At 37.2% G+C, this 72,089-nt stretch overlaps 4 protein-coding genes and 1 non-coding gene across 6 annotated transcripts; 1 reads left to right on the forward strand and 4 right to left on the reverse strand.

Moving 5' to 3' along the window:
• Positions 1–7,885: 7,885 nt before the first annotated feature.
• Positions 7,886–10,693, reverse strand: LOC109157656. The gene is made up of 2 exons (XM_019305515.1): positions 8,873–10,693; positions 7,886–8,789 (listed from the first exon to the last, which is right to left on the reverse strand). Exons 1-2 carry the CDS (start codon positions 9,803–9,805, stop codon positions 8,706–8,708), a joined length of 1,017 nt encoding a protein of 338 aa, XP_019161060.1. The 5' UTR covers positions 9,806–10,693; the 3' UTR covers positions 7,886–8,705.
• A 4,995-nt stretch (positions 10,694–15,688) lies between these two features.
• TRNAV-AAC lies at positions 15,689–15,762 on the reverse strand. Its single transcript has one exon. It is a non-coding gene; the product is annotated as a tRNA-Val (tRNA).
• A 304-nt stretch (positions 15,763–16,066) lies between these two features.
• On the reverse strand, positions 16,067–21,498 carry LOC109157665 (repressor of RNA polymerase III transcription MAF1 homolog). 2 transcript variants are annotated; one of them, XM_019305535.1, is made up of 11 exons: positions 21,250–21,498; positions 20,348–20,405; positions 20,046–20,116; positions 19,909–19,958; positions 19,315–19,388; positions 19,166–19,228; positions 18,753–18,840; positions 17,751–17,813; positions 17,604–17,683; positions 16,519–16,590; positions 16,067–16,428 (listed from the first exon to the last, which is right to left on the reverse strand). In XM_019305535.1, exons 2-11 carry the CDS (start codon positions 20,377–20,379, stop codon positions 16,359–16,361), a joined length of 663 nt encoding a protein of 220 aa, XP_019161080.1. In that variant the 5' UTR covers positions 20,380–20,405; positions 21,250–21,498; the 3' UTR covers positions 16,067–16,358. The 2 variants fall into 2 exon arrangements, with proteins under 2 accessions (XP_019161080.1, XP_019161072.1); XM_019305527.1 differs by having other exon boundaries at positions 20,348–20,401; positions 21,250–21,497.
• Positions 21,499–48,412: 26,914 nt separating this feature from the next.
• LOC109157252 (E3 ubiquitin-protein ligase MARCH3-like) lies at positions 48,413–49,313 on the forward strand. Its single transcript, XM_019305160.1, has 4 exons — positions 48,413–48,511; positions 48,681–48,752; positions 49,019–49,089; positions 49,208–49,313. Exons 1-4 carry the CDS (start codon positions 48,413–48,415, stop codon positions 49,311–49,313), a joined length of 348 nt encoding a protein of 115 aa, XP_019160705.1.
• An 18,699-nt stretch (positions 49,314–68,012) lies between these two features.
• On the reverse strand, positions 68,013–69,047 carry LOC109157059 (uncharacterized mitochondrial protein AtMg00810-like; the record flags this gene model as incomplete). Its single annotated transcript, XM_019304942.1, has 1 exon — positions 68,013–69,047. A coding segment is annotated over one exon (1,035 nt), but the record flags the coding sequence as incomplete, so codon positions are not given.
• Between the last annotated feature and the right edge of the window lie 3,042 nt (positions 69,048–72,089).

Here is a 72,089-nt window from a genome sequence, read left to right on the forward strand (position 1 = left end):
ATTGCAGGTACTTTGGAGCTTTGCAGAATTGATTGTCTCGAAGATATTGAAGTCTTTTGAAGGCGTTTGAGGATCTTAAAGTAGCTTGAATCCATTGCATGTGTTTTGAAACTTTGCAGGGTTGATTATTTCTAAATTCTTGACGCTCGTTGTTGGAAGTTACGCCACTTAAATCCCGGAAGCTACGCCACTTGAATCCCGGAGGCACGCGCCAATTGAATCCGGAGGCTACGCTAATTGAATCCCGAAGGCACTTCCATAGATAACGTTAGTGAAGAATCAGAGGACTAGACAGAGATTTTGTACCTGCATTGAATTATACACACACTGTACAAGGAATTTTGTGGAATATATACAAAGTTTACTTTTTTGTGTTTACAGATTTTGGCACGCCCAGTGGGACCACTCTGCCTCTCATCTCTTCACTGTTGATTCGCGAGCTCTACAAGGAAGGAATCTAAATGGCGTCAAGAAATCCCTCCTCCAAGATGACATATGCTCAGGCTACCCGCTCCAGGGCATCATCAGCGGCCGGTTCCGGTGATAGCCAAGGCGCGGGAGGAACAATGACTCAAAGTCGAGTGAGGAACCTAGGGGTGCAACTCCACGAGGCCCAGGACATTGCCCGCCACATCGTCCGAAGGATTGACAGAAACTCCACTATGTCACGGAGAGCTGCACATGACAAAGGATCATTCTCTACAAAGGAAACTGTTGCTGACCAGAATCCTACAAGTGAGGGAGCTCCAAGCAACAAGAGTCCTGCGAGCCCTATTCCCTTGAATAAAACTCCAAGCAGTGGAAGTTCATCACAGTCATCACTTCTGCAGAGAACCTCATCGGAATGGAATCACATATACACGATCATGCCCGCTATGACAACGAACGCGGCTTCGGTGGAGGAACAACTCGCAAACATCACTAAATCTCTCGAGGGGATAGCTGCACTCATGCATAACCAAGAAAGGCGGATCAATGAGCTCAGCGAAAAGGTTGAAAGCGGAAGGAACGGCGAAACAAGTCGGGCTTCCGGGAAGCAGCCTCAAACCCAAGGAGATGAGATTGATGTCGAGTCCCCGCGCCATCAAAGTAGGCCAGGAATGGAAGAGACAATCTCCCGTCCACCACCCGCCAAGAAGAGTATCCCAATTTCTGAGGGCATGATACCCGTTGAGCAGTTGAATGAGTACATCATGGGAGCGATCAAGGGGAAGCTCGAGGGCGGAAAATCTTCATATACTTACACTAAGCCATATACTCAAAGAATTGAAGAAATGAAGATGCTGCTGGGCTATCAACCTCCCAAGTTCCAGCAGTTTGATGGAAAAGGCAACCCAAGGCAGCACATCGCCCACTTCGTTGAAACCTGTAATGATGCAGGAACATACGGAGATCTCCTCGTCAAGTAGTTCGTCCGCTCTCTGAAGGGCACTGCCTTTGATTGGTACACAGACCTGGAGCATGGTTGCATTGATAGCTGGAATGATATGGAGCGCGAGTTTTTGACCCGCTTCTACAGCACCAGGAGGACTGTCAGCTTCTTGGAACTCACCACTACCCACCAATGGAAGGGTGAGCGTGCGGGCACTTACATCGAGAGATGGAGGAAGTTGTGCCTTAACTGTAAAGAGAGGATATCACAAAGCTCCGCAATTGAAATGTGCATCCAAGGGATGCACTTCGAGCTCTCTTATATCTTGCAGGGAATCAAGCCTAGAATATTTGAAGAACTATCCAGTCGTGCTCACGACATGGAATTGAGTATTGAAGCCAATGGAGGGCTCGGCATGTCAAGTATCCCTAGCTCATCCAAGGCACCGGTAAAACAAGAATTCAAGAAAGGGGACAAACCCTTCCTGAAACAAGAAAAGAAGGAGGCCATGAACGTAAAAACAGCACCAATGCGGGTTTTCGCCAAAGTAATTGAAAATCCCAGGCTAAGGCCATTTTCCCGCCCATCTCGGCGTACTAGAATCATTGAAGAGATGCAGCAAAAACAGTATCCGTTCTTGGACTCTGATGTGTCACCCATGTTTGATGAATTGTTAAAGCTTAAGTTGATTGAATTACCGGAGATGAAGCGTCCCGAAGAAGCTTCTAAGGTAGACGACCCCAACTATTGCAAGTAGCATCGTCTCCTCGGACACTCGATTGAAAAATGCTTCGTCTTTAAAGATAAGGTGATGAGACTTGCTCGTGATGGAAAGATTGAGCTGGCCGATGCAACTGCCAGCACCAACCAAATTTCATGCCGAAGGTTCGCTCCGTTAGTTGAGGAGAGTGATGAAGAGGATAGGGGCAAGCAATACAAACGCCCGCTTCCATTTATTGTGAAACATGCTACTAGGAAACCGCCAGAGTCACCACAGGCTAATCCGGTATGCGAGAAGGATTGGGTAGTTGCTACCCGCAAAAAACAAAGGAACAATGCTGGACACGTTAGATCTTTGAAGAGAATAACAAAGCGATAGGTTGAGAGAAACCCAGCAACGGACCCCGCCTATGACACAAAGATGAAAGGACGTCCCGGCGAGCCTCGACCACCAGTTGCCCTGGCTCAATACATGCCAAAGGCGCTTCCTCCGCATGGTACAAACATTTCTGAAACTTGCTTGAATATTAAAGAGAGTCATGTTGAAGAGGGAGAATGTTCATTCCCCGTGATTGAAGGAGGCGACGAGGTTCAAGTCCACAAAGCCGCGTCTTATACTGTTGAGATAACTTTTAAAGATGAAGATCTATTGCTTGGTGGTACACCACATAATCGTCCGTTGTTTGTTGAAGGTTATGCCCGCGAGCAAAAGATTAAAAGGATTTTGATTGATCAAGGGTCGGCTGTGAACATTCTATCACTCCGAGCTATGAAAGAACTTGGCATCTCCACCGATGAGCTCTCTCAAAGCCGCTTAATGATCCAAGGATTTAATCAAGGCGGACAAAGAGCCCTGGGTACCATCAGACTCGACCTCAGGATCGGGACACTAAACTCAAGCATATTATGTTATGTGATAGATGCAAGGACGTCGTACAACTTGCGGCTGGGCCGGCCTTGGATACATGAGAACGGAGTAGTTCCCTTATCCTGGCACCAATGCCTCATGTTTGAAAAAGGCGGGGTGATAGAAAAGATAGTCGCTGATCAAACTCCCTTCATTGAAGCAGAATCATACTTTGCAGATGCAAAGTTTTACTTGAAGAAACAAGTTGTAGAGGAGGCTGAGCAAAGCAATGTTGACACACCTCTTGATCCAAAGTGGAAAGGCAAGCAAGTTGTAGACCAATCTCATCGCGACAAGGAACTTGTTTTCCCACTCGCAAGGATTGAAACATTAAAAGCAGCAGCTCCAGTTAAATTGCTTGAAGATGAAGCTCAAGTTGGGGCAAGTCAAACAGTGCCCGCTAAGCGCACTGGCGGCTTCGACCCTAATGCATATAAACTTCTATTCAAAGCTGGATATGATCCCAAGGAGCCACAAAAGCTGGGGAAACTCATCCCAGAAGCTGGTGGTAAAGGCAAGTCCAATCAGCAGGAGCCACATGAACGGAAAGGATTGGGTTATATTCCCCCTAAGCCAGTGCGAATATTCATAAACAGAGCCACAAGTAATTGCATCACTTCTACAGATGAGGAGGAAGGTGACAAGAAACAGTCTGTTTTTTTATAGAATCGGAGATGTAGAAGTACGACAATTAGTCTTCCGTAGACTTGGGCTGAATCCCAAACCTACTAAGAGAAAATCAGTACATGACAGAATTGGGCCTACTCAGAGTTCGAAGGAGCAGACCAACCCTCCTACTGAAATGGAACCCTCAAAAAGGCTCAGGAGTGCCGTTCCATCTCGCATGAGAAGAGAAGTTAATATCCATGTCTCGTGTGTTGAAGTTTTGAAGGTCCAACCAAGAACCATTGTACACACCCAAGTGCAAGAAAGAAGTCAAGAAAATATTGATTCAAGTTGTGAGGCAACACCAAGTCAAGATGAGATGGCATCGTCATTTCATATAACATTATACGATGACATTCCAACCGAGGGTGAAGATGCAGAAGATGCACCTCAAGAGCTAGAAGAAGGGGTACAAGCCGCAGTGGACGAACTAAAAGAGGTGGATCTAGGAACTCCTGAAATTCCTCGACCTATCTTCATTAGTTCACTCCTTTCCAATGAAGATGAAGAAATATATGTCACACTTTTGAAAGAATATATCGATGTATTTGCATGGACATACAAGGAGATGCCAGGGTTGGACCCAAAGATAGCCGTGCACCGCTTGGCAGTAAAAAAGGGGTGTCGCCCGATTAAGCAAGCTCAACAGCGCTTCCGCCCCGAGCTCATTCCCTCAATCGAAGCAGAAGTCAACAAGCTTATAGAGGCTGGTTTCATTCGCGAAGTTAAATACCCAACTTGGATATCCAGCATTGTGCCTGTGCGCAAGAAGAATGGCCAGATCCGCGTGTGCATAGACTTTCGAGATCTTAATGTTGCATGCCCGAAAGATGACTTCCCGCTCCCTATCACAGAGTTAATGATAGATGCTGTAACTGGACACGAGATCATGTCATTCATGGATGGCTCATCCGGTTACAATCAAATCCGCATGGCGCCAGAAGATGAGGAGTTTACTGCGTTTCGTACGCCAAAAGGTATCTACTGCTACAAAGTGATGCCCTTTGGTTTGAAAAATGCAGGTGCTACATACCAAAGGGCCATGCAGACTATATTTGACGACATGCTGCATAAAATGGTGGAATGTTACGTAGACGACCTGGTTGTGAAGTCGAAACTCCGCATAGATCACATGATGCATCTAAGACAAGTATTTGACCGCTTGCGGAAGTTTCAACTCAAAATGAACCCCCTGAAATGTGCTTTTGGGGTTGCTGCTGGCAAATTCCTTGGGTTTACTGTTCGACATAGGGGCATTGAGATCGAACAAGCAAAGATCGACGCTATAATGAAGATGCCTGAGCCAAAGAACCTTCATGAGCTTAAAAGCTTGCAAGGGAAGTTGGCTTATATAAGAAGATTCATATCAAACCTAGCAGGAAGATGTCAGCCCTTTAGCCGGTTAATGAAGAAGGGTGTCCCATTTGTATGGGATGAGGCCTGCAAGAATGCTTTCCAAAGCATCAAGTCCTATTTAATGAAGCCGCCTATGCTAACTGCTCCAATTCCAGGACGCTCGCTGATCCTTTACATCTCCGCCCAAGAAAGCTCGGTGGGTGCTTTACTTGCACAAGAGAATGATAACGGGAAAGAAAATGCCCTTTATTATTTAAGTAGAATGATGACGCCAAATGAGCTCAAATATCTGCCAATTGAGAAGTTGTGTCTGGCCCTTGTATTCGCCATCAGGAAGCTCAAGCATTATTTCGAAGCGCATACAATTCGACTAGTTTCCAGGGCAAACCCAGTGAAGTATGTCATGTCAAAGGTTGTTCTTTCCGATCGACTTGCTAGGTGGTACTTATTATTTCAACAGTTTGAGATCACTTATGTACCACAAAAGTCCATCAAGGGGCAAGCCTTAGCGGATTTCCTAGCTGATCATCCAATTCCTGCCGAATGGGAGCTGTCCAGTGACCTACCTGATGAGGATGTGCTTGTGGTTGAAGTTTTACCTCCATGGAAGATGTACTTTGATGGAGCGGCACACAAAGAGGGGGCAGGCGCTGGAGTTGTCTTTGTTACGCCTGAAGGGGAAGTGCTTCCTTATTCATTTACCTTGACAGAACACTGCTCGAATAATGTTGCCGAGTATCAGGCACTCATTTTGGGACTTGAAATTGCAGCTGATATGAAGCAACTAAGGGTTAACATATACGGAGACTCCAAACTGATTATCAACCAAGTACTTGGGGTTTACGAAGTAAAAAAGCCAGAGTTGATCCCATACAACAGTTATGCAAAGATGCTCCTGCATTGGCTAGGAGATGCTACGATGGAGCACATTCCAAGGAAACATAATAAGCAAGCCGATGCCTTAGCTGTTTTGGCTTCAACTATATCACATCCTATAGATGAGGCTCGGTTACGAGTATGCCAAAAATGGGTGGTCCCTCCAATCTTCGAAGACGATGGCTCTCTTGACGACATTGTTGAACTCCCGACTGCTTCTGTCTATGAGGTAGATAAAGAGGATTGGAGGCAATCATTGATTGACTACTTTATTGATGGGAAGTTACCTCAAGACCCTCGTAGGAGGGTAGACGTAAGACGTCGAGCTCCTTGTTTCATATATTTCAAGGATGCGCTATATCGGCGCTCGTTTGACGGTGTGTTTCTTCGATGTTTAGGCGAGGAGGAAGCTTTACAAGCGATGGAGGAGGCTCACTCTGGAGTGTGCGGTGCTCATCAGTCTGGTCCTAAGTTACATTTTCACATCAAAAGAATGGGTTACTACTGGCCTACGATGGTGAAGGATTGCATAGACTATGCACGGAGATGTCAAGCATGTCAATTTCATGCGAACTTTATCCATCAACCTCCTGAACCGCTACATCCGACGGTAGCATCGTGGCCACTTGATGCATGGGGGCTCGATGTGGTTGGTCCTATTACACCCAAGTCATCAGCGGGGCATTCGTATATATTAGCAGCCACCGATTATTTCTCAAAGTGGGCTGAAGCAGTGGCTTTAAAGGAGGTGAAGAAGGAAAATGTTGCAGATTTCATCCGAGTTCACATTATCTATCGTTTTGGCATCCCTCGGTACATCCTAACCGACAACGGGAAACCATTTGATAATAAATTGATGGATAAAATCTGCAAACTTTTTGAGTTCGAGCAAAGAAATTCATCAGCTTATTATGCAGCTGCAAATGGACTTGCCGAGGCTTTTAACAAAACTCTATGCAATCTACTAAAAAATGTGGTGTCGAAGTCAAAACGTGATTGGCAAGAGAGGATGGAAGAAACACTGTGGGCATACAGAACTACATACCGTACACCAACACAAAGCACTCCATACTCACTGGTATATGGGGTTGAAGCAGTTTTGCCTCTTGAACGCCAAATACCTTCTCTAAGGTTAGCTATCTAAGAAGGCCTTACAGACGAGGATAATGTAAAGTTGCGGTTGGCAGAGTTAGAAGCTCTCGACGAGAAGAGGTTACAGGCTCAACAAAGTTTAGAATGCTATCAAGCTCGAATTTCTAGAGCTTTCAACAAGAGGGTAAGGATTCGCTCATTTCAGGTGGGTGACAAGGTGTTGGCGGTTCGTAGGCCTATCATTATTACAAGGAAAACTGGGCACAAGTTTACTCCAAAATGGGATGGACCGTACGTGGTACAAGAAGCATACTCAGGAGGTGCTTACAAGCTAATTGATGAAGATGGTGTGCGAGTTGGCCCAATTAACGGGAAATTCTTAAAGATCTATCATCCCTAAGCACACGGACTACATGACGAGTGATATCCACCAAAAATGCAGCACGTGGTTAAATTGCTAATGCATCTCGCTTGTCTATGGGTGGGCCCAAGTCATAGACGCTCCTGACCCGCACGAGCTTAAACTGTGTACGGTAAACTCCTGGCCCGCTTGAGTTTAAACTGTGAACGGCCCTACCTATTCAAATGGCCCTTTGAACTACGTTTGACTTGATCTCCTTTGCAGGAGTACGTAGGCAGCTTAGAAACACTTCCTCTTCTAAGTTCAGTCATAACTAAAATAAACCCCTTTGTGTCCCCTTTTATGTCACGTTTGTTCGAATAATGTAGATGTATTGGAGATGGGTCATCTCTGTTCATGTTGTAATTACGGGTGAATTCTTTTGTCAGATTTCTATTAGAGTGACTCGTTTGGGTTTAGACTTAGTTGCTTCTGTTCATGCTCAAGTTCAATTGTTTGCAAGTATTGTTGAAAAGATAAGAGAATTCAAGTCGTATTCAAGTCTTGTTTCCAAGTATAAAACTCATGCGTTATACAAAAAAAAATCTAAGCAAAAAAACAAAAAAAAAAAAAAAAAAATCTAAAGTATTCTAAAGCTCATGAGATCTTCCTTATACGCTTCCAGCTCTCTTTTGATTGAAGTAAGCTTTTCTTCATCTTCATCTGTCAACGTGGGGCAGTCTCGAATACGTTTAACTTCCTCCTCAGCGGTGGTCACGGCCTCTTGCGATGCGTTATGTTGTTCTTGAGCCTTCGTCACACGGTCTTGGAGTTCCGGGTTCTTGGCTTCAATCTCCTTCAACTCTTCCTGCGCATCCTTTATCATTTTCTCCAGGAGGGCTTTTCGATCGGCGGCGTCTTTGAGGGTTTTCTGTTCGTCAAGAAAAAACGTTTCGGTTTGAGAACACTTCCGTTGAGCTTCTATAAGGACACCTTGCGTTAGAACTAGCTTCGCGGCTTGGGTTTCAACGGGCAGTGCATTCAAGAGCTGCGACCGCGCCCGATCGTAATCTTTGGCTTTGTTAAAGAACTCGGCCACTCGTCGCTTCAATGTTGATAGGTCCACCCCATCCCGTCCCATTTCTTGGAGTTGTCTTTCAACGCTTCCTTGGAAAGAAGAAATTCTTTCAGCTGGAATCTCATTAAGCTTCCAGCAGATACTACTCCAAACTCCAACAATGAAAGCCATGTATTGTGATATAAACGACTCCTCGCCGGGGAAGATAGAGGCTTGGGACGGCTCTGGCTGCATCTCCTGAGGAGTTGTGTTTAAGGGCAACGTCGACTGGTGGGATTCTACCTCTAGGTCAAGGGTATTAGAGCTTCCGCCACTTTGTCCCATTGAAGACTGGGTGATTTGATGACTGGACATCGTTGCTAACATGTGGCTCGGCAGGATCCTGTAAGAAGTAGTGCATGTACGTTAACAAAGGCCAAAGTCCAACGATATACAAAACGGAAGAATTTGGGGAAGTATCTTAACCTGGTTCAATGGTCTCCCTCTAGGCCGTTTCCAACAGCGATCTTGGTCGTCATCACTACCAGCGTCCTCGTCCGAGCTTCGCTGCCTCGCTTTCTCCTCCCTGCTCCTTCGAACGGCATGTCCTGAGGCCCTATCCCGAGATGACATGTCCTCTTGTGCAGGTGTTTTTTTGTTCCTTGAGGTGGTCAATTGGTCTCTTTGTTCTTGAGTTCCTTCCTCGCCAACAGGTACGTTTGGGTTTCCGTTAACGGCTATGTCTGTGAAATGATTCTCGAGAAGGTTTGCACTCACATCGATCAACCAGGCCTTGTACTCGTTCGAAAAATGCTTCTTTGGAGCAGCCGGGCTCATGGGAAATGTCGCCCTAGATTGGGAGTTGATATTATCATATTGGCGATGAAGTCGGAATCCTTCGGTGAGTGAAGCATAACGGACATCTTTCGCCAACAGGCCGGGGGCATATGCTTGATAGAATCCAAATTGACGACTGAAGCGATGCGGCATGTAAGGCTCAGCTTTGCATTGAGACCCTCGGCGCAAAACGAGGAAGCTGGGGCGCAAACATATGAAGTACTCAAAGTCTTCCCTACTCCCTCTACGGTTGTCGTAAAAGATAAAATCTCTATTATCCTTGCGGGAGTTGCAGAGCCAAGAAACGTCCCCTTTGAATATCTTCTTGCGGGCATCCATCTCGGTGTAATACCTTGCACCACCTTCCCCAGAATTAGTGACCATCTTTGGGTTTGCTAACGTGAAGCTGGGGGTCTTAAAGTGGGTTTGGTAGTAAGTTGCTAGCCAGCTGTACACGTAATGGATTGGAAAAGGATCTCCTATTTGACCAGGAGAGTGGGATTCCGAGATTGAGTTTAAACCAGAATAAATACTAGCAAGTACTGGAGCCGCAAGACATATCTTATCTCCTTTAGCCATCATACATGCTATCTTGAAAGTCTCTGGGCGAATGGTTCTTGTTGGTGTCTCTGGACCAACAAGATAAAAACGCGGCCAAGTAAGCTTCCTTTTCGAAACGCCGGGAGATGCCTAGTTCGAGAAAGGGCGTCCTGCTCATATCTAACCACCTGAGGGATTTGTTAAGTTCTCCGCTTGGGTTGTGGGTATTCTTTGGCCGAGATTTCCTGTCCTTTTGAGATGGAGGTGGAGGAGCTGGATGTGTTCGCGGTTTTCTGCACCAGAAGTCAATCCATTGCGATGCTTGAACAAAGGGGGTGCCACCCTCTTGCTGGTTTAAAAGATAAAAGGCCTCGAATAAGCTTGCACAACACCTGTTTGGGCCCCTTTCTAGGTCCAGGGCACTCGGGATGTGTTCGTCGTAAATACCGCCGGACAGTGGTAGTCCCCCAAGAACGTGCAAATCCCGAAGCGATATGCTCACCTCACCAGACGAGGTGATCAGGGTGTTGGTTCTTGGGCACCATGCTTCGCAGAAGGCTTTGACAATATTGATGTTACGGTCATATGTAAATAATGACGCAAACACAGCATCATATATCTTCCCCTCCTTTAAGGTGTCGTGGGAGAAGTGAAGCATTTCTTCAACCCACTCCCAATATCCTTTTAGAAAAGTGAATTCGCCCTCGAAGTCTATGTCTTGGCCCCACGAGACCTCAGCATTAAGTATACGATGCCCCAGTGTAGGAAGGGTGTCTTTGGAAGGTTGGTGCTGCATTCCGGGTAGCAAGGTCCACACCTTGGATGGCGGGCATTCGTACTCGGGGGTCCAGTTACTCGCATGATACGACACCGTGAGCTTTGGCGGGTCGCGTAGTACTATGGGTGGGTTAACCCTCAGTATGACTTGATGATCACTATTTCTGCTCGATATAACCATGACATCTTGCCCGTTACGTCGTTGATCTTGAAAGTACACCATCTTGAATGTGTCAAAGTCGAAAAGTCGCTGCAAAAAAAAAAAAAAAAAAAACAATAACTATGATATATTATGCACAAATATATAGCATATACATAACACAAAATTAAATTGACGAATTATATATATATGGCAATTTTTTTTTTTTTTTGGACTATGGTCCACACAATTTTATGGACCATGGTCTATGCAGTAATGGTTGTATACTTATACTACATGTGGATTACATATATACTATGTACATATATATACAACGTTAGTTTTTTATTATTATTATTATTATTATTATTATTATTATTATGTAACATTAGAGTTGGTGGGCTTTTCTAATATAACATTATTATATTACGTTATATTAGTTATTATCGACAAAAGAAAGTAATAAAAATTACGAAAGAAAAAAAAAGAAGAAAGCAAAGTAAAAAAAAAAAGAGAGTGAAAAAAAAAAGAAGAAAAGACAAAGCAAAAGAAAAGAAAAAAACGAAACAGAAAGACAAGAGCAAAGAATGAAAAGAGAGTAAAAAAGAAGGAAAAAATAAAACAAAAGACGAAAGACAAAACACAAAAAAAAAACAGAAAACGAATAAAAAAAAAACAAAACAAAAAAGAGAACAGAAAATGAAAAAAAGCAGAGCAAAAAAAAAAAAAAGGGAAAGAAAAATTATGTATGTACATATGTGGGGATATATGTTTGTGGTGTTAATGTATTAGTGTGATATAATATGTTTGCATATGGAGGGTTGTCATGTAGGGCCCAGCCATAGCTAAGCATAGCATGGTGTCAGCGCTGCACTTCTGCAATCACGTGGTGTGAGAAAAGGATTGTCTTGGGAGTCCTGCATATAGACCCAGCTGCACATTAAAATGGTGTCCTCCCATCCAGTCTCCTTTAATCATCAGCGAAGCAACAACCCTTTTGAGAAGTCTCCGTCAGCGAAGCAACAACCCAGAAGTCTCCGTTAAAACACTACGCAAATTTGCGATGTTGTAGAAAGCTCTAGCTACCGGCGGCTTCTGCGAAAAAAAAAAAAAAAACAAAAGTCTCGTCCGATGAACTCCAACAATCGGCAAGACGAACAGAACTCCAGCAACCTTCAGAAAATTCCGACGACCTGCGACTTCTGCAAAAGGAAAAATAGTTCCGCGCCCTGGTGGTTGTTCCATTCTCGTTCGACGGCGGCAGTTCGAAGGCGGACCACGTCTCTGCGGTGACTTCGACGAAGAACTCCGGAGAAGACAACGATGGATCTCCGGAAATTTTGGCAGTAAATTCTGACGACTTTTGCTACGAACTTCCGGCGACTTCGACGAAGAACGAATTCCGGCGACCTCCTTGAAGAACTCCGGCAACCTCCTAAAATAGCAGGGAGAGCTCCGGCGACTCCTGCGAAGCTCCTGCGAGCAGTAGTCTAGCAGCATCGAACTCCAAGCGGTCAAGAAGCAGAGATGAACAGAGGGCATCAACTTCTGAAGGATAGAGCTGGGCAGCGACTCAACAACCTGGTGATCCCATCTACCTCCGGCCGTCTCGGCAGCGCAGTGGCAGTCTCCGGCGCCTTTAACTAAAAAAAAAAAAAAAACAAAAAACTCCGACTACACTCAACAGCGGCGATCTCCGGCAACAGTCGGTAGAAAATTAAATGACAGGTGATCGGTCTCTTCTTTCCTTCACGCTGCAGCTGTATCGTATCCGTTCTTCCTCTTCCTACTCCTGTAAATAAAATGCATAGCGAAGAATAAAGGAAAGAGTAGAGGTTACCTTGTTGAAGGAAAGCCAAATGTTGTGTTTGCTCTTGTTTGCTTCGTTGATTGCAGTAAATTTGGGGATGATAGAGACAATATTTATAGTGTACTGGGAGAAGCGTTAGTGTCAGATTATACTCCTAATCTTATCGTGATTGAATGAAGTTGTTAGATAGCCACTGAAATTATCTTATCGTGATTGAATGAAGTTGTTAGATAGCCACTGAAATTACGTATGGGATGAGTTTGAGACCAAGTCGGTCTGGCTTCAACACGCATCGTAACTCAGTTTTCATCATCTTAAAATGATGGGCCTTTGGGCTTTGAAATATCTAGTGTGCATGTCATAACATGCAGAGATGTCAAAGGGGTTAGCTTGAGTTCAATGTTCAACATGCCAAAAAAAAAAAAAAAAAAATTCATGTGTTGGGGCCTATGTAATTACATTACTCTAACTTCACCTTAGAATGATTTTTAGACTCAAATCACTCAGGGAATTAATATAGACTATGATGAATTTAACGGCCCGGTTGTCAAGTTTCGAGACTTTCTCGCACCAAGCACGTCAGACGGCATGTCCCGACAAGTCTCGAGGGGGCAATTTGTAGACACAGAAAATTTGAACCCAACAAATGGACTGATAAATAGTTATTGGACCGACATCAGAATTGATTATTGGGCCAATTTAATTAATTAGATCATATAAATTTATTTGATTAGTCCAATTGAATTTGATTTGGGCTATTGAATTAATTAATTAATTGGCCCAAGCCCATTTCATATTTGAATTTAAATTATAATTATAATTTAAATATAATATTAATTTTATTATATTTGAATTAGATAATTATAATTTAATTTGAATTTGAATTAGATTATACAATAATGAACCTGGACTTGATCTTGGGCAAGGTTCATTTTCCTAATTAGTTAATTAATTAATTAGTTAACTAAAAAGGAGAGTTGGTTGAGGAATTTTGGTTAAGCTTTTAGTATAAATAGAGCCTTCATTTCATTCCAAAATACACTTGAAAGCTGGAAGAACTTGAAGGCTTAAGGAGTTGAGAGCATTTGAAGAGCCCGAAGGCATTGAAGAACGCTTGAAGTTGAAGGCATTTTTGTTGATTTTGCAGGCAATTTGAATCCATTGCAGGTACTTTGGAGCTTTGCAGAATTGATTGTCTCGAAGATATTGAAGTCTTTTGAAGGCGTTTGAGGATCTTAAAGCAGCTTGAATCCATTGCATGTGTTTTGAAACTTTGCAGGGTTGATTATTTCTAAATTCTTGACGCTCGTTGTTGGAAGTTACGCCACTTAAATCCCGGAAGCTACGCCACTTGAATCCCGGAGGCACGCGCCAATTGAATCCCGGAGGCTACGCTAATTGAATCCCGGAGGCACTTCCATAGATAACGTTAGTGAAGAACCAGAGGACTAGACAGAGATTTTGTATCTGCATTGAATTATACACACACTGTACAAGGAATTTTGTGGAATATATACAAAGTTTACTTTTTTGTGTTTACAATATGTTCATAATTTTATTACTATATGTTAATAACTGTACATTCATAACTCCATAACTGTACATTCATAACTCTATAACTATACATTCATAACTCCATAACTGTACATTCATAACTCCATAATTATACATTCATAATTTTCGAAACTCTATGTTCACAATTTTAGAGCTCTATGTTCATAATTTTATCACTATATGTTCATAATTGTATGTTCATAATGTTAGAGCTCTTTGTTCATAATTCAATCAATAACTATACATTCATAATTCCATAACTGTAGATTCATAATCTCATAACTGTAGATTCATAACTCCATAACTGTACATTCATAACTCTATCACTGTACATTCATAACTCCATAATTGTACATTCATAATCTTCGAAGCTCTATATTCACAATTTTAAAGCTTCATGGTCATAATTTTATCACTATATATCTTCATAATTGAAGTTCATAATGTTAGAGCTCTGTGTTCATAATTTCATAATTGCATAACTGTACATTCATAATCCAAATAATAATAATAATAATAACGTCGTTAACGCCAAAATGCGCGCAATTTTTTTTTTTTAACTAAATGACGCGTTCTTTTTGAAAAACGACATCGTTTTGGGCCCGTGTCCACAATTCATTGTGGACACGGGTCCAGGGCATAATTTGCCTTGTTCCGGCGCAAATTATGCCATGGAATCGTGTTCACCGAGAATGGTGAACACAAGGAAAAACGACGTCGTTTTTAGGCAAAAAAAAAAAAAAAAAAAAAAATCGCGGATGTGGAGTTAACGGCGCGCGTTTGATCAAATTATGAATTTTCTGTTATGAGATTATGAATTTTATGAAAATTCATAATCTCATAACAGAAAATTCATAATCGCATAACAGAAAATTCATAATCTCACAACTGAAAATTCATAATCTCATAACAGAAAATTCATAATCTTATAACAGAAAATTCATAATCTCATGGTTCCAAAGTGAATATGTAGGCATGGTTCCAAAGTGAATGTGCAGGCATGGATTCATAATTTATGAATGTCCGTGATTTCGGACGGGAATATGTAGGCATGGTTCCAAAGTGAATGTGCAGGCATGAATTCATAATTTATGAATGTCCGAAATTATGAATGTAATGAAAATTCATAATCGCATAACAGAAAATTCATAATCGCATAACAGAAAATTCATAATCTCATAACAGAAAATTCATAATCTCATAACAGAAAATTCATAATCTCATAACAGAAAATTCATAATCTCATGGTTCCAAAGTGAATGTGTAGGCATGGTTCCAAAGTGAATGTGCAGACATGGATTCATAATTTATGAATATCCGTGATTTCGGACGGGAATGTGTAGGCATGGTTCCAAAGTGAATGTGCAGGCATGAATTCATAATTTATGAATGTCCGAAATCTTTGTTCATCTCAAATTAAAGTGAAATCGCAAAATGTGAAAATAAAGAAGAAAAATCACGCAATTAATTAAGAAAAAAAAAAAAAAGATAACAGTGTACTAACACGGTTCCATGGCATAACGTCTGTTGTTCCGGGGATTGGGCTCCAATACGCTATCAAGCCCAACAACGGGAACTTGAAATATTAAGATCCAAGTCAAGAATTTGGCTCTACCTTGCGTGGTCCAAAAACATTAACTTTTCATAGCGTCGCCCGGACTCGAACCGGAGACCTTCAGTGTGTTAGACTGACGTGATAACCAACTACACCACGACACCAAGCTGTTAGTTTTTCTGAGTTAATAAAAACCTAGAAGCTAACTTCATACTAGTACCTACTTGGCAGTTGGCAACTTCGCCCCGAAATGTGTGAATGAGTAAATAAAACATAGGAAAACGTAGAAAGTTCCCATAAAAATCAATACAAATTTATATCTCACGAGCATGTGTTATAATAACTATAATTGATAATTGATAATTGATTTGTATGCGTATGAAACGAAAAGAAACACATTTTGTACATCAGCCATCTAAAACGCAGAAAAGGCAAGAGGTTAGATATATGAAGAGAGCAAAGTGGAGAGAATATAATGAGCGTGTGTTCATTAAAAGAATGCCATAATAGGTCCCAAATTTTATTCAATGACATACGAGACACTAGTAGAGAGCAGATACAAAAGCAAAGAGAATTTGCAACTATTACTCTCCATTTGTTCGTGATCTTCATACATATTAACACAAGTTAAATGTCGGATTAGAAAGTTGTCTGATTAGTAACCACGATCGATCTCCTAATAACTCATGATGGCATTATATACATTCACAGTTTCGGGCCTGAAACAGCACCACTGCAGAGCACTAAACACTCTGTTGCTTCACATGTCCATGCCATCGAATATCTCTCCATCTTCCTCGTGATTCAATCCATCTACCAAAGCCAAGTTGCTGACACAAGGCAATGCATTTTAGCGCTAAACGAGCCAGGTCTTTGAAAACATAACTTTGTTGTGTAATAAAAGGAGAACCGAGCCTTACCTCACACAGCTGAAACGGAAGCTGACAATGCGCTTCAACCTTCTATTGTAAAAGAAGAAGTGATATGACCATCTGAAAGAGACAAACACACAGCTCACTATGCAGTCTAATTGGTGCATACCTTCAAGTATCTCTCACCTTATCACAAACTTCTACTCGTCACACTATGCAGATCAAGTTCAATGACCAATCTCTGGCCAACTTGTACCAAGTTGGACACAAAATTGAAAAGGTGCATGCCACGGCCTAATTAAAGCTAAACACCAAAATCTGCTTCCTCCACGTCACCCTCTTGTCCCAACCTCAATTCATCTACTTCAATATGTATCCATCTTCTACTCCATTGGAGAAGAGCAAATATATGAGAAAGCCCTAATTTTCACAAAGTAGCATTCTAATTGTCGACTGGAGCAAGCCCGAAAAATGGAAATCACCAGGAATACAGAGGTGTTCTCTTGGCCCCTGGTGATCAATATAGATGGCTAGATGCTTTTCTAGTTCCAAGCAAATAGAGGTGACCTCAAGCCAGTTTGGCCTGTCAACCAGACCAGACTAGATCAGAGATCAATCATTTCAGGATCTGGAACTAGTCAGCAGTGAAAGATAAAATTTAGAAATTCACAATAAAATGGCTAATCAGAAACAGCTGCGGTTAATTAGTCCAGTTCCCTTCCTCCTTGGTCTTAAACTGCAAGTGGTCATGCGTCATGCCTCCTCTACTATGGAGTATTTAAGAAGGTAGAAGGAAAAGAAAACCAGATTACTAGTTGACATAAACTTCAATCTAATTGACAAACACCTTAATGTAATCAGATTTAGATCTCTGAGATCTTGCCCCAAGCACCCATTATCTTGATCACATTTTATGCTAAAACAATTTACAGTCCATGCATTCATGGGCTCTTTTCCCTACATCTTGGGTTAGATATTCAAATTATCTGTAGAATTTCGTCATAATTATTACAATTGGCTGCAATGGTCAGAAGAGTTGGGCAAAGGCATCTTATAAGATAATTTGGATGAGCAACCAACAACTAAAACATTATGAATAGCAAAGAGTGATGGCATATAAATGGAAAGCTTACAAGGTTCCTTTTTCATGTAACGGATCTGCATCAGCCTCCGGATTGTAACTGTAAATTTCACATTCTGTGACTTTAACAACCTGCACCAATCATATGTCAATACTTGACCATTGCAGTTGTCTCAATTTGTTGTCCAAATAAACACACCTCATCCAAGGCCTTGTACAAGCTCTCCAGCAGAGGACTGCCCTCATTTGTCTCAAGCCATTCCTGCAACAAAAATTTTAAGATGCCAAATAAGCAAAACATTGTGTTATAATCTAAGATTGGGCCAAGGTCACTCAACTGGGCTATCAATATGGGACTCTTAACACTCCCCCTCAAGTGGACAACAGGGCCATTTTGAATCTAACCAGTTGACCACTTGAAATTGGACCAGACCCTCCCCTGAAACGAAAGCTTTGGACGCCACCAAAGTGGACCGAACAAGCGGGCTTACGAAAGCTTAGACGCAATACCCATAACCGGGTGAACACAATGTGGACCGAACAGGCTCTGATACACGTTATAATCTAAGATTAGGTCAGAGTCACTCAACTTGGCTATAATGCACATGGGCCAAACCACAGTAAAAGATTGAATCCAACCAATAACACATATGTTCTCTCTTATTTTATCAATGTGGACTCTTAACACATTATACCTTCTAGAACCAACAAACTTAATCTTCTGGCACATTAACAACATATCCATGTGCCTCCCATAACAATACAAAACACTGATCACATAAAAGAAACCCCAAGAAGTACACCACATCCCAGTCAATTGTATTTCCCGGGTTAGGGAACAAATAGAGATGATAACCCCAAAAAACTAACCTTGAAATGTACTGAAGACTGAAGTATCACCACAAAAAATTCTTACTATATATAGAATATTTTGAAGATACGATACCAAGTATTTTGTAAGTATACAGAAAAACTAAACTTCAGCAGTCCCACCTACAGAGATACAGTTTCAACTTTTGGTCACGCACTACTTGGACAAGCAACATGTATTTACAACTACCAATACCCTTTATGAACTGGCAGTAAACACTATTTTCCTAATATCTATCTGTATCTATTTACCAGTTAAAAGAAAAAAAAAATGGAGAGAATTCCCTATAACCCATATCAGTTCAATGGATGAACATAGAAATCAAACTACCTTTGATGCTTCAAACATGTAGGTATCGAATATCTGCTTAAAACTATCCCAATTTTCTTCCGTAAAAAATTGGTGAGCATTCACTGCACTGGTAAACCAGAAAGTTGGAAAATCACAGCAACAGAAAAATAAATAAATAAATAAAACTATGATACACATCAGGACAATAATCAGTATGGGCAATACAACGGAATTCAGATTTGGGAAATGGAGAGACTTGAACTCTCAGCTCCTCCAAGAGCAACAGTCATCCAAACTGTCTGTCAAACCTTCTGACAACACTCCCAAGGCTGTAAGGTAGGATTATATAGTGGGATGCCATATCGCCCAAAAAGCTGACAGTGGCAGTACCCATAATCCTACTTCTCAGCTCAAGTGAAACAAATTTGGCTCAACAGCGGATACAGAGTTACCTGAAGTCATAGTCTGGATACATATGATTGAGAGTAAGGAGCAGATAAATCAATGTCTTTCGGCTGGAATACAAATTTTACAAATATATTATGAACCATTTAAGCAGTTATATACTTAATAGGCCAGCCAATTAGTTTGGATTAATCACCTGGATCTACAACATAGATAATCAACTGGTGAAGAAGAGTCTGTGTCAGAAGACTTTCCAAGGTAATCAAGAATCTGGGATAGAAAATTGTAGAGTGCCAAAAGTTAATTCATAAAGAAATCACTGCACCAACCACTGATAATTATCCAATAAGTGGACTATTTTCAGAACACTTACAACCTACAAAAGCAATGGACAAAACATAACAAAAAGAATTTAACAGTTAAAGTCAAATAGATATAGGAAAGGTGCAGTACATAAAGCTACAGGACAAAAGCAATAATAATACTTTTTATGCATTATTAGGTTTCTAATTCAATGAAAAAGTTTATTTTTTCTGAGATAATCTTCTGCTATCTCATCTGAAGGAAGCAAAAAAGGCCAAAGAGAGAAATTTGACTATAAGTAAGACACATGGCACATGGATGACAGCTATTCTTTGATATCTTGGACTGAGATCATAGAAAGCAAGAAAAGTATAAATGAGCACAGAAAACAAAATCACCTATGTACTTGTTCAAAAACATAAAATGGAGTATGATTTGTATCAGAGTACATGAGCTACAAACAATTTAAGTAATCAATTCAGTTAACCTCATTCTCCAAACTGAGAGACAGCTTCTTATCTGTTCCTGTATGTTTGCCTTGAAAACAAAGGGCAAAAGAACTTTTAACATCCTTAGATAGTCAAAATAGAACATAGTTCACTTGCCAATAACTATCATACTTACAAGAGTAAGGTTCAAGACATCCCTTAACCGTGCGCTCTCCAAGGTTCACATGACTCAAAAATTCACTTATACTGAAAGAATAAACAAAGTGCTTACTAATTAAAAGCAGTTAAAAATAAATACAACCATACAGACTATTTATAAAAAATAAAAATAAAAAAAGGAAAATGAAGAAGAAGAAGAAGAAGAGAACTAATATATCAAAACCAGATTGCTAAGAAATACAAGCTGTTAAATATACTCCTGGGTTTGAAAATTAGTTCATAACTTCATATCATTTCAAACATGAGTTCCAGACTTACCGATCAAGTGGAGTGTATTCCAGGTACTTCATTGCAAATATATCAGAATGATACCTAGCTGACAAACCAATCCAGAGTTAAGCCTTCAGAACAATTAAAGCTAAATTATTCACACATTTGAAAAGATTAGGCAGGACATCATATTCTAATTGCTAACACCCCAGCGGCCAGCCCCACTAGGTGAGGATGATTTAAAACCCTCTCTCTGTGCAAACACCCTCTACACCCTCTTTGAAGGATGCTGGAGGCCAATCATCTTCAATGTAGTATAAAGTATAAACACACCACAGACAAAACCTAAACAAAGACCACTTTTAAGGATGCCATCATTATGGGTTTCGATGTCAATGATTAAGAAACATCTGTAAGGTCTTCATGTATGATCAAGAGTCACAGTATGATATGCTACAATCAGTAAGCTCAATATGGATTGCTTCAAATGCATTGCATCCACCAATTTCCCCAACTTTTTTCACTTTTATATGCATTCCAATTCCAACATAAAATATGAGATGTTTATCTCTCATCTCTTATTTCAACTACAGTTTTGCAAGTCCTGTATCTCAAGGGATCAATTGATCGAATATCAGAGTACTATTACAACACTATAAGGACCTGAATTCTACAATTATTCATTAATTACCTCCTAAGAACTCCTAGTCTACCTCACATTTCCTTAATCCCTAACTATAAACATGAGCCTCCAAAACCAACTTCATAATTTCACATTCTAAACCTTCAACGTTCATTGTATTGACAACAAAAGTGTACTCCAAAGCTACGAATTTTCAAAAATAATCACCAAATTCTTCAATAGATCTGTTGATTTTTTATTACCGCAAACAAATAACGAAGTAAATAATTTACATAAAAAATGAGATGTGAATCCGAAATACCGATACCTATTTTCAACGTCGAGAGAGAGAACTTAGCGCTCGAATCAAACAGTCGCTGATTTATTTGCGTTTTTAAGGGATATACGAATATAGGAAAGAGAACACAGACGGGGGAAGAACCCTAAATTCGAATATTCGGTAATTTGTGAATTTGGGGGATTTTTAAAATCTCGAATTATGACGATTTTGATTTTGATTTTGATTTTGATTTTGATGGTTGGTGAATGAGGGTCTCGGTTTCGGCATGGGTAGAATGCAGTGGTCAATTAGACACGTCAACGACTGGCTTCTGGCCACATATAGATATGAGAGTGATACTATTCACATTTTTTACAATATCTCATACTTTAAGTATGGATGTTAATATCTTAAATGGATGTAGGGTAATGATATCATTTTTAATGAATTTTATTATAGATTCGAATTTTAGTAATGGAGGTTGAAAACGTTTGAGAAAATAAAGTATAGAACAGATATTATCAGTTAAGAGTCATTAGTATTTCAAAAAAAAAAATATGAATCTTAATATTTTATCATTATATTTATAATTTAATACTTTTTATATATATTTTATAATTCTAACTTATTTTTAAAATATAATATAATAATTTTAAAAAAACTTGCCAAATGCAGTTGAAATCATATTTGAATTCAATATTTGGCCAAAAAAAATGTTTAATAACCTATTTCAAAATATATTATTATATTACAAATCTACTAAAATTTATAATGTCTTTTTTGCGTGTCACGAAAATCGCCTATAATTGAATCTATACTAAATTGTTTTTCAATTTGTTTTTTAATGTATACTAAAAAACAATCATTAAGAAATTGGGAAACAAAAAAAAAAAAAAAAGAATAAGAAATATGTATAAGCCATATTTTTGGCTTATACATATTTCAAGAAGAAATTTAGAGCGTGTTAGACAATATGTGATTGCGTATGTTCAAGAAGAAGAAATCATATTTTTGGCAAGGGCCAATTGCGAATCAAATAAGATTTTGAAATCTTAGTCTCAAAGTTTTTGTTTGGAGAGTGCAGATACTTTGGGGAAAATTATGATGTGGAACCGTGTGGACACAGTTCCAAAATTGTTTATAATTGATGGGGAATATACCCCAGGTTTAGACTCCCCGTACGCTCCGTGCTCCTACTTGGGTCGGGACATACGGTTCGGGTCAAGGTCAACCAGCCAACCCTTGACCTATAAATAGGGCCTTAGCTCTCCAAGTTAGGGGTTCATCCCCTTCATTTCCACTACACTCTCTCTCTCTCTATCTAGGGCTCTCCCTTCTCTCTAAACATGCAAGAAGTTATCAATGAATAAAAGAGTCTTTGAGCTTACATACATTGTTCATACATACAATATACACTTTATATACCTACACAATATACATTCTACGAGTACAACCGGGAATTAATCGTATCAATTAATTATGAATATAGAGTTCAAAAATTATGAACATAGAGTTCTATAATTATGAACATAGAGTTCTATAATTGTGAATATAGAGTTCAATAATTGTGAATATGAAGTTAAAAAATTATGAACATAATGTTTTATAATTATGAACATAGAATTCAGTAATTATGAATATAGAGTTTTCTAATTGTGAATATAGAGTTCAATAATTGTGAATATAAAGTTCAAAAATTATGAACATAGAGCTTTATAATTATGAAAATAGAGTTCAATAATTATGAATATAGAACCGTGTCCACCTTGCAAAGTGGACACGATTCCACTGCATAACAATCCATACTTTGGTGAAGTGGATGGCTAAAAAATAATATATTATTAATAATTTTTTTAGGGGGGGCCAAAGGCCCAAGGCCCCCGTTACCATGTTCTCTAAAAACTAAATTATCTACCCTACTAATATATATATTTTTTTTTTGAGGGGGGCCAAGGCGGCAAATTATATTATGCACCGCGGTGCATAATCGATTATGCACCGCGCGTCTTTTTTTTTTAAATGAAAATTAACAGTGTTTATTTCCGCCGTTTCGTACCCTTTTGCAAAAAGTAACTCTGTTATTCAGTGTCATTTTGTATACACTGCAGTTTCAGTTGAACACAACTACAGTTTCATTTCGATATAACTATAGTTTCATTCGATATTTATAGACTCAAATATGTGAAAATGTTATTTAATTTTATTTTATATACACTATAGTTTTATTAAAACACAACTACATGATTATTTTGATATAATTACAGCTTCATTGTACAATATACACTCAAATATGTGAAATGTTATTCAGTTTCAGTTTATATACACTGCAGTTTCATTTTACTATAACTACAGTATCATTTTGATATAACTGCAGTGTCGGTTTGAATATACTATAGTATCAGTTGGTGTTTAATACATCAAACAAACAGACTCCGTTAACTCTAATGGCGGGTCGTTTCTTTACTTAAAGAAACGGCGCCGTATATGGGCCGCGGTGCATAATTGATTATGCACCACGGTCTATAATATAACAACTGGGCCAAGGCCCCCTGTAGCCACCATGTCCCTCCGCCCCTGTCGCCATCTGAGTGATCCATTCCGCGGAAAAAACCATTTTGGTAATCCATTCCGCTGTGTCCTCCACCTCCAAATGGTTCTCGGAAGAGCCGAGGTGGAACTGCCATCACATCTCTTTTCTTCTTCTTCACTTTCCCTTTCCTCATGTCCGCCGACAGCCCCAACAATAACGACGACATCCTTAATCTGATCACCCATTGGTAAGAGTGTAAGACTTCAATTTTAATTTTGGAATGGATGAAAGGAATATCACAGAACATTCTAATCTTTTCCATTGTAGGCCTACATCTACTTTTGTAAAATTAATTGAAAGTTGTGCTCTAAATTTGAATTTTGGTGATTGATTGTGTTAATGGGTGATGCAGCTGCCTGGTGAGATTGGTTAATTGTGCTCAAAATTTTCATCGTAGGTCACCATGGATCCTTCTGGTGAGGTTGCCTTCTCCCCATTCTCACTTCGGTGAGGAGACCTTCTCCAGTGAGAACTGCCTTCTCCGGCATGTGATTTTTTGGTCAATTTTTTCCTGTGTTTTTCTTCCATTTGTTGTGAAGTTGATCGGAAATTCACCGCAATGAGTTAGAAAGGCGCCAGAATTTTTTGTGACCTGCAAAAACAGGTCATCAATTGGTTGCTGGGCTTCAATGCATCAAAATGACATGTTTATGGGTCTAATTGCAACTTTGTAATGTTTGAGGACTTAATTGACTTTATAGGTAAAGTTTGAGGGCTTATTTGACTCTTTCCCTAATAATAATAATGTTATATATAATTTTGGTGGTCATTATTTCACTTAACTACTTTTCCCTATTTTTTATTTAATGTACAGAGAATTCAGTTGTATACATAGACTAGACATGGAAAGATGGTCTGATTTTTCTTTCTCCATGTTTTCTCTCATTTATTTTCTTGTTCTCATTATAGTATCTCTTCAAATATACTTTCTCAACCTAATGAAGCACAAAAAGTCAACAACACCTCCACTGAAACTCAATCTCATAACCTCCCACATAAAAGAGGTCACTACATACCATCTGAGCACAAGGTGCTTGGCATGCAGTGAATATCTTAGTACTCTGATTAATGAAAAATGAACCAATATGTTTGCATGGAGAGTTAATTTATCCAGTAACTATGAAATTTTCTTTTTATTTTTTATTTATAATTAGCATGCAAAATATATTTTTTCTCATGCATGTCACATACTGCCTTGTATGTGTAATCTATTTGCAATCTATATCTATATATATATAAAAGTAAATCCTCCTATTTCATTTTTCCACCCAAATTTTTGTAGTAAAACTTATTTGGTAACTAAATGTGTTAAGGAAAGAAATCACACAACACGAAGAGGGTTGTTCTCTGCTCCAAGAAAGCTAATGACAAAAAAGGAAAAATACCAAGATAAAGAAATAAATACCAAAAGATCAGGAAAGAAAAGGAAACGAATATTTACAACCAAAAATAAATCACAAGTGTTGAATATTAGGAAATTTGTCTTACTTTCCTATTCTTATTAGTAGTTTCCTAGACTAATTTTAGTATCTAGTTTAGTATATATAGAGGTCCATAGAAGTATAGAGAGAGACATGTAAAATTGAAATTAATTAAAATCTATTAATTGATAATATTGTTTCCATATTCAAGTATTAACCTAATTGGTAAATCTATTAATTGGTAATATTTTTTCCTTATATTTATTTATTCATTCTTTTATATTGAGTAAGTATATATAGAGATATAGATATGTATATTAACATACAACTGTTACGGCTCCAATATTTATTCTTGCCCAGGATATTTCTCCATTGAAGACTTGCAGAGCTATTAGACTGCAATTGGTGCGCACCTATATGAAGTCCCATAGAGAAAGGGGAGTGAATCCATAAAATCTATAGAGTGCATGCTTCACGATCAAGAGGTTTTTTTTTTTTTTTTTTTTTTTTTTTTTTTTCAATTTTGCTTTTTTTATACGACTCCAATGTTTATTCTTGCCTAGGATATTTCTCCATTGAAGACTTTCAAAGCTATTAGATGGTGATTGGTGTGCACCTATATGAAGTCCCATAGATAAAGGGGAGTGATTCCATAAAATTTAGAGAGTGCATATTTCCCGATCAAATGGTATTTTTTTCGATTTTGCTTTTTTCTAGAACTCGTGTTGTATATGAAATTGGGGAAAAAATGCATTACAAAACTGCTTCCTATACTGCAAAAATAAATTGTAAAATAACACTTTTCTTTTTTACTTCATTGTAGGAAACTTCATGCTCATATAAGGGAACATGTTGGTAAGTACTGTAAGCTTTTCAAACAATGAAAAGTTTATGCCATTAAAAATTTTATGGTGATAAGTAATTTCTATATTTTCAAAAAATGCACTCATTATTTTATGTTGTAATTCCACTATGGTACTTTGGTTAAAGAATATAAAAAAATGACAACTTTTCTAGACAAATTTATTTATTGAAATCATTTTCATCTTTGAAGTCTGTAGATGATAAACAATTTGTTGGTAAGTTTCATTTACAATTTTAATCTACATCTGAATTCTTTTTTTTTTTTATTAACATATTTGACGTTATTGGTAGGGTCGTTGAGAATACTCCCCATTGGATAAGATCATTGCAGGGAAGCTTTCTTAACTTATTGATTTTCTAATTGTACGTGGATACAAAGTAAATTATCTAATTTTGTTATTTTTATTGTATTTTGTATATGTATTTTTTATTAAGAACTTCGTAGTTTATTTGTTTATAGGGACAATCAATTGAAAGCTACAGTGTGGGATCAACATATACCAAGGCCAAGAGTTGAAACCTTTTTTTTTTTTTTTTTTTTTTTTTTTTTTTTTTTTTTTTTTAATTCTGACCTTGCAAATCCTATGATTGTTCTTATGCAATTGTGTAGAGTTAAAAATGATACGAAGAGTTACTCTAAACACAAGTATTTTATTTTTTCTTTATATTTGAAAGTGTTTGAATAAGGACAAGTAATGAATGTTCTTTTTGATTAGCCAGTTATGTCAAGATATGTAACTCTTGATACACAACTCCTTTTCAATCAGGATTTCCAGAGTTTTGTGATTTTTTGGAAAGGTAAATTTATTATGTCTTAATCATTATCATAATGTTTTTATCATTTATTTTTGTACATTTTTTGTTTATGATTGTCATTTTTTTCAGTTTATGTGTTGATTAAACTCCTATAATAAAAATTATGGATATTTATGAGATGATTGAGGTAAACAATAGCAATATATATATATATTTTTTAAATTGATGCAGTGGCATCAAATTAGAAAATCATCTTTTGCCACTTTTTAAAATGATTTATTAGTATAAATTGTCACACTTTAAAATGTATTTTTTTAATGTTAATAAATAAATTAGCTTAAAATAATACATTAAAATCTAAAGGATAAGCAAAGTATAATTTAAAGTATAAAATAAAGCCAAAGTTGTGCAAAGTGATGGAGCATTGTAATAGTCTTAGTGCATCCAAATAAAGGCATCATTTAACTGATTATTTCTTATCTCACATTAAAGGTTCAATACTGCAGATATATATGAAGTATTAGTAATGATATTGGTACTGCTAAATGTGTATATAACTAATTATTTATTGATTTAGGATCAAAGAGTGCTCTATATGATCTTAGAGCTCAAATTTTACTTCCAGATATATTAGTTATATTTTATAATATAATAATATTTTTGGTAACATTATTGTTTGCAAATTCTCCGTATTTTTTTACGTATTTATAATATCGTGTAGAAAAGATATTAATTAATTAGTTAATAACATAATAGCATAATTGGTAATATTATGTATGGTATTACCGTATAGAATTTTTGGATGTTTATCACCAACTAATTTAATACAACTTATTTTTGTAAGCAAATATAAAGTAGAAATCAATTAAAATTTTGATAATATTGTTTCCATATTCAATGCTCTCACATAACATAATACCCTATATAACAAATTTAAACAATTTATAATATAACCAATTATATATATATATGTTACAACCTCACGGTCAAATCTATACTATAATTAAAAACAAAATCATATTTATTTGATTTCTTGTCCAAACAATAGTAAATAGTAAAGGTAAATTAAAAAAAGAATGAAAAAAAGGAACATAAATATTTCACAATAATATTCTACATCATCAATTAAAAATGGAATGGAAATTAGGTAAATTGAAAAAAGAAATGAATATTAATAATTTACTGAAAATTAAAAATGAAAAAAAGGAATTGAAGTTAGGTTAATTGAAAAAGGAAATGAATATTAATAATTGACTGAAAATAAAAATGATCCATAATTGACTAAAATGAAAAAGGAAATGGTCAGATCATTGCATTTTAATTTTTCACAATAATATTATACAGTATAATACATCAAATCACAATTATGTCATAAATCTTTCACAATTTTAAACAATGAAATGAAAATTAAAAATAGAACGAAAATATTTTAATAATAATATTCTACATCATCAAATAAAAGTAAATTAAAAATAAAAAGGAAATATTTACATAATAATATTCTACATCATCAATAGTAAATGCATATTTTAAACAATAGTAAAGGTAAATTAAAAATGAAACAAAAATTAAAAATGAAACTGGAATATTTCAATAATAATATTCTACATCATCAATTAAAAATGGAACAAAAATTATGTAAAAATATCACTGCATCTGATATTCTAATTGACTAATTGAATGAAAATAAAATAAAATAAAATAAAAAGAATAATGGGCTGAAAATGAATATGGCATTACAAATTGACTGAAAATATAAAAAGAAATGAATACTAATAGTTGAATGCAAATAAAAAATGATCCATAATTGATTAATATGAAAAATAATAAATGGTTTGATCATTGCATTTTAATTAAAAATGAAATGGAAACTAAAATTTGACGGAAATATTTCAATAATATTTCTACATCATAAATAGTAAATGCATATTTTAAACAATATTAAAGATAAATTAAAAATGGAATGTAAATATTTCAATAATAATATTATACATCATCAATTAAAAATTGAACGAAAATTAGGTAAAAATATCACTGCATATGATATTCTAATTGACTAATTGACTAAAAATATAAAAGAATAATTTGCTGAAAATGAATTTGATATTACTAAAAGGATCACTAATTGACTAATGCTCTACCATTATATATTTTCACCCGAGTCACCTATCCTGATAGACTGAAGGTGTTAGCTCTATACGATGATGGACAGGATTGCGTTGCTACAACCAATGTTATCTACAAACAGATTTCAATAATGTGTAAATATAATTGTTGATATTATATTTTTTTAAATGACAAAATTGCTATATATCTAGACAAATATATATATATATATATATATATATATATATATATATATATATATATATATATATATATATATATATATATATATATATATATATATATATATATTCCATACAAATGAATTAAGATAGCAATTCATTCCTATAACTGAGTTGCTAGAGAACGAACATATTTGCCTAATTTATATAAAAAAAAAATATACTAAACAATGATAAATAAAATCTCCAAAGTTACAGCATCGCATGCGTACATCTACACATTAACTATTAATTTGAGCAATTATTTGCTCAAATTCAAACAATGATAACATCAAAACACATAAATAATTCAAAACATATCTTCAATTGCACTGTATAATATTTGATGTTCTAATTTAAATAATTATATATCAATCCAAATATTTTTAATATATTATAACAAATCCATCCCGTGCATCGCACGGACGAAAATACTAGTACAATTCTAATAAGAGCTAATAATGTTACGCCCTTAACTGGAATAAAAAAATGTTGGTGGTAATTGTTTCTTAAAATGAATAGTTTATATTATTTTGATTTTAATATTTCTTTTTAATGATTTTTCTTATTTACCCTTTAATCCTTTATTATATTATTTTCTTCCTTTAAATAACTTTAAATTCCGTTAGTATAAACTTTATTAACGGAATATATCATTAACTATTTATTATTCTTAACTTACTCATTAATTTTTATAATAAAGGTTTTAGGTCCGAACCTCATCCCAATTAGAGCTGACATAATTGTTAAACATATACTACGAATATGTTAAAATGTATTTAAAAAATATAATATAAAATTTAACATAAACTTTGGTCAAATAATTAGCCAGACTAAATACATAGCATTCAATGATTATAAATCAGGAACTTTGAAAATCATTTGATTTTCTTTCATTTAAAAAATAAATAAATTTAAGTTATTTTTTTTCGTTTAATTAATCTTCTTTTGATTATTGAGAACAAAACTTAATATTTCAATTATGCTTTTATCAATGCATAAAAACTTCTAAAGAAATTTGTAAGTTAATTTTTACTATATTATTATAACAATATCTATTTGTAACTTTATATTTTGAATTATTTATTATCATCCTCTATTGACAGCAATTGTTATTGACAAACTCTCAAAACAATTTGTCTCAACAACGAATGAAAATTAAAAAAAAAAATCAATGATTTTATTATTGTGGATGAAAAGTATGTATGCCACTTTATTGCTCTTATTAAATTATAAAAATAAAATTTTTTGAATGCTATTAGCTCTATTACGATTATTAGAAACTACCTTAAATTTGTAAGTTAATTTTTACTATATTTTTTACTATATTATTATAACAATATCTATTTGTAACTTTATATTTTGAATTATTTATTATCATCCTCTATTGACAGCAATGTCATTGACAAACTCTCGAAACAATTTGTCTCAACAACGAATGAAAGTTAAAAAAAAATCAATAATTTTATTATTGTGGATGAAAAGTATGTACGCCACTTTATTGCTCTTATTAAATTATAAAAATAAAATTTTTTGAATGCTATTAGCTCTATTACGATTATTAGAAACTACTGAAACACAAAGAATCAATAGTGCCTCTACTAAGGCTTGAACCCACAACCTCCCATATAGAAGTTCAACTTAGTACCATTGGACCACAAGATCCTTGTTAATTAAAAAAGGCTGAAGTGTCATCCCGCACTATGAACCATACACGATTCTTCATGCCGCACCCTGACTTTTTATATGTGTTGATTTGAAACCTGTAAAAAAGGCTAGGCGAAAAAAAAAATTAGTTTGTGTATCGAATCAGCACATATAAAAGGTCAGTGTGCGGCATGAAGAATCGCGTATGGTTCATGGTGCGAGATGACATTTCAGCCATTAAAAAATAAATTAGTAGCTACAACAAAAAATAATACATATACATTTAATTAATTTAGAATTAGATGTCTGTTGGATAATATATTAGGCCTGGGCCGCATGGACCGGCACATGAAAGCAAATGGATCAAAGAAGCCCAAGAAAGATATACGATGAGGAGCAACCAAAGAGTTTGTCAAAAATTAGGCTTGTTATTTCAAATATAATTACAATTGGACTCATTATTTCTAGTATAATAGAATTAGGTTTATTATGTAACTAAGACTCCCAATATGAGGCAGTCTAGAATTCTTATTTTTTGTAGGGCTCTAGGCCCAAAATATGTATAAATAAACCTCTCACACAGAGGAGAGGGGGCAACTTTCAACGATCCACTAGCAATACTCTTCAATACAAAGTTCCTATATTTTCTCCATATATTTTTCCTATATTCTTGTTATTCTAACGGTAGTGTTGGCTTGCCGTTGACTGCCCACAAGTCATAAAACCAACATTGGCGCCGTCTGTGGGGATCGATACGAAAAGCTTTTGTTCGTTCCTCAAACCTTAAGAGCATGGCAACTACACGACAAAACACTAGAACCAGCCGACCGGTCGTTGCACCTGTTGGGGATCTGAAAGAAACCCTTAGCCGACCGCCCTCGCGGGTGCGGTCTGGTCACCGGGGTCCCCTTGGGAGGGAGGCCAACTTGGGAAATCCTCGAGGCGAAGAAGAGGCCCACTCCAGTGCACGCCCACCGGCATCCCAAGGACCCAGCCAGTGGAGCTCCCACCCGAGATAGTGGAAACTACCGCACACTTCCTAGAGGCCTACGTCGCGGCCAAACTGCAAGGGCAGAATCCTCAGAACTCCCTCGAGCAAATGACACCAACGTGGATCAACCACCAGAAACGATGCAGAGACCGGCTCCACCCCGGGGACACCGTCATGCGGTTTCTGTTCACGATCGTATAGGACCCCTGAACCGGCGGACAACTGTTTCACAGCCAGAACTGGGAGAAGCCCCCGGTAAGAGGTCAGCAGCAAAGAACCAGGCTCAACCCCAGCGACGAGTTGAGGCCACCCAAGCAACCGGTCCTCACATAGAAGGGACAAGGGGGGGAGAGGGGGGGGGGGTACGTGACATAGAAAGAATTCCGCAAGACATAATGGAGGGAAGCTGAGAAACTCCAAGACTTGGCCAAGGGAATCGAGATCAAGAGGTGGAGGAACTCGCCAAAGAAGTAAGAAACCTCCAAAAGAAATTTGAAGGCGGAAGAGACCGCCCAACCGCTCGGTCTCTATTGTCCGCCAGCCCATTCACGTTGAGAATCTAAGAATACCGTGCACTAAGGGATTTCAAATGCCCGACGATGCCTACCTACAACAGAACAGAGGACCCTGGTGATCACCTGGTTAGCTTCCAGGAAAAAATGATGGTAATAGGGGCAGAGGACCCCATGTACTGTCGCGCTTTCTTCTCAACCCTGGGAGGAACGGCACATCGATGGTTCCAATCCCTGCCGCCACGGTCCATCGACTGCTTTGAAACCCTAGCTTAGCAATTCCTAACGTACTTTGCGGGAAGCATGAAAACAAAGAAGCACTTCGTGACCCTGACCTCTGTATAGCAAGGAGAAACTGAGACACTAAAATAATTCTTGAAAAGGTGGCAAAGAGAAGTACAAACTGTAGAAGATTTGGATGACCGAACGGCCCTCACCTTGTCATGGAGGCCCTTCGATTAGGAGACCTGTTCACCAGGGTTGATCATATAATTGTTTTGCTTTATTCCAGTAAATTATTGCGTGGACCATAAGGTCCACACAATAATGATTGCTCTATTAACGATTAGTCTCATAACAGTGTTCAAGTTTATATTACCTGTTGATTTTGAAAGAAAAAAAAATTAAAACTATATGTTCTAAAATAAATTGTCTCTCTTTCATATATTTCATTAAAAAAACAACTTACACAATATTTATTATGAGAACAAAAAAAAAAGAGAAATGTATGATTAAATAAATACATTTAAGGCCCTGTTTAATAAAGTTTATTTTCGAGCTTATAGCTTAAATATACATTTTTTTGTAAAGATGGAGTATTAGGCACTAAGCATTATATTGTACTTTCCTATTGTATATATCTGGTTCGGTCTAGACGACTAAAGTTATTCATAATTTAATTTTTTATAATAAGTTTATCATTAATATATAAAATTTTAAAACTATATTAAAAGTATTATTAAACACACAAAAACAAAAAAATTTAAAAACTTTACAAAAATAAGTAAAGTCCATCCTCTAAGTGAACCTTTTGGATTTACAATCCAAAAATGCCTTAGTCTAGAAAATAAAAGAATTTTTGGACCTAACTTTTAAAATATGTTTAATTGGTATCATCAAATTGAAATCTGAGCCAATTGATGAAAATTAATTGGCCAAGCCGAGCCGAACTTTATAAAATTAGGTCTGAGTCTGCTATGAAAACTTAAGGCCTAAGCCTAGGCTTGAGTATGTATATGAGGCTACAATTGGACTTGTGGGGCCTGAAACCTTTTATAAAGTTTTTAGGGTATTTTACGATTTTCGAAGCCTTACATAATACAGTTTCACAAAAATTTTATGATTTTTGACAGTTTTTATGGTATTATTAAATATATCATAATCATAATTTCCTAATCGAGTAAAATACAGTGATATATAAATACACATAGTAATGCCTGTCACTTGTGAGAAAATAAAAGAGTATAATAAATGTAATTAAAGAAATTTCCTTTATGAGATCTCACATTTTTAATCGTTAAATTATTTCTTATCTTGAACTGTAATTTCTTAATTTTCAAGTAATTAAGCAAATATGATATCATTGTAACAGAAATATACAAAAATTAAGAGAAATATACAAAAATAAGTAAAAATGAAATAATTAGTTTGACCAGTAAATAATAAATATCGCAACTGATAAAATGTAACAGATGGAATATTAAGTTATTGTAATTTAATCATTTTCGACACACATATGAAGGGGAAGGGGTGGTCAATTGCTTAACATATAAACTGTAACATACAGGAACGTAATCAACAATAATCTTTCTATATATTAAAGCCATATAGTCATGGTCAATCAAATGGTTGCATTTTCCCGCCCAACAAAAGTGACGTCGTTTTAATTTTGGGTGAACTTTCAGATTTCTTTTTTGCCTTAATGTCTCAATTTTTCACAGCCTTTTGGATTCCCCAAGCATACATTTGTATAAAACTTTTTTATTTATTTATTTATTTTTTACCGTTTAGGTTGCATTTTCGCTCATTGGAAATTGTTCCAAAGCAATGTTCTTCCCTAGAGCATATATATATACACAAAACATTAAATAAAATACAAAAATTACAAATTTGAATATAATTAAAATACAAATTACTTTATAATTTTAAATCCTAATGACTTGGAACTCTGAATCAGCCCTTTTACTTTTGGCGTTTCAATACCCGGTGCAACATAATGATTCAGATTCATTAATGTTGTATCCTTTTTAGAACTCCATTTGCTCCATAATTCTTCTATAAATACTACACTACCAACAACGCAATCCAACTCCATTTGCACAACATGAAAATCTCTCCAGGTTACGAGTGTTATAACCTACAAGAGTCAAACGTGAACAAGATTGCAAAACCTCAAACAGAATACTAAACTACAGACAACAGGTAAAGAACCAGATTGATTGGGATATGATATAAAAAGTTTATTTATGTATTCTTGTGTGCTACAATATTTGCATTGTTTTTATCTGTCGCCATGTGCGATTCGATGAGGCTGTCTTTCCTTTTGTTGCTTCTGTGGATTCGCAGGTTCCAAAACCACGCCCGGAGCCGTGGGGTGTTGCACCAATTGTTTCTGGTGGTGATCCGACTATTGTCACGGCTCATGACCCTCCTGCCGCGCCCATAGCCGCTTCTGACCACCACCGCCAGTAGCCTGCTACTGCCGAACCCGTGACCGAGTCCGAGCGGACAGTCACGGACCAGCCGGCTCCTCGGCCAAGAGGCCGGCCTCGTGGTCGGTCTCGTCACGCGCCCTCACTCGTTCGCTCTCATGGAATGAATACGAGAAGGTCGGGACCACATGATCATGTTGCTTTATCTGCTGCTGCTGTTACTCCTGAACCTACATGTTTTACTCAAGTGGTTAAATTTCCTGAATGGCGGGATGTATTGGATTTGGAATTTAATGCCTTGGTGCACAACAATACATGGAGGCTTGTTTCCTTTAAATCAGGTATGAATGTAGTTGGATGTAAGTGGGTGTTTAGAACCAAGAGAAAGGCTGATGGTTCGATTGAGCTTTACAAGGCTCGGTTAGTTGCCAAGGGATTCAATCAAATTGCCAGCGAGGATTTCTTTGAGACCTTTAGTCCCGTTATTAAACTGACTACGGTACGTCTTCTTTTATCCTTAGCTATTTCTCGTGGATGGACTATTCGATAGTTGGACATACACAATGCTTTTCTAAATGGCAATCTCGCTGAGACGGTTTATATGCGCCAGCCCCCTGGTTATGAAGACAAAACGATGCTCGGGCACGTTTGTCTCCTTCAACGTTCTTTATATGGGCTTAAGCAAGCTCCCCGTGCTTGGTTCACTTGTTTGCATGATTTTCTGGTTTCTGCTGGTTTCTCACATTCCAAGACGGATGTCTCTCTATTTATATATTCACATGGCAATACTCGTTTATATTTTCTGGTTTATGTGGATGATATTTTGGTTATGGGATCTGATCCGGCTCATGTGACTGCTCTTATTGACAAGTTGGCTCTTGAGTTTAAAGTTCGTGATATGGGTGTGCCCTCGTTCTTTTTGGGTATTGAGACCATTCCGTTGTCTGATGGCATGCTTTTGCCTCAACAACGGTACATGAAGGATATTCTAAAACGAGCAGGTATGGTTGATTGCAAGCGGTGGCTACCCCGGTTTCAACCACGAAGGCCGAGACTGATGCCGTGGTACCATACGCTGATCCCACTCAGTATCGTAGCTTTGCAGGTGCTCTGCAATATCTTACGGTAACTCGGCCTGATCTTTCCTATGCAGTCAATCGTTTGTGTTAACACATGCACTCTCCCTCTACTGCGGATTGGGCGGCTCTCAAGAGGGTGTTACAGTATGTAAATGGGACACTACATCTTGGTCTTAAGATTACGTCTTCTCCTTCTCTAGATATTCATGCATATTCTGATTCGGATTGGGCTGGCAATCCTGATGATCGCAAATTTACTAGTGGTTTTGCTGTATTTTTGGGGACCAATCTTGTCTCATGGGTTTGTCGAAAACAACGTACTGTGGCTTGTTCATCAACTGAGGCTGAATACAAAGGACTGGATGATGTCTATGCAGAGGTTACTTGGCTCGTCTCTCTGATGAAAGAAATCGGGTTTGCGCCACCTTCTGTGCCCAAACTCTGGTGTGACAATCTGGGAGCTACTTATTTGTGTGCTAATCCGGTGTTTCATGCTCGCACCAAGCACATTGAGATCGACTACCACTTTGTTCGTGATAAAGTCGCGAAGAAGGAATTACAGTCAATTTTATTTCTACCAAAGATCAAATAGCGGATATTTTTACTAAGTCTCTTTCGTCTGTACGTTTTAATTTACTCCGTTGCAAGCTCAATGTTTTGGCTGACCAACCTTGTGCTTGAGGGGGAGTATTAGGACTATTAGGACTCTATTATCTATATTAGACTAGGACTATATTATTCGTGTTAGACTAGGATTCTATCTAGCATCTCTATATATTCGCTCCTTGTACTCTCAAACATTATTATTGAATACAACACAATTATATTCTCATCATATTAGTGATTCACCTTACAAGAATCAAGAGGAATCATAATGCACTCTATAATAATTGACAATGTAATCAAATTGACAATTTGAGCAAAAATTTAACAAATCATATTTGTTTCCATAAGAATCGAAGGACTAGCACATTTTAAAAAAGATTACAAATTTTGATATATATTTTGTTAATCTTTGACCCAACATATTGGATTTTTTTTTTTGTTTTTTGTTTTTCATCAATACACCTAATTAAGGACTTGGTGATTGTAGACACTTAAATTTTGATAAATATTGATTATTTATCAATATTAGTATATTTGAATATATTTGAAATATTTTGGATAATATTGATATTATCTAATTTGTTAATTAGATAATATCAAAAGAGTTTGAGCTTATCAAAACTCTCTATCCTACAGCTATAAATAGGAGCTCTCACTTCTATGTAATCTCACACATCCTAGAAAAAGTGATGTAAACATCTAGAAAAATATTATTCAGGATCACAATAAAAATGTGATACTGAAAGTAGAAGTCTCTCCTCCATAATGATCATGCCTATGCCTATTGATCCAAACCTCCATTGAAGATCAAGCCATTTGAACCCGGAGGCCCTTCAAGAAGAACAAGCTATATATACAAGCCCTTCTTTGAAGATCAAGCCACTTGAAACCCGGAGGCCCTTCAATGGTGGAGTGTTCAAGGCACCAATTGAAGAATCAGAGGATATCCAGAGACATATACCCACACCGCATTGATACTTGATATGTAAACCAGAACTTTGAATTTCTAAATATATATTCAATTTTCTTTGTTTACAAATTGGCACGCCCAGTGGGACAGCTCTGCCTCTCATCTCTTCATAGGCACTTTCAACCGGTATGGGGGCAAACCCTATATGAAATTTGAAATGGAGGAGGCTAAATGATACTCCTTGGCACGAGTTAAAACGGCCTTATATCTTTCAAGGCTCCTTGGCACGAGTTGAAACGGCCTTATATCTTTAAGTTGTAGTGTCGAGACTTTCTTGCACTACATACTTTCAAGTTTTATATGCTCTCAGGTGGTGTACAAGCAAGTCTCGAGGGGACATTTGTAGACACTTAAATTTTGATAAATATTGATTATTTATCAATATTAGTATATTTGAATATATTTGAAATATTTTGGATAATATTGATATTATCTAATTTGTTAATTAGATAATATCAAAAGAGTTTGAGCTTATCAAAACTCTCTATCCTACAGCTATAAATAGGAGCTCTCACTTCTATGTAATCTCACACATCCTAGAAAAAGTGATGTAAACATCTAGAAAAATATTATTCAGGATCACAATAAAAATGTGATACTGAAAGTAGAAGTCTCTCCTCCATAATGATCATGCCTATGCCTATTGATCCAAACCTCCATTGAAGATCAAGCCATTTGAACCCGGAGGCCCTTCAAGAAGAACAAGCTATATATACAAGCCCTTCTTTGAAGATCAAGCCACTTGAAACCCGGAGGCCCTTCAATGGTGGAGTGTTCAAGGCACCAATTGAAGAATCAGAGGATATCCAGAGACATATACCCACACCGCATTGATACTTGATATGTAAACCAGAACTTTGAATTTCTAAATATATATTCAATTTTCTTTGTTTACAAATTGGCACGCCCAGTGGGACAGCTCTGCCTCTCATCTCTTCATAGGCACTTTCAACCGGTATGGGGGCAAACCCTATATGAAATTTGAAATGGAGGAGGCTAAATGATACTCCTTGGCACGAGTTAAAACGGCCTTATATCTTTCAAGGCTCCTTGGCACGAGTTGAAACGGCCTTATATCTTTAAGTTGTAGTGTCGAGACTTTCTTGCACTACATACTTTCAAGTTTTATATGCTCTCAGGTGGTGTACAAGCAAGTCTCGAGGGGACATTTGTAGACACTTAAATTTTGATAAATATTGATTATTTATCAATATTAGTATATTTGAATATATTTGAAATATTTTGGATAATATTGATATTATCTAATTTGTTAATTAGATAATATCAAAAGAGTTTGAGCTTATCAAAACTCTCTATCCTACAGCTATAAATAGGAGCTCTCATTTCTATGTAATCTCACACATCCTAGGAAAAGTGATGTAAACATCTAGAAAAATATTATTCAGGATCACAATAAAAATGTGATACTGAAAGCCGAAGTCTCTCCTCCATAATGATCATGCCTATGCCTATTGATCCAAACCTCCATTGAAGATCAAGCCATTTGAACCCGGAGGCCCTTCAAGAAGAACAAGCTATATATACAAGCCCTTCTTTGAAGATCAAGCCACTTGAAACCCGGAGGCCCTTCAATGGTGGAGTGTTCAAGGCTCCAATTGAAGAATCAGAGGATATCCAGAGACATATACCCACACCGCATTGATACTTGATATGTAAACCAGAACTTTGAATTTCTAAATATATATTCAATTTTCTTTGTTTACAGTGATCAAACAATCCTTGAACTTCAATATAAGTATAATAAAAGTAAAATCGAATTGGATATCAAAAATAAAATAATATGCATTGATATACTTTGAAATACTTATTTAAAAATAATCATTGGACATTATTTCATTCGCGCAAAGCGCGTAAAAGAACTAGTAATAATAATAAAAGATAAAGGATTTGTCATTTCTTTAAAAATGTAATAATAATAATAATAAGGAATTTGTCGTGAAAGTTGCAGATAAAGGAGAAATAAAGGGTATTTAATAGGGAAGGGTAAATGATGTTATTTTTAAAATCTACAAATTTAATAAGAGCCAATAATGTTAGGCCCTTAACTGGAACAAAAATATGTCGGTCCTATTGTTTCTTAAAATGAATGGTTCATATTATACTATTGTTTCTTAAAATGAATGGTTCATATTATTTTTATTTTAGTATTTTTTTATTGATTTTCCTTATTTACCCTCTATTATATTATTTTTTTCCCTTAAATAACCTATATTCCGTTAACATAAACTTTAGTAACGGAATATTCCGTTAAGTATTTATTATTTTAACTTACACATTAATTTCTATAAGAAAAGTCTTCGTTTCGAACCACATCCCAATTAGAGTTGGCATAATTGTTAAACATATACTACGAATATGTTAAAATATATTTAAAATATATATAATATAAAATTTAACATAAACTTTGTTCAAATAATTAGTCTGACTAAATACATAACATTCAAAGTTAAGCATCACAGATTATAAATCAAGAACTTTAAAAATTATTTGATAAGAAAAAACTTAATATTCTTTTGATTATTTAGATCAGAAAAAAAACTTAATATTTCAATTATACTTTTGCATTAATATATTTTTTGTATGTATTTTTTTTTAAAAAAAAATCAATGATTGCATTATTGTTGATGAAAAGTATATACGTCACTTTATTACTCTTATTAAACTAAATAAAGTAGTAGCTACAACAAAAAATAATACATATGCATTTAATTAATTTAGAATTAGATGTCTATAATGCCTTTATTTAAAAAAAAAATTATTCATTATAAAAAATTTAAAAATAGATATAATTTCATTAGTTATATTTTCTTTATTTTCTACAATTCAAAGATTCATTACCTTCAAATTTATCAATTTATTATATTCACTGCATTGTCCATTGTCTTCTTTTTACATTATCTTGTAATTAAATATCAAAGTTATAATACAAAATACATTATATATGTTTATTTACCAATTAAGTATTTTATACAAATATAATAAATATTAATATTTTGTTCAATACTTTCACATGATAACCTACGACACACATCTCACAATGCATGAAACATGTAGGGAAAAACTACCACTACCAAATATCGATTAGAAAATTCAATAAATATTATCTTGCATTTATATATTTTGAATTACCGATTTAAATAAACAAATTCAATATTTATTTACATATGCATGAACATCTCTGATATAATATTGCGTTGATATACTTTGAAATACTTATTTAAAAATAATCATTGGGCATTATCCCATTCGCGCAAAGCGCGTAAAAAAATTAGTAATAATGATAAAAATGAAAAAAAAAAGAAGTTAGGAAGCTACTAGCTTATTTTGAAACGCTACTTTATGTAGCGTTCTAAAATAAGTTCTTATTTTAAGCTACGAGCTTAATTATTTTAGAAACATTACCAAACAGAGCTTATAGCTTATTAGTAGCTTAAAATAAGCTATATGTAGAATACAAACAAAGAATAAAAAGGAGAATTGATTATGCATTATCTCTTGTGTGTAAACCTCAATACAAGCACTCTATTTATAGTGCCAACAAGATGATGAAGAGTGAATACAAAGAAAACAAAGAGACACATAGAAAACCCAAGAGACACATGGGAAACCCAACATGGGAAACCCAAGATACACATGGGAAAACCCAAGAGACACATGGGAAAACAAAGAGATACATTATTATTAATATAGATGATTAATATCATCAAATATCTCAACACCCCCCCTCAAGTTGGAGCACGCGGATCTGAAATGCCCAACTTGCGAAGAAGAAATTCAAATTGCCTTTGCCCCAGAGCCTTTGTGAAGATATCAACTAATTGCGAATTGGTAGGAATGTAGGAAGGGAAGATCAAACCATCTTTAATTGCATCGCGAACAAAATGACAATCCACTTCAATGTGTTTTGTGCGTTCATAAAAGACTGGATTCTTTGCAATTTGAAGAGCCGATTGACTGTCACAAAATAACTTTATGGTTTTGGGATGATGAACCCCCAGACTTAACAACAAGCCCTTTAACCATTTGAGTTCACAAGTAACGGCTACCATGGATCTGTATTCTGCTTCTGCGGAAGAACGAGAAACAGTAGTTTGTTTCTTTGTTTTTCACGAGATTGGAGAATGGCCAAGAAAAACTAACCAACCCGTAAGTGATCGCCGAGTAGTAGGACATGCGGCCCAATCTGAACCACACCATCCCTGTAGCGTTAAATCACTGTCTGCTCGTAGGAGAATCCCTTAACCCGGTGTACCTTTCAAATAACGGATTGTAAACGCGAAAAACTTGAATTGTATATATTCAAAATTCAAAGTATCGGTTACAAGTAGTATGTATCAATCAAGAAGGGGTACAATCTTTGTATATGAGAAGTCCTCTGATTCTCTACTAGAAGTATGTCTATTAGATGTGTGCCAAATTTGGAATATGCCAAATTGGAAGTGTGCCGAGTCCAGAGTATGCTGAACTTGAAGTATGCCGAGTTCGGGAGTATGGCCGAACTGGGAGTATGCCGAGTTCCTTGTTGGAAGTGTGCTGAGTTCAGAGTATGCTGAACTGGAAATATACCAAGTTCGGGAGTATGGCGAACTGGAAGTATGCTGAGTTCAAAGTATGTTGAACTGGAAGTATGCCGAGTTCGAGAGTATGGCGAACTGGAAGTATGCCGAGTTCGGGAGTATGGCGAACTGGAAGTATGCCGAACTGGAAGTAGTTCCTTGCTGAAGGGCCTCCGGAGTTATGTAGCTTGTTCTTCAATGAAGGGCTAATATGCAGCTTGATCTTCAAAGAAGGGCTTCCGGTGTTCAAGTGGCGTGTTCCTCAGCGCGGTATACGCAGTACAACTGCGGGCGTGTTTCAGACAATATCCTGGAGAGATTTCGGCAGAGCTTCGATATGCAGATTTTCAGATCTCATTCTTTGGAAATGAAACCACTATTTATAGTGGTGAGTGTAGAGAAGAAATCTCTAACCAACTCTATCCCTTAATTTAATTTAATTATCTTAATTGAATTAGGGAATGTACCGGGACACCATTGCGTCCAGGTTCATCATTTCATTAAATTTCAAATAATATCAAATAATCCAATTTCCTCAAAATTATGTAATCCACATATAACTTTGATGGGCCAAGACCATGTCAAACCCGCTAATTAGGCAACCCAATTCATCCAAGCAGCCTGGTCCAACCCAATTAAATATTCCACCAACTTGGGCCGAACAATCCAACATTCAATTACATTTAATTAAGTAATTAAACTAATTAATTATTCAATGAGTCATTTAATTAGCCCAATTAAATAAATATTAGTCCAACTAGCTTAATTAAAGTAATTAATTTAATAATTAAATATTCACCACGATCCAACACCAGTATTTATATTTTCAATGCTTACATGGACAACTCTCAAAGCTGCCTCCCAGTGCTCACCATGTGGTTCTTGCATGAATTGAGACAACACATGAACAGAGTATGCGAGATCCGGTCGAGTTACGGCCAAGTAGATAAGTCTTCCAACTAGACGCCGATAAGCTGCCGGATTAGAGAAAATTGGTCCACTAGCTAGGCCGAGTTTGTTGTTTTGCTCAATAGGAACATTAACCGGCTTGGCCCCCAACAATCCTGCTTCAGGAATAACATCAAGTGTATATTTCCTTTGACACAAAAACAGTCCAGAGGCGCTACGAGCAACCTCAATACCAAGAAAGTACTTTAGAGTGCCGAGATCTTTCATATGAAAACAATCACTGAGATAAGCCTTAAATGTCTTTAGAGCAGCAGAATCATTCCCAGAAATGATGAGATCATCGACATAAACAAGTACATTTATCTGAATTCCACCTCGAGTAAAGGTGAATAAGGAGTAGTCTGAATAGGATTGTAAGAAACCATACCCTTTCAAGGCCGTAACAAGTTTTGCAAACCAGCACCTCGGTGCCTGCTTTAATCCATACAAGGACTTGCGCAATCGACACACTAATTTAGGATCGGATGCCTCAAAGCCTGGGGGAAGCTTCATATACACCTCTTCATCGAGATTACCGTGCAGAAAAGCATTATGCACATCCATCTGATGTAGTTCCCAATTTTTAGAGGCGGCAATGGCAAGAAGTGCACGAACAGTAGTCATTTTGGCAACAGGAGCAAAAGTTTCAGTGTAATCGATGCCTTCTTCATGATGATTACCAAGAGCCACTAATCATGATTTGAGTCTTTCAATCGACCCATTTGAGTTATATTTGATTCGATACACCCAATGACTCCCAAGAGCCTTTTTCCCAGGTGGGAGATGTTCAAGAGTCCAAGTTTGATTGTCTTCAAGGGCCCGAATTTCATTTTTCATAGATTCTTTCCAGCCGCTATGTGTCATCGCCTCTTTAAAAGATTTTGGTTCTTTTTCAGAAAGAATTGCTGCCATAAAGGTTATGTATGGCAGAGAAAAATTGTCACAATTAATGTAATGTGTTAAAGGATAAGGAGTACCTGAGGGAGACTGTGGAGACGGTGTGACAGAGGATGGACTTTTAACAACAGTAGAATTAATAACATAGTTGCGCATCCACACTGAAGGAACTTTATTTCTCATACCCCGACCCATCTCAACATTCTGATCTTGGTTATTCGGAACAAGATTACTAGTGTGTTGTTCAGGCTATGAGCTGAACTCGGGTATGGAGTCTGACTCAGGTTGAGACGTTGGCTCGGGTGTAAAGCTTGGCTCAGGTTGAGGGTCTGGCTCGTTTGGGGAGCTGGGTTCTTCCTCATCAATGATTGCAGAAAAATCTTCATGAACAAATTCTTCATGAGGAATGGTAGTCGTATCCGCGAGGGGAAATGGAAAAACATCCTCAAAAAATTTCACATCACGGGAAACAAAAAATTCTTTGGTTTCAAGATCATACAGCTTCCAACCCTTTTTCCCAAATGGATATCCCATAAAGATGAACTTTCGACTCTTACTAGCAAATTTATCGCCTTTTTCTTTTTGATTGTGAGCAAAGCACAGACACCCAAAAACACGAATTGTGTTGTAAGATGGAGGACTACCAAAGAGAAGTTCATAGGAACTTTTGTTATCAAGCAACGGTGTTGGTGTCCGATTGATCAGATGTGCGGCCGCAAGAACACATTCTCCCCAAAAATAAATTGGCAAACCAGCTTGAAATTGCAAAGCTCTCGCTACATTGAGAATAGCTACATTGAGAATATGTTTATGTTTTCGCTCAACCCTACCATTTTGTTGATGAGTTCCCACACAAGAAGTTTGAAATAAAATTCCAGTGGCAGAAAAAAATTCACGCAAGCAATGGAATTCAGTACCGTTGTCACTCTGAACGACTTTGATTGATTGAGAGAATTGTCTATCAATCATAGCGACAAAAGAAAAAAACATTTTGAGAACCTTAGTTTTATCAACCATCAAATAAATCCAAACTGCTCGCGAAAAATCATCAATTATAGTCAAGAAATAACGCGCACGGATTGGTGTTTGTAAGGACCCCACAAATCACAATGTATTTTCTCAAATATTCGAGATGCTCTGCTATTACTCAAAGGAAAATTTTCTCTTGGTTGCTTAGCACGAAAGCAAACCTCACAAGCTTTATTAAAACTTCCCACAATTCCAACAGAGGGAAGTAGCTTTACCACTTTTTCAGATGGATGACCCATTCGTTGATGCCAAAGATTAATTGAAGTTGTCACACCATTAACTGTAAGATGTTGCACTGATTCGGTTCCCTTGAAGTAGTAAAGTCCATCTCGTCTAACACCCGTTCCAATTAGCTCCCTCGATTGATCTTGTATAGCACACATATGAGATTTAAAGAGAACACTGCTCTGCATATCATCATTTAACTGTGAAACAGAAATAAGATTGCAACTTAAAGACATAACATAAAGAACATGATGAAGAATAATTTTGTCTGTTAATCGAACCGAGCCTTCTTGAGTTGCAACCACTGTTTTGCCGTTAGGTAAACCAACAGGGCAATGAGATATATCTTTTGCATAAGTCATCCGAGTGGAATCACCAGTAACGTGACGAGAGGCCCCTGTGTCAATTATCCACAATCGTGCATCAAACTTACCAGTCAATTGATCATCAGAAACCTTTGTACCACTAATTAGCCCTGTTAATGCCTTCCATTGGTCCGGTGAGAATAAATGAGATGAGGGAACTCCACAGCTGTCAGTGGGCTTTTTGGTTAAAGTGGCATTGGCACGGGGAACACCTCTACCCCGTCCACTGCGTCCTCCACGCGCGTTGTTATTGCCACGATTCTCATACCAATCTGGATAGCCATGTAGTTCGAAGCATTGAGATACGTCATGGCCAGATTTCTTGCAGTGAGTACAAGAGAGATGAGATTTGTCTGGTTTATCAAAGCGACCACGACCCTTGCCAGAACCGGTATTGACAGCAAAACTCATAACTTCTGGTGACTTGTCTTCGGAGACTGTAGTTGAGCGAATTGTCTCTTCCTGGAGGACCATTTGATAAGCACGGTCAAGAGATGGTAATGGATCTATGGACAGAATATTAGTGCGAATTTGTGCATAATACTCTGAACAAAGACCCATTAAAAATTGATGTAGCTTGCTATTTTCTCGTCGTGCCTCATGTTCACTGCCGGCGGTACAAGAAACACAACAGGAACATTTAATAATAGGCTCATGGGTATGTAATTCTTCCCATAGTGCTGACAGCTGGCCAAAATATGTGGACACAAACATATTCTTAGACTGCTCACATTTAACAATAGATGATTTTAATTGTTGAATGCGTGCCCCATTAGTCACTGCAAATCTTTTCTCGAGAGTATCCCATAACTTTTTGGCATCCCTGTATTTAGCAAGAGAGCGTTTTACCTCAGGACTAATGGTGTTCATTAGCCAAGAAATAAGCATAGCGTTGATTGTGGTCCAATCCGACTGAGAACAAGGTGGAGTCGGTCCAGTGATCGTTCCATTAAGGAAATCAAATTTTCGTCGTGCCTCCAACGCCGTCTGTATGTCAGCAGCCCAATCATCATAATTGTTTCCGGTCAAACGTGTCGGGGTTATGAAATCACCCGGTTGATCTTGAGGAACAAGGTAAAAGGAAGAGTTTGGTTCAATTTTGGGTTGAGGTTGGGGAGGCTGCGCCAGCGGTAGGTTGTCGTCGGCCATGGATGAGTTTATACGCAGGTATAAACCTTAGCGACTGATACCATGTAGAATACAAACAAAGAATAAAAAGGAGAATTGATTATGTATTATCTCTTGTGTCTAAACCTCAATACAAGCACTCTATTTATAGTGCCAACAAGATGATGAAGAGTGAATACAAAGAAAACAAAGAAACACATAGAAAACCCAAGAGACACATGGGAAACCCAACATGGGAAACCCAAGATACACATGGGAAACCCAACATGGGAAAACCCAAGAGACACATGGGAAAACAAAGAGATACATTATTATTAATATAGATGATTAATATCATCAAATATCTCAACACTATAAGATCCTAAATAAGCTCTACCAAACAGAGCCTAAGTGAACCTTTCAGATTTACAAGTCAAAAATGCATTAGTCTAGAAAAATAAAAGAATTTTGGGACCTAACTTTTAAAATATGTTTAATTGGTATCATCAAACTAAAATCTGAGCCAATAATTGATGAAAATTGGCCAAGCCGAGCCGGACTTTATAAAATTAGGTCTGAGTCTACTATGAAAACTTAAGGCCTAAGCCTAGGCTTGTGTATGTATATGAGGCTACAATTGGTCTTGCGGGTCCTGAAATCTTTTATAAAGTTTTTAGGGTATTTTACGATTTTCGAAGCCTCACATAATACAGTTTTTATGGTATTATTAAATATCATAATCATAATTTCCTAATCGAGTAAAATACAGTGATATATAAATAAACATAGTTATACCTGTCACTTGTGAGTAAATAAAAGAGTATAATAAATGTAATTAAAGAAATTTCCTTTATGAGATATTCACATTTTTAATCGTTAAATTATTTCTTATCTTGAACTGTAATTTCTTAATTTTTAAGTAATTAAGCAAATGTGATATCATTGTAACAGAAATATACAAAAATTAAGCAAAATATACAAAATAAGTAAAAACGAAATAGTTAATTTGACTAGTAAATAATAAATATCCCTGATAAAATGTAACAGATGGAATATTAAGTTATTGTAATTTAATCATTTTCTACACACATTTGAAGGGGAAGGGGTGGTCAATTGCTTAACATATAAACTGTAACGTACAGGACCGTAACCAACAATAATATATATATAATCTGTATTTATACATGAAATCTGCTCGTATAACATCAATATAAATAGAAGTGATTTTCATCCTTTTGCTTCATTCGATCCCAAAAGCAGCTAGCCATTTCTCTCAAGAAGAGAACGGAGTTGTTGTAAGTCTTTGCTTCATTTTCTTCAATTCTGTGTGTGTGTATATATATATATATATATATATATATATATATATATATATATATATATATATTCTAATACATACATACATACATCCCATTCTTTGTTGAATTTTTGTTTGTTATGGATCAGACTTTGTTGGGCGGAGGCTTATAAGGGTCAAGTCCAACGACACCATGTGGCTAGGAGGATTGTTGGGCGGAGGTCGGTAAAGGACCAAGTCCAAAACTCTGGTTCTCAAAAATGTGTGTGATTGACTATAGCTTTTGGCATGAGTGATTCTAAAGATTGATCAGATTATTCTTTGACAAGCTAAGGAAGACTTGCAGATCGATATGTCTTCTTCAACGATGAGAGTAGAGTGCAGGATATGCCGTGGTGAAGATTTGGATTCAAATATGGAGGTTCCTTGCTCTTGCCGGGGTACCTTAAAGGTTGGTAGATTTATACGTGGCGCTAACGGCTAAGCTAGTTAGCTTATTTTAATTCTCCCGCCCAACTTATCATATATAATATAATCTTTTGTTTTTAATTTTATTTACATAAGAGCAAATCAAATTTATTTGGAGCTTAATGGTATTAATTTGTTTTGAACGGTTTCAGTATGCACATAGGGGATGTGTCCAAAGCTGGTGCAATAAAAAAGGTGACACTGTGTGTGAGATTTGCAACCAGGTAATTAAGCTTTGGCTTCTTTTTTTTTTTTTTTTTTTTTTTTTTTTTTTTTTTTTTTTTTGTGTTAGATCATGAGATATCTTAATAGAACCTAACTATATATAGGAGGTACTTTAAATCTGAATTTATGTATCATTGTAAATCTAATGGAGATTATTGTTAACGCATTCTATTAATTACATGAAGCCCAAACAATATCATCTTATATCTTTCTCATTCTTTTATTTATTTTAATTTTTACTTGATTTTCTTTCACTGTACTGTAGCCTTTCCAGCCTGATTATACAGCCCCTCCTCCCCCTGTTCGTCGATATGGGAGCCTTCCTAGCCTCTTAAGGTGAACAATTAGGTTTCCTACTTTACATCTTCAGCATATATATATGCCAAGCTTCTTTAATATAATATATATTGTATACTCGTATTTATGCATTTAATTTGTTGTCTATATCTATCAGAGGAGGCACGATAGTTCCAAGAAGACACTCGAGTAATCGGCCAAATCCGTTTACCGCGCGAATAAGAGAGCAGCAGAATGAGAATGATTCATCATCTAATTCTTGAATATATATAATCATCATTATATATTGTTTTCTATATTTCAATCTTAAGATGACTTAATTTGGTCAATTTTTTTTTAAATTTGATCAATTCCTTGTATTCCTAGCTACTTGGCTACAAATTTCTTGAATTTAATTTTCTTAAAAGACCATGCATGCCATCCTAGCTTGTTTATGAATGATTTGAAGCTCCCATCCCATCCTTTAATCCTTTAATTTCTTAAAAAGACACTACAAGAAAAATGCACATAGACAACGGTTAATAACCGTTGTCGTAGAGGTAAAATTTCTGTTGTTGAAGCCGGTGTTGTTGTAAGTCCCGCGCATAGACAACAGTTTTTAACCGTTGTCTTTTCTAGAAACAACAACGGTTTTTTAACCGTTGTCTATTAAGTGTGGTTGAAATTGGTGTTGTTGTAAATCACGCACATAGGCAATGGTTTTAAACCGTTGTCTTTTCTATAAACGACAACGGTTTTTTAACTGTTGTCTATTAAGTGTTGTTGAAACCGGTGTTGTTAAAAGTCACGCACATAGACAACGGTTTTTAACCGTTGTCTTTTCTATAAACGACAATGGTTTTTTAATCGTTGTCTATTAAGTGTTGTTGAAACCGGTGTTGTTAAAAGTCACGAACATAAACAACGGTTTTTAACCGTTGTCTTTTCTAGAAAAGACAACGGTTTAGGAACCGTTGTCTATTGAGTGTTGTTGAAACCGGTGTTGTTAAAAGTCATGTACATAGACAACGGTTTTAAACTGTTGTTGTTTCTTTCAAAGACAACATTTTTTGACCCGTTGTCTATTCAATGTTGTTGAAACCGGTGTTGTTAAAAGTGATGCACATAGACAATGGTTTTTAACTGTTGTCTTTTCTTTAAAAGACAACAGTTTAAACTATTATCTATTGTGTGTTGTTGAAATCGCTGTTGTTAAAAGTCACGCCCATAAACTGTGTTCTATTGTAAAATAGACAACGGGTTTTAATCGTTGTCTCAACGATTTTTAACCTGCTTAAATTTTAATCATATAAAATATCAATTTATCCATTCACCATGGCCAAGTGTAGTTACATAATTTTGCACAAGCTAAGGTTCAAAATAACAAGTCTAAATACTTCCATGACCAATTCTAATCGAATCATATATCATCCAAGTCATAATACTACAAAAAACAATTCCACGAACCAAGTCTAAACATTGTATATTGTTACAAAAAACCAGAATGCATGGCAGAATATCCAATGTCTACACATATGAGCAAGAATTAAACGTAGTGCAGTTGAATGACTAATTGCAGTATACTCTATCAATCACAAGAGGCATCTGATGAAGTTGCAAAGGTCCACAAAATCATTCACAGTGTCCAGAACATAAAACACTCATCCTTTGTTGGCAAATGATAGGAAATTTTAGCATATGAAATGCACATAGTTGTAGCTACCACTTCATTCACTTGTGAGAAATTAAAAGAGGTATAATAATACATGTAATCAAAGAATTTCCTTTATGGGATAGTCTCATTTTTAATTTTCAAATCTTTTATTTTTTATCTTTAAATGTAATTTCTTAAGTTTTAAGTAAATAATGTTACATGTAACAGACTAACAGGTGACGGATTGAATTTATTACGGAGTATATTTTAATAATTTGGACACATTTGAAGGGGCTGGAGTGGTCAATTGCTGGAACAAACTATAATCTACATGAACCAACTGTGTATATATATACCTGGTGGATTCTTTTTACTCGTTTCACAACAGCGATTTCTCTGAAGAAGAGAAGGGAGTGTTGGGAGCATTCAAAGGGAAAGGCTTGTCTTCCAAAACCTTTTTAATCACCCTAATTTTGTGGATCACTTTGTGACCATGTCCGCACAACTCCTTGAATGAGTGTACAGGGATGGTCCTTGCTTAAATGTAGTCCTACAATAATGGGTGGTGAGAGGTGGGTTGTTACAAACATTTTAGTATAAAAAGGGGCTGTCTTTATGTTGTTAACACACCATTCGAACAGAAGCAACACACTGCCATTACGCAGGTTTATTTCCCAGTTTGAAATTCTCACTGCCAGTCGCAGGTTTTCTTTCCTTGTTCGAATACAACACTGACACCTTTATTTATAATTGCCTGGGAGTTTTGTTCTGTTTTGCCTGTCGAAAACATGCGATTGAATCCCTGGTCGTAAATGTTTTTAAGGTAGTGTTTTAACACACGATACAGAACTCATCCTCACCCTTTTCGTTCCAACCCACATATACACAGTGCTGGTTTTATTTTTCCAACAATTAAAAACATTTACTACCAAGTATGTCAGAAACACCAAACACTGTGTCTGATATTACTCCAGTTCAACCACTTACTGGTGGTTTAAATTACAAGACGTGGGCTGCGAAAATTCTTATGCTCCTGGAGTCAAAAGACGTGGACTATGTCCTCTTTGAAGATCCTGCAAAATTTAACGTGGCTGCAACTCAACTTGCTGCGCAGACCACGGCTTCATATGATACAACAGACCCAAAGTCTACTGATGCATCCAAGGATCCAAAGTCATCATCAGATCAAACTTCATCAGTATCCGAAGCAGTTCGCATCAAATATGAGAAGGATAACAAAACTGCCCGGACAACCATTCTTCAACGTGTAAGTGACCCGTTGTTTGATATGTTTTCTGAATACAAATCTGCAAAATTTATTTGGGATTTAATGATTGAGAAATATGGGGCTGATGATGTGGGGAGACGCAAATATGCTGTGGGTCGTTGGTTACACTTTAAAATGGTGGAAACCAAACCTGTAATAGAACAGGTACACGAGTTTGAGAATCTAGTTGGTGACATGAAAGCAGAAGGTGGAATAGTCAATGAAGTGGTCCTATGTGACTCCTTGATAGACAAACTACCCGACTCGTGGGTGGACTTCAAGAACAAAATGAAACATGACCGCAAGAGCTACACACTGCAACATCTAATAAATAGCGTGAATATCGAAGAAGAAAATCGCTTAGTTCAAAGGTCTGTTATCTTTACTGACAATGTTAAAGCTAATATTGTTGAGACTAACTCTGGGTTTGGAAAGTCTGGTGACAACTCTAGAAACCAAAAGAAAAATTATAAGAATAACAACTCCACTCGCGGCAAGGGTGGAAAAATTCAGAAAAAATGGAACAATAGTGGTGAATGCTATGTGTGTGGAAAACGAGGCCACCGTGCTGCCCAATGCTATAAACGCTATGGGTCTACGAGTCAGAAACCAAACAACGAGAAGCCGAAGAACCAAGTTAATCTGGCGGAGAACACAGAAGACGCTGATTTGGTAGCTGTAGTAGTAACTGAAGCCAACATTGTGGAAAATCCAGACGAATGGGTTGTGGACACTGGAGCCTCACTACATTTCTGCAACAACAAAGCTTCGTTCAAAACCTTTGAGCCTATCACTGGTGGAGAACAAGTCTTCATGGGAAACTCCAGCGTTTCCGAGGTAAGTGGTAGAGGAAAAGTAGAATTACTGCTTTGTTCTGGAAAACATTTACTGTTGCAAAATGTGCTTTATGTCCCATCCCTTCGAAGAAATCTGATTTCCGGAGGTCTTCTTAATAAGGCTGGAATTAAGATGGTTTTTGAGTCTGACCGTCTGGTTATGACTCGTTGTGATAAGTTCATTGGGAAGGGATAGTTCAGTGGAGGTCTTTTTGTACTAGATGTCTCTATAGTTAACAATAACTCTGATGTATCTGGCTATTCTCTGAATGCTCGTGATAATAAGAATGCTTCCTTTGCTTATATTTCTATATCAGTTAATGTTTGGCATGCTAGATTAGGACATGTTGGTACAAAATGCTTAAATAGACTAAAGAATGTGAACATGTTACCAAACTTGTCTAATGATGCATGTGAACAATGTGAAATATGCGCTGAGGCAAAATTTGCTAGAACATCTTTTTCAACTGTAAAGAATCGTACTTCATCATTACTAGAATTGATTCATACTGATTTAGCAGATTTTAAGACCACTGAAAGTCGAGGTGGTAAGTGTTACTATATAACGTTCATTGATGATTATTCATGTTATACAAAATTATACTTGCTAAAATAAAAAAGTGAAGCCGAACAAAAATTTGTTGTTTTTAAAAATGAAGTAGAAAATCAGTTGGAAAAAAGGATCAAAAGAATAAGATCCGATAGAGGAGGAGAATATGAATCAAATTTCCTGAAAGACTTGTGTGAATCATCTGGTATTATACACGAAGTGACAGCACCCTACACACCCCAACAAAACGGCATAGCTGAACGGAAAAATAGAACTCTTAAAGAGATGATCAATGCTATGCTGATCAGTTCAGGTGCTCCTGACTCGTTGTGGGGGGAAGCTGTTCTAACAGCAAACCACATACTAAACAGGGTCTTGCACAAAGGGTTCGAAAAAACTCCTTATGAACTATGGAAAGGGCATGCGCCTAATCTTAAATACTTGAAGGTTTGGGGCTGCTTGGCAAAGGTGGGACTACCGTCCTTTAAAAGGCCTAACTTAGGTCCTAAAACCTTGAATGCCGTATTTGTTGGGTATGCTGAAAATAGTGCAGCTTATAGATTTATGTGTTTAGAAAACCGTACAATATGTGAATCCAGAGATGCAGTTTTCTTTGAACATGTGTTTCCCTTGAAGGGTGCTTTTGAACTAGATGCTAATAAAGTTCAACAAAATCTTTCTTTCCCTGATTTCTCATGTAATTCAGAAGAGCCTAGAAGAAGTAAAAGGCCTAGAATCGAGAAAACGTTTGGCTCAGACTTCATAACATACATGACGGAATTGAAAGATCTAAATGAACTTTGTGATCAGTTTATATGTCAACTTGTGCTAGAAGAAGAACCAAAATCCATTCAGGAAGCTATGCGCTCAGTAGACGCTACTCTATGGAGAGAAGCAGTTAAAAGTGAGTTAGACTCTATACAGTCTAATCATACGTGGGAAATAGTGGATTTGCCTAAGGGTTGTAAACCCATAGGTTGTAAATGGATTTTCAAGAGGAAATTGAGACCAGATGGCTCAATTGAAAGATTTAAAGCCAGACTAGTAGCTAAAGGATACACACAGAAATTCGGTGAAGATTACTTCTACACTTATTCACCAGTAACAAAGATAGCTACTATACGTGTTCTATTTGCTTTAGCATCTTTACACAGGTTGATAGTACATCAGATGGATGTAAAAACAGCTTTTCTAAATGGTGAACTAGAAGAGGAGATCTACATGGAACAACCCCCCGGATGTGTTGATCCAGGTCAAGAAGGGAAGGTATGCAGACTTAAAAGATCTCTTTATGGCTTGAAACAAGCCCCTAAGCAGTGGCATGAAAAGTTTCACAAAACTTTGTTGGAGCTAGGTTATACCACTAACCGCTCAGATGCCTGCTTATACACAAAAGAGGTAGAGTCTAGCATCGTAATCATCTGTCTCTATGTAGATGACATGCTTATCTTTAGCTCAAGTATAAGAGCTATAAAAGAGACTAAAAGAACTCTATGTGACAAGTTTGATATGAAGGATCTAGGGGAGGCTGATGTAATACTCGGGATAAAGGTTACAAAAACTGAGAGAGGTTACCTTTTATCCCAAAGTCATTACACGGAGAAACTCCTGAAGAGGTTTGAGAGTTATGAAGTAACTCCAGCTAAAACCCCCTATGATCCCAGCGTCAAATTATCAAAGAACATAGAGGCCAGTGTGTCTCAAGAAGAATATGCAAAGATAGTTGGGAGTCTAATGTTCTTGATGAACTATACTAGACCAGATCTTGCATTTGCTGTGAATAAACTCAGTCGGTATACTCACAACCCTGGTATCTCACATTGGGATGCACTGAGAAGGGTACTTCGGTATCTAAGAGGCACAATAGACTGGGGCCTTAACTATAAGGGAGACCCAGCTGTGCTCGAGGGGTTCTGTGATGCAAACTGGGTAAACGACGCTGATGATGTAAGCTCAACTAGTGGATACGTGTTCACTATGTGTGGAGCCGCGATTTCATGGAAATTGACCAAACAATCCTGTATAGCCAGATCAACTATGGAATCAGAGTTCACAGCACTAGATCTAGCAAGTCAGGAAGCCGAATGGCTGAGAAATCTATTGGCAGACGTGCCATTGTGGGGGTGTCCAGCACCTGCTGTTCCCATACATTGTGATTCCCAGACTGCCATTTGTGTTGCGCAAAACAGTGTCTACAATGGGAAACGTAGACACATAAGAGTCAGACATGAGTCTGTACGGCAGTTAATAATAAATGGGGTAATCACAATGGTTTTTGTGAGATCTGAAAGGAATATTGCAGATCCTTTCACAAAGGGCCTAAACAGAAAGGCCGTCCTTGATACATCAAGGGAAATGGGTTTGGGACCCATAGATACTCTGTAGCCAATCATGGTGGTCTGTGTTGAGGTAGACTTGACAGAGTTGAAGGTCTATACTAGACCTAACATGGGATATTTCAGGGTCAAGAGTATGACCATTTATGGCGACTAGAGCAAATTAAGTGCATTTAAGTTCAAACTTTGTCTATTCGGTGAGTTCAAGATCTAATTCACTCCCGCGTAGAGAAGTACTTAATGTCACTATATGACAGTTCAAGTTCTATACACTGGCATGAAAATTTGCTTTGGTCGTATTCAGGCAATGTTAGTATCAGCCTAATCCCTTTTCATGGTGGGGGATTGTTGGGAGCATTCAAAGGGAAAGGCTTGTCTTCCAAAACCTTTTTAATCACCCTAATTTTGTGGATCACTTTGTGACCTTGTCCGCACAACTCCTTGAATGAGTGTACAGGGATGGTCCTTGCTTAAATGTAGTCCTACAATAATGGGTGGTGAGAGGTGGGTTGTTACAAACATTTTAGTATAAAAAGGGGCTGTCTTTATGTTGTTAACACACCATTCGAACAGAAGCAACACACTGCCATTACGCAGGTTTATTTCCCAGTTTGAAATTCTCACTGCCAGTCGCAGGTTTTCTTTCCTTGTTCGAATACAACACTGACACCTTTATTTATAATTGCCTGGGAGTTTTGTTCTGTTTTGCCTGTCGAAAACATGCGATTGAATCCCTGGTCGTAAATGTTTTTAAGGTAGTGTTTTAACACACGATACAGAACTCATCCTCACCCTTTTCGTTCCAACCCACATATACACAGTGCTGGTTTTATTTTTCCAACAGGGAGTCCTTGTAAGTCTTAATTAGTTTCCAGTTCTTCTATGTATATTCTAATAAATTCCCATTCTTCATTGAATTCATTCTAAAGATCATTCATTGGCCCCTGGCTGGGTCTGCTTTCTCCAAGGAATCGAAAACTGCAGATATGTCTTCAAGCAAGATGGTAGAGTGCAGGATATGCCATGATGAAGATTTGGATTCAAGTATGGAGACTCCTTGCTCTTGCCGTGGTACTCTGAAGGTTTGTGGGATTCTTTTCATTTTTTTTAAAATAAAATTCAAAATTTTTAATTTCACCCGACTATATCATGTACTCTATGAACCTTTCTTGAGCGTGTTTAATTTATTTTCCCCAACTGTTGGGCTGAGGCCACCACGGGCCAACTCTAACACCATGTGACTAGCCATGGATTATTGGATAGAGGCTGATAAAAGATCAAATCGGAAACCCTGACTCTTGAAAATGTGTGGTAATATAAAGAAATAAAGTTGTACATTCCCTATAAAAATTAAAATAGCTTTTGATCCTAACACCAACTTATCATAGTCTACTGTTTTAATGCATTCAAATAGGAGAAGATTTTGGACTACTACTTTATCTCTGAGTGCTTTATTAGCTTTCATAAGGATTTGGTTTTTCAAGTACCCATAAAATAATCAATATATATATATATATATATATATATATATATGTGTGTGTGTGTGTGTGTGTGTGTGTGTGTGTGTGTGTGTGTGTGTGTGTGTGTGTATGTGTGTGTGTGTGTGTGTGTGTGTTAAATTTTGAGTTCGACCATTCTTAATTAGCTTGTATTTGTTTTTGGCGGTTTCAGTACGCAGATAGGGTATGTGTGCAAAGGTGGTGCAATGAGAAAGGTGACACTGTGTGTGAGATTTGCCACCAGGTAATTAAGTTCTGTTTTTGTTTGATAATGAGATGTCCCGACTCCCGATTAAGGCCTAATTATAACTTATAGAAAATAGTTTGAGCATGTATTATACTCATATTAATTTCCTTTCACATTATAATTAAGCTCTTTTTTGGTTTTGTTCACGTCTTCCGTCCGAATGTATCATTATAATTCTAAGGGAGATTATTGTTAACACTTTCTATTACTTGAAACCCAATAATACCAATTTTAAAGTTTTAACTCGAAGTGGATCGGTGTTTAAATTGTTCTCTTTTATTTATTTACTTGCTTTTATTTGTTTCACTGCAACCTTTCAAGCCTGATTATACAGCACCTCCCCGTGTTCGTTGTTGTGGGAGCTTAAGGTGATCAATTAGGTTTCATACTTTACATCTTTAGCATGCCAAGCTTCTTTAATATATGTAGTATTATATTCTATTTATTATGCATTTAATTTGGTGTTTATTATATCAGGAGAAGTAGCGTACTTACAAGGTTAGACGTGAGTAGATCTCGTCCGTTTGCAGCATGGTTAAGAGAGCAGAATGGGAATGATTCATCTAATTCTTGAATATTAATGGCGGTAAATAAATTTCCAGATATTATGTATGTAGAAAGTAATCAAAGTTGTATTGTGTAACACCCCAAGACATCAGAATGAAAGAAAAAGCAAAGCCAACCGGAACACACACCAGGATGACATCGTTTTACACTTTGGGCTGTTAGTTGTTGCTAGATATTTCCCTTGTATAAGTAGGGGATAGATTTTACTGGAGGATTATGCTTGAAATTAATCAACTATTATCTCTTTTCTCTCAATATATTCCCTCTTTATTCTCTCTCTCGCCAAGTCGCCCCTATGCATTTCTTCTCTTCCTTCCCCAGATTCTGTTTTCTTCTTCTCCCTCTTGTAATACTGTTCTGCTCTTCCCTTTCTCCCGTACTTTGATCTAAGGATCATTACAATTGGTATCAGAGCCCTATCTTCATTCACCATGGAAGCTCAATTGAATAAATTAGAAGCTCAGATGACTGAAGCAAGCGTCAAAATTGATACGCGATTCCAGGCTACTAAAGATTTGGTGGAGAGAATCATGGCTAAGATGGAGTTTAGGATGTCCAGCTGGAGAGATGAGATACGGGAGGTGTAACACCCCCCAAACAAGACCTATATAAAAGCCTTAAACACATGCAGATTAAGCGACAAAACTAGCACAGCGGAAGATAAAAACGAAACTGGATAAAAAGAAATCCAACGGGGTGTCACGCCACGTCTACCAAACACGGTAAACACTACGGCAAACAATCTGCAAGTGTACATCTATCCCGGTCAGCGAATAATGCTGGTAACCCACCAATACCGTTAAGTATCATATATAGATAGATATAAGCCATAAAACCATTTTCGAAACGGAATATATAAGTATATAAGTCAAAAGCCAAGATCAATAATTAACACAAGACTCACCACTCACAAAGATAACACTGGGAACACATCCCAAACCACAAAGGTTAACCACACGCAAGGATAAAGACTCACCCAACGGCAACACATGCCAAACAACACAAGCCTCCGTGACTACACACGTCACGAGAGAAGATTACACAACGCCGGCTTTACAAGCCCTCGCAACATCACCCATCACGAGTTGGTATGCCTGCCTTATGCCCTGTTCCAACCTTATGGCTACCCCCAACCTTGTATCTTCTTTCCAACCATTACCTCCAGGAACCCCTGTACTTCTTAGTCCAACCTTTTCCCTCCTGGGACCATCGTCCCCCACCAACAGACCACCAACAAAACCACCAATTTCACACACATGGCGACACACGCCTTACCTAAGAAATACGTGAACCTGACACACAAGTCACACTCCATAATCACGTCACGGCCACCACGAGGACCGCTGCAATACCTTGGTGACTAGTGTCCCATACCACTAATCGTGCAATCCAGGTAAAGCCACACACACCACACCTCAACAGGAATCAATCAAAGGATTGCAATGAAGGTATGAAACATACTCAATCAAGGAACGGGTCACAGTGTTGGTCCCAAAAGAGGTAAGGTGAAAGTCTAGAGGGGGGGGGGGGGGGGGTGAATAGACTTTCAAACTTTTTTCGCACAGCACAACAATTGCTAAGTCAGAGATAAACCAAAACTCTTAACTAGATTGTTAGAGTATGGTGCACAGCGGAAATAAATAAACATAAAGTGTGTGTGAGATTGTGTGAGCAGTATATCTCGTGTAGAGCGAATTTTTAAAGAGCGGTAAGTAAAGAAAGCAGTAAAGAACACAAGACAATTATAGTGGTTCGCGAGGTGGTGTAATCCTCCTACTCCACTTGCTCTTATCTCCAAGAGCAATTCACTATATCTACCACTCCTTGGTTCCAAGATACAATGAATTTCCGTGATCTAGTGCTTTGATCACAAAGCCCACACTAATCACGCCCAGTGACACCACACTGCTGCTTCGGGTTTCACGTCGCCGCGCTACTATCCCAGGATTTCACGACTCCGCGTTTCTTTCCCCCCCCCCCCCCCCCCCCCGTCTTCCACACTCTGGTAGAAACGTATCCCGTGATCTAGTGTTTTGATCACAAAGCCCCCACTAATCACGCCCAGTGCCTCCGACACTGCTGCTTCGGATCTCACAGCTCCGTGCGACAATCCAGGATTTCACAGCTCCGTGCTACTTTCCTCCCTTCTCTTGTTTTGCTCCAAAACAAGTGTTGTCTTGCTTCCAACTTCTGAGACTCTGTAGTTGATCTTCAATGATGCGCAGGTCTCTTTGATGAAGATAAACACTCTGGAATGATTTCTCTTGAACACTCTGAGTGTTTTCTCTCTTTGAATATATCAAGTAAAGCACTTGATATTTTTGCTCTGCTTTGCTCTGTTTAAGAACTCTCAGAATATTTCTCTTTTGAAGCTCTCTGAGTTCTTTTTCTTTTCTCACTTCTCACTTGAAGATTTTTGGTATGCTCTGTACCAAATGAGATTTTTGCTCTATGCTCTTTCAAGCTTAATTGCTCTATTCGATCTCTTTTATGGATTCGAATTTTCTTCTCTCTTGTTCGTGAGTTCCCCCTTTTTCTTCAAGTCTTCATATCTTCATCATTTTATAGCTGGTAATGAGAATCTATCCGTTGGAAAGAGACGCTCTCATTTTTGAAATCTTGTATCTTTTTGTCAGAGATCTTATCGTATCTTCTGCAAAGATGTCAGAAAGGATAAGCTAGCCGTTTGATGGATCTTCATCTTCATGTAAATGAGCTCCTAAACTTCATCTGATATTCCTCTGGTTTATCGTTGAGTGAGAATATCTGGGTCTCAGTTTTGGTGTAGAATGGCTTCTCTGATCAGCTCTGGAGTGGTTTTTTTGTATCTTTGGGATTTTAAAAATATTCATCAATTTAATTCCATACTAGTTAAAACTAGTATTTTTCCTTGTGAGAATATTTTCACTCATCTTCATCTTCTTCATTCTCACGTCTGGGTGTTCTCAGACTTCAAATTGGTTGTGAACTTCCACCCAATTTGAATTTCTCCTTTGTAATTGACACCCAATTTCAACTGGCTTTGAATTTCTCCTTTGTAATTGACACCCAATTTCAATTGGCTTGTAATTGGCACCCAATTTGAATTTCTCCATTGTAATTGGCTCCCAATTGACTTTGACTTGCAATTGGCTCCCAAACTGCTCCTGATGCTTTCAATTGCTTCCCAATTTGAATTGTTGACTTTGACTTCGAAATTGGCTCCCAGACTTCTCCTGGTATTGAATTTCATCTCAATTCAATTTGATCTCCATGTCTTCTTTGAATCGGTCCCCAATTTTGAAATTGGGGACCATACTATAACCTCAATTGGCTCCCAATTTCAATTTTACATTGGCTCCCATCTTGAATCATTTCAATTTTACATTGGCTCCCATCTTGAATCGGTCACCAATTTTGAAATTGCATCCCATACTATAACATCATCTTGAATCATTTCAATTTTACATTGGCTCCCATCTTGAATCGGTCACCAATTATTTTGAAATTGAAATTGCATCCCATACTATAACATCAATTGGCTCCCAATTTCAATTTCACATTGGCTCCCATATTTCAATTGATTTCTGAAATCGGCTCCCAATTCCTTTGAATTGGCTCCCAAGTGCAATTGCATCTCAATCGGTGCCCAAAGCTTAAACTAGCGACCAACTCCATCAGATTAATTTAATTTGGCTTCTCAAATTTTACCTTGTAAAATTGTTAATGGTGAGTTTCGAACCTAAGCCATTTCACATAATATATCAAGCATCATCCACTTTGTCCGTACAACTTTTGCTTAAATCTTCAATCACATTTGATGTACTCCTGTCTTTCCATAGATGCTTGATCTCCAAGTCAATTTCATGCATTCTTCCAATATTAATTTTCTTCACGAAAATTCTTCTGGGATATCTTCTTTGAGTAGCATTGACGTGATTTCATATCATTCATCTTCGTCTTCAATTTGTCATTTTCTCCAGACAAATTCTTGATTTTCGGCTTGATATCTTCTTTTTCTATTTTCATGCATCTTTCTCTGTTTTTCTCTTTTCCAATTTAAATAATTTCCCGATCATGGTCTAAGACTCTACTAGACCTATAAATAAAATTGGGGGATCTATAAATACAAATTTGGCATATCAAAACCATTACACTTTATTCCTAACAATTTCCCCCCTTTTGATAATGCCAAAACCTATACTCAGTCATTGGCTTTAAGTCTTTGAAAAATAATCTTTTTGCTCAATTTTATTTGACAAAGCCAAGATGAGTTTAACAATGGTTTTCTAGACACAATCAAAAGAAACTTGTGAATTAAATTTTCAGACAAGCTCCTAAACGCATCTTGAATTATTTTTATTTTGATCATCATCAATTTTTAATTTTGTCGTGCGTTTGACATATTTCTTGTCTTTTAATTCACGAAAGTCTAATTACATTAAACAAACAAAATTAAAGACTCAAAATAGACCATGGGAAATTATTATTGATATATTTTGAATTTATAGAGAAAAACGCAACAGAGTTTCGAAAATAGAGAATATCAGCTTAAGAGAATTTTCAGATTACCTTCTGGGTTTCTTCACACCAGAGTCTTTCTTCAAAATTTCCTTGACATGTTCTCTGAGCTTGAAGAAATCATCTTTGAACTTTGCATTCTGAAATTTCTTTGTAAGTTGTCCGGCCATGTAGTGTCCAAAAGCTTCTTTGATATTGTTGCCAGGAAGAACTCCGTTTTCCCACCATAAGACACATTCTTCGAAGCTTCTTTCTTCTCCAAGATTTATGCCCATATTTCCAGTGAAATCTCTTAGTTCATACCACATCTCGGTTCTTTTCCTTTTGCCTTCTTCTTCTTTATTCTTCTCCGAGATCCATTGGGCTTGATCGGCTGCTGGCCATTTCTTGATCATGCTTGGTAGATTTTCCTTAGTCCATATTGTTGTCTGAGTGGCGCTACCCTTAGAACATTCAAACCAGCCACGCTGTTCAGCAACCTTTGATGTACTCGTACCAAGACTAGGATTCGCGAACTGAGCAAAACCAATCTGAGATGGTCCTTGTGAGGATTGCCCGCGGCTTCGGCCTCTACCTTGAGTAGACATTACTGGCTGTTGTTGACTTTCAAGAATAAATTCTTGTTGTTGCAAAGCCAAGTGACTGAGAATTTCTTCCCCCCTTTTGGCATTATCAACCAAAAGTGCAAGGGTCTTAAAGTCTCGGTCTTGGTTTGCCTTCACAGTTTCAGCACTATTGTGCGTTTCAATGGAAACGGTTTGTACGTTGTCCAGCTTGTTTGTTGTAACTACGAGTTCAGCTTCAAGTTTGTTGATTCGGCTTTCTTGGTCTTGAATTGCTTTGATCTGTCTCAAGTGACGTTCGTTGTTAATCTTTTCAGCTGCTTCTCGTTCCTTCTTCATGAGCTGAATCACTTCAAGTAAGCCTTTTGTCAATTCTCCTTTCAAAATTCTTTCTGCTTTGTCAATCTGAGTCTTCAAAATATTTTGATGCTCCATTAATTCCTTCAGATTGACTCGTGTATCCGTGTGTTGTTGATCCATCTTTTGATTTTGTTCAACCAATTTTTCTCCAATTGTTTGACAAACAACATCACTGGATTCGGCTACTTTGGCAAATAAGGATGAAAATATGCCATCATCTTGATCATTCATCTGCACAAAGTTTTGAGGGGATCCGAATGGACTTCTATTCGGATATGTGAGAACAACTGTATCAATAAGTTGCATCCCTTCTTCTTCAGGTGATTCGGCTTCTTGATTGAGATCACCAACTTGTTCTTCTAGGACTTCTGTTCTCGTGTAATTGTCTGCAAATAATTCTTCATTTTCTAGAACAGGGTCCATGGTAGGCATGGTAGACTCGGTATGGTGTACCGGCAATACACTGGATAGATCCTCTGTGATTGGTTGTCTACTCTCAGTAGCAACTTCTACTGCTACTTCCACTGGTATATCTCTTCTTCTTTCTTCTGACACATGTTCTCTTATTTCTTCTTGCACTGACACTTTGGCTTCATTGGATCCCACAAGTTGTTCATTGCACTCCAGATTCACATTAATTGTTGTGGGGGTCAGATCAGATATTAATAAAGAAGCATCATGGACTTTCACAGGTATGTCCATATGATTTTCAATGCTCATAATTGGTACGTCAATGAGTGCCGTCCCTTCAGTTCTTTCATCAAAAATTTCATTATCCACAAGAGATGTGTTACCTGGATAATGATGTGTGTCATAAACTGACCTTTGTAGAGCTAACTGAAGTGAAATTTCATTCTGTCGTTCTTGTTCGGCTAAGCGGTCTTGAGTCGTACTGCCTCCCTTTATTGGTGCTTTTCCTTTTTGTCTGGCTGCCTTCTCGTATAGCTTCATGTGATAAACTTGATTTAAATCCATGTTGAGTGCATCTAGCATCACGTTCGTTCCGCACCATTCCAAGGAAAAATCTTCACTCCGTATCAAATCTGGGGTGATTTTTGACATGAAAGAATGATATCTTTCAAGTTTCCATTCTCTCCAAGTTTTCACCATTATCAATTCTTTCAACAGCTCCGGATCATCTTGAATGAGAGCTGAGTCAAAAACTATAGGTCCTGCACTTCCTTCGGCTGTAGATTGACTCGAGAGTCTTCTTTGTAGATCATTCGAAATTTGCACATCAACTCCTGCAAATTCCATTCTTGTAGTATCGTCAACTCCTTCGGCCAACAAGTTTGGTTTGGCATATTTGATCGGAACAACTGCCATAGCCGTACTGATGGCTTCTTGATCTCTTCCTGAACGATTGCTTGATCCCATTTGATTACTTGAGGTTGAGATTGCTTTGCTGTTTCTCGGTCTGGAACTCTGAGGTGTTTTTGAACTTGTAGAACTCCCACCTTCTTGTCCTCTTCTCTGGCTTGACCTTTTTCCAAAATTAGGACTGAATTTTCTGAAGAGAGCTCTGTAAATTCCAATATTTTTGTGTTTTCTCATTGGAATTGTCTTCTTCCTTAGCAGTTCTCCAATGATGAGACCATATCCAACATTTTGATAGAATCGATCTACTACAGCGGGTTTCTTCATTGGTTTGGCAGCATGAACAAAAATAACCATCTTCCTGTAGATAAATTTTGCCCATTTGAATTTTATTCCTTTCATGATTCCGTTCATCAGGCACACTGTCGATGCAGTCAAATCTTCAATACTTCCCAGTTTGTGTTCAAGAATCTTGTAAATCATGTCCACCAACATCTCATATTCAAACTTCAATACATTCTTATGAGCGGATACATCAGAGAAAATTGGAGCCGTAGGACCACGAATCTCGTTCCAAAAATTTTGAACAACATAGCTGTGAGATTATGGCATTATCTGAGATTCAGGAAAGTTGAAGCACTTGTGTATGTCATCTTCAGAGATCGAAACTTCTGATCCTCCAACTTTAGATTTAATCGAGTCCTTTTCAACGACTGCATGTAGATAAAATTCGGCTACATCTTCTTCAAAGGTTCCAAAGTAGTTGTAGGTGAAGAAATCAAACATTCTACAGTCTTTTAAAGCTTGAAGAATTTTCTCAGCCATGTCCTTGTTGGTAGAACCTAGTTTGAAGAATTCAGGATTGAGTACCATCCCATTCGTCACTTGTTGCGAGAGGGCAAAAATAGGATCAATTTGCTTTCTTCCAGATTGGGCCATGATTATCAGATTGTTAGTATTATTATTATTCTTATTATTGTTATGTTACATCCATGTAATATAGTTATGTAATATGTGGTGTGTAGTGAGTCTAGTCTATTAGTCAGGGCTGTTAGAGATAGTTATTTTAGATATCTCTTGTACTCCTATTCTCTGGTTAATCTACGAAGAATTATCTCTAATCTGGTATCAGACGACAGGTTATCGGAAACAACCAAATTCTTCCTATCTCCACTGTGAAATCTCCCTCCCCCACCCAAATATGTCGACCAACTCCTCCGAGCGTACTCACTCCGCCGCCGGTTCTCCTACGCCGGCTGCCGGCAATGCTCTCACCGGTGCACATCATTATGTCACCATGAAGCTTACATCCAAGAATTTCCTATTTTGGAGGATGCAGCTTCTTCCGTTTCTTCGCGGCCAGGAGCTCACCGGCTTCGTAGACGGAAGCCACCCGTGCCCACCAGAGATGATCCCGGCGCCATCCACTACCGGCAGTTCCGCATCGACCATGCCGGCGTCCTTGGTTCCGAATCCGGCGTACCACGCCTAGATCAAGCAAGACCAGACGATAGTGTCGCTACTCATCTCTGCGATGTCGGATGAGGTGTTACACCTCGCTCTCGGACGGGATGAGGTGTTACACCTCGCTCTCGGACGGGATACCTCCGCTGACATCTGGGCTGCCATCTCGTCTGCGCTCGGTTCCACCAGCGAGGCGCGCTGCATCAGTCTCCTTGGGCAGTTCCAACAGCTTCGACAGGGCAACGCCGCCATCGCCAACTACATTGCGCGTGCCGGAGTCCTTGTCGAGTCCCTCATCCAGGCCGGGCATCCTCTGTCACAGATGGAGCAGACCTTGTATATAATTAGGGGTCGATTGATCGAGGAGAGATAGTTTGAGAGAGAGTTTTCTGATATTCTGAAGGTCTTGAAAGAGTTTTTGAGATATAAGTGAGGGGTTTATATGAGGAGGACGACTCGAAGGGGTTTTTTGAATTTAAGAGAGAGAGATGAGACTTCTCAATTGTACCCTTTGGTTGAGGTGTGTCGATTGGGTGAGTTTAGGGTAGATGAGTCATCTGATAGATAGTGTTACGAGGAAAGAGAAAATGTCATCATGAGCAGACAATAGCATTTAATGCTCACACCTCTTTAGAAATACCCAATGCACGTAAGGTGTAGAGGGTGGAGATTTGAAGAGACACTTAGGAAGGATTTGGGTTCTGATCTCCTTGAGATTTGTTTATGGGGATCGATTAAGAGAGTAGATTTCTGACAGGCGAGATGGGGGTGTCGATTGAGAGAGGGGGTAAATCTTGTTTGGAAAGATTTGATTTAGGAGAGGATTATGGGGGGAGGTTTAGGTTGGGTGGAGGTTTAGAAAGGGTAGGAGTTTATGGGTGGAGGTTTGATGCCCAATTAAACTCTAATTTTCCTCCTTTATTCCTGAATTCCTTCTCAAATTCGTGTACCACAAACATAATAACACTCAAACATCTCGTTAGTAGCAAAAATTACTCCACAAATAATTAATCAAACATACCAATTATATTAAACTCATACACGGTAATTTCCAATCAAAAATTAAACACATTTTGGAAACTAACAAAATTAACATTCATATTCCAATTAACATTTAGAAACATCTTTATAATAAAAAGCACATTAAACAGATTCCAAAATATTTTAGAAACTAACAAAAATATTAACTTCTAGATTTCTAAAACATTTTATAGCAAATTATATCACATATACTGCATATACACGAAACACATATACAATTAACACTTTAAATCACATTTTGCACATAACACATATATATTATTAAACAAACACGGTAAATCATTTTTAGAGCAAATTGTTCATGCAAACAAGTTAGTTAATTTACAGAAACATGAACACATACTCAAAAACTGATTTAGCACATTAAAACATGCAATTTTAAACAACTTATCAAATAAATCACGAATTGCACATTTTATCAAATTAATTTGCATGGCATATGATCTCACGTTAAATAACACATGCAAATGCACAATTAAATTCCTAACACATATTGCAATTTTATCACATAAAAATTTCGAATAAAAACATGCATATAAACACATAAAACAATTTATTCATATTGAACAATTTATTTTGAGCACAAGTATAAATGTAAATAGAGAGATTAAGTCCAGTGATACTTAGCTCATTTCGATCATTCCCAACTCGTGCCTTAAGGTAGAAAATATCGTTTCGCATAAAGGCTTCGTGAGAATATCAGCAACTTGGTTTTCCGTAGGGATATATTCGATCTTCAGATTTTTCTTTTCAACGTGATCCCTTATAAAATGATGTCGAATGTCGATATGTTTGGTTCTTGAGTGAAGCACCGGATTGCGAGTGATAGCGATTGCACTAGTATTATCACAATAAATACTAACGTCATCACAATTAACTCCGTAATCCTTCAATTGTTGCTTCATCCACAAAATTTGCGCACAACAACTTCCTGCAGCAATATATTCGGCCTCAGCGGTACTAGTTGCGATGGAATTTTGCTTTTTGCTGAACCAAGAAACAAGCCTTCCCCCCAAGAACTGGCATGTCCCGGAAGTGCTTTTTCTGTCTATTTTGCAACCTGCAAAATCCGCATCTGAAAAACCCGTTAGAGTAAAATCTGTACCTTTTGGATACCATAATCCAACATTGATTGTGCCTTTCAAATATCGTATGATCTTCTTTGTTGCGACGAGGTGGCTTTCTTTTGGATTTGCTTGGAATCTTGCACACACTCCCACAGCATAAGAAATGTCTGGCCTGCTTGCAGTAAGATATAAAAGATAACCAATCATTCCTCTATATTTTGTTTGATCGACATCCTTTCCATCTTCATCTTTGTCTAGCCTTATTGATGTGCTCATTGGAATTTTGATCGATGATTTTCCATCAAGGCCAAACTTCTTTATCAAGTCGCGGGTGTACTTTGCTTGATTGATGAATACTCCTTCTTTCAGTTGTTTGACTTGTAAGCCCAAGAAGTAATTCAATTCACCCATCATGCTCATTTCGAATTTATTCTGCATAAGCTTCGAAAATTTCTCACACAATGAATTGTTAGTGCTTCCAAAAATAATATCATCAACATATATTTGCACTAATAAAATATGATCACCATCTTGAATTCTAAATAGAGTTTTGTCAACAAGGCCTTTGGTGAATCCACAGCTTATTAAGAACATTGACAAAGTATCATACCAAGCTCTAGGTGCTTGTTTCAACCCATACAATGCCTTTTTAAGTTTGTAGACTTTATCACCTCCGCCTTTTACCTCAAAACCTGGCGGTTGTTCGACATAAACTTCTTTTTCGAGTAGACCATTCAAGAATGCGCTTTTCACGTCCATTTGATAAACAGTGAAATCTTTGTGTGCGGCATAGGCTAGGAAAATTCTGATTGCTTCAAGTCGGGCCACCGGTGCAAAAGTTTCATCAAAATCAATTCCTTCTTCTTGAGAGTATCCTTTTGCAACGAGCCTTGCTTTATTCCTAACAATCACGCCTTCTTCGTTTGCTTTGTTCCGGAAGACCCATTTGGTTCCTACAACATTGTGGTTCGCCGGTCTTGGAACAAGTTCCCAAACATCATTTCTTTTGAATTGATCGAGCTCCTCTTGCATAGCATTTATCCAATCCGGATCATTTAGAGCTTCGTCAACTTCTTTTGGTTCAATTTGAGATAGATAACACGTGAACAATGCTTCCATGGTAGACGATCTTGTTTTCACGCCTTCATGAATATTCCCAATAATTAATTCTGGAGGGTGATTTTTGAGCCATCTTAAATCTGGTTCAAATGGGTGCATGGTACTGGGTGGATCCATTTGTTGTGTACTGGGAGAGTTGGTTCGAATTTCTACATTTAACTCTTCTTGAAATTGATTACCAACTTCACCAGTAACTTGATCACTAATTGGATCACCAACTTGTACTGCATCCTCATTCTCACGTGAGGCATCACTCCCAAAATTATTATTATAAGAATTTCTAACTTCTTCTAGATGAGGGATGAGATTTTCTAGAGAATTAATTTCCAACTCATCCATTCCCTGCAAAACATCATCTTCACACGTATCATTAGTATCACAAAAATCAATATGACACTTGTTACCATTTTGTGCAATTTCTTCGTTTAGTGCATCATTTTTGATCTGTGATTTTTCATCAAATACCACGTGTATGGATTCTTCAACCACCATTGATCTTTTATTCAAAACTCTGAACGCCTTGCTGGTAATCGAATATCCTAGAAAAATTCCTTCATCTGCATGCTCAGCAAAAGCTTTTAGATGCAATTTATCATTAATATGAATAAAACATTTGCATCCAAAAATATGAAAATAACCAATATTTGGTTTTCTCCCTTTATATAGCTCATATGGAATCTTCTTGTACTGCTTATAGATCATGCTCCGATTTTGCGTGTAACAAGCAGTGTTGATAGCTTCCGCCCAATATCGTTTCGGGAGACCGGCAGCACTAATCATCACTCGTGCGGCTTCTTTGAGCGTCCGGTTTCTTCTTTCGGCAACACCGTTTTGTTGCGGTGTTCTTGCGGCAGATAATTGATGAGAAATTCCATGTGAATTGCAAAAAGCTTGTATAACTCCATTCACGAACTCGGTTCCGCGATCCATTCGTATTTTTGATATTTGAAATTCTTTCTCATTTTGTAGTTGCTTCAACAGCTTCGGTAGAACTTGCTCAACTTCATTTTTCTTCTTGAGAAACACGGTCCAAGTGTACCTGGAAAAATCATCAACAACAACGAGAGTATATTTCTTACCACTTACACTTATTGGATCAACCGGTCCAAATAAGTCCATATGTAGTAAGCTTAGCGGTCTTGACGTTGACTTGTGTGTCTTTGATTTGAATGATGATTTGATTTGCTTTCCGCGTTGGCATGCATCACACACTTGGTCCTTCTTGAAGATAATATCTGGCAAGCCTTCTACTAGATTTTTCTTTGCAAGCTGATTGATAGTCTTGAAGTTTAAATGGTTGAGCTTTCTGTGCCATTCCCAATTAGCTTCATTTGAATTTCTGGCCATTAAGCACACTAAATCTTTGCTTGTGCTCCAATCAACAACATACATATTCTTTCGCCGTTTTCCAGATAAAATAATCTCATTTGTGAGCTCATTTTTGATTAGGCAATTATCTTTAGAAAATTCTACAAGATAGCCTTTATCACAAAATTGACTAGTGCTCAACAAATTAAATTTCAATCCTTCAACGAAAGAAACATCTTCAATCTTCAAACCATTTTTCTTGATCGTGATAACTCCTTTTGTGATTCCATAATTTTGATTTCCTCCGAATATAATTTTTGGTCCATCGATTTCTTTGAAATTCTCTAGATATGATTTATTTCTAGTTATGTGGCGTGAGCAACCACTATCGATGTACCAAACATCCTGCAAAAAGGATTAATTAACTTTAGGTACCCATATTTGTTTGGGTCCTTTACTGTTAGTGATTTTTGGTAACCAAACCCACCTTGATCTTATAGAATTAAGATGAGGCGATTTGTAGCCATTAGAGACACGATAATCATAACTCACTTTAGAAAGCATTTTTGGCGCCGGGTTTTGAAAATTATTTTTATATTTTGGCACCTGGGAAGAGAATGGTTGCTTTGGTCTATAAAAAGTATTACATCTATTGCACAACCAATCTTTTTGAGTGGGATGAAATTTCCCAACTTTATTTCTAGAAAAGCTTCCCTCTTTTCTATGAAATCTTTTTGCACTTGACTCTTTGGCATATCTTTGCTTGATGAATTTTTGTTGCTTTGCCGTATCATAGAGTTGTTTCAGCCTTTCAACTTCAACTTTGCATTTGTTTGATAGCCAAGTCCTTGTCTCATCGTGCTATTCTGACTTTTAACAAATTTTACCACTTGGACTTTATTATTTAAAGTAGTAGTAGCATTAGTCAGATTTTGAGGGGTTTGAGAACATGTGGAGTCATAACCAATTCCGGTTCTATCTCCTGATGGCTTTTGCATGCTCACCATTTTATTTATAATTTTAGACGAATTAGTGAACGTAGCAATAGTAGCTCTAAGATTATGTTATCTAACCTCGCTTGCTTTACACTCTTCTTGAAGATGAATATTTTCATTCTTCAATTTACTCACTTCAAGTAAAGCATATTGCAATTTTTTATTCATTTCTTCTTTTTCAAGAATTAGAATATTATTGCGCTCCTTGAGTTGAGGATGAGTGAGCATAATATCTTGACATTCTCGCATTAGATTGTCAATTGATTCACTAGAAAAAGAAGAATTAACAGAATTGAAAGAATTAGATGTTACCTCTTCTTCCTCTGCTTCAAGAGCCATAAGACAATCTTCACTTGTACTCAACTCAATT

The sequence above is a fragment of the Ipomoea nil genome, unplaced genomic scaffold (genome assembly GCF_001879475.1).
Source record: "Ipomoea nil cultivar Tokyo-kokei standard unplaced genomic scaffold, Asagao_1.1 scaffold0298, whole genome shotgun sequence".
Lineage (NCBI taxonomy): Eukaryota > Viridiplantae > Streptophyta > Magnoliopsida > Solanales > Convolvulaceae > Ipomoea > Ipomoea nil.

Bases quoted from the DNA above. Each gene is read 5' to 3' on its own strand.
- LOC109157656 (XM_019305515.1), bottom strand. From the start codon at position 9,805: ATGATGGCTAAAGGAGATAAGATATGTCTTGCGGCTCCAGTACTTGCT. The intron at 8,790-8,872 runs GTTAAGATACTT...TACTTCTTACAG, and splicing joins GAGGGAGACCATTGAACCAG to GATCCTGCCGAGCCACATGT.
- LOC109157252 (XM_019305160.1), top strand. From the start codon at position 48,413: ATGTCTTCTTCAACGATGAGAGTAGAGTGCAGGATATGCCGTGGTGAA. The intron at 48,512-48,680 runs GTTGGTAGATTT...GAACGGTTTCAG, and splicing joins CTTGCCGGGGTACCTTAAAG to TATGCACATAGGGGATGTGT. The intron at 49,090-49,207 runs GTGAACAATTAG...TATATCTATCAG, and splicing joins AGCCTTCCTAGCCTCTTAAG to AGGAGGCACGATAGTTCCAA.
- LOC109157665 (XM_019305535.1), bottom strand. From the start codon at position 20,379: ATGAAGTACCTGGAATACACTCCACTTGATCG. The intron at 19,229-19,314 runs GTGATTAATCCA...TTTGTATTCCAG, and splicing joins TATCTATGTTGTAGATCCAG to CCGAAAGACATTGATTTATC. The intron at 16,591-17,603 runs GTAAGCTTTCCA...TGTCTCTTTCAG, and splicing joins TTACATGAAAAAGGAACCTT to ATGGTCATATCACTTCTTCT.